General features: G+C 40.4%; 1 protein-coding gene and 2 pseudogenes across 1 annotated transcript; 1 reads left to right on the top strand and 2 right to left on the bottom strand.

Annotated features, from left to right (window-relative positions):
- Positions 1–6,562: 6,562 nt before the first annotated feature.
- On the bottom strand, positions 6,563–25,239 carry ZNF557 (zinc finger protein 557). Its single transcript, XM_014476711.2, has 8 exons — positions 24,973–25,239; positions 24,047–24,137; positions 20,334–20,460; positions 19,701–19,789; positions 18,692–18,818; positions 10,848–10,943; positions 10,284–10,366; positions 6,563–9,797 (listed from the first exon to the last, which is right to left on the bottom strand). The coding sequence occupies exons 3-8, from the start codon at positions 20,362–20,364 to the stop codon at positions 9,015–9,017; spliced, it is 1,209 nt and encodes a 402-aa protein (XP_014332197.2). The 5' UTR covers positions 20,365–20,460; positions 24,047–24,137; positions 24,973–25,239; the 3' UTR covers positions 6,563–9,014.
- A 9,697-nt stretch (positions 25,240–34,936) lies between these two features.
- LOC138988589 (vomeronasal type-2 receptor 116-like) lies at positions 34,937–41,059 on the bottom strand (annotated as a pseudogene).
- LOC138988726 (U4 spliceosomal RNA) lies at positions 39,535–39,664 on the top strand (annotated as a pseudogene).
- Positions 41,060–51,160: the final 10,101 nt, after the last annotated feature.

Below are 51,160 nucleotides of genomic sequence, written 5' to 3'. Positions count from 1 at the left end.
ACTCTCAAAGTCTTCTCCAGCACCACAGTTCAAAAGCATCAAAGATGACAAACACTACTTTCAGAAATGGACTGCATTTTGAATGGCAACTTGACCAATTAGCTTAGAATTCAGCCTCTTGTCTAGCCAGGTCCCATGTGTTGTGTGTGTCAGTCGCTCAGTCGTGTCCCACTCTTGCAACCCCATGGACTGTAGCCCACCAGGCTCTTCTGTCCATGGGATTCTCCAGACAAGAATACTGAAGTGGGTTGCCATTCCCTTCTCCAAGGGATCTTCCCTACCCAGGGATCGAACCCTGGTCTCCTGCATTGTATACAGATTCTTTACCGTCTGAGCCACCATGGAATCCAGTCAGACAGTCATATTCTTGATCAAAAACATCCAACTGCAGGATGAGAAAAAAAAAAAAAATTCCATGTTGTACCTTTTTGAGAATACAGGTATTTCCTTCCAGAAGCCACAAGCAAACTTTATGGGTCAGGTTTACCAAAACTTATAACAAAGGCAAGGCTTTGAACAGTGTCTGGACTGTATTCAATTCCTTCTCTCCTTGTTTTCAGGATGAAAGGAGAAGTTCATGTCACTAGAGTCCAAGAGATGATAAACACCCAAACAAAACTCAGCTTCTACCAACAAGAAAGCTTGAGTTTAGGGAAGTGGAGAAGTGCTTGCTTTGTAAGTATAGCCCTTCCATCTCTAATTTGAATACACTTTACATTTCCCAATCTTTCTTCTCCTCTAGCTTCACCCATTCCTGTATAAAATTCAATTTAGAAACAGTGCTGGGGAGCACACGTCCTTGGAAGAGAAAAGAAGTCATGTGGTGCAGTATGATATCCTGAATGCTGTGAGTTTTCCAGGTGGTCTTGGGCTCCTGATTAAAGTGGGAGAGTTTGGCTCCAATAGTCTATATGGTCAAGGCTTGGTGATCAAGGAAAAGATGATAGAATGGCCTATTGGATTTAAAGAGGTATGAGATCTTTTCAAGATGAGATGTACACATTGTAAAACTATCAGAGAGTCCTCATATGAGATTATGTGTGCACCCATTAAGTCAGCACTAAACTCATCCTTTGATTGCAAAACTTGATTTTACACTACGTAGCCTACAGGTGTTCTGAGCCAATGTCCAGCAGGAGCAGATTTGTATAGGTGATTATTATTTCTTCTTCCAGTTTTATTGAGATAGAAATGGCATACAGCACCATATTTTAAGGGGTACAGCATAATGACTTGTTATAGACATCATGAAATAGTTACCTCCATAAGGTTAGTGAACATCCATTATCTAATGTAGATACATAATCAAAGAAAAAGAATTTTTTTCCTTGTGATGAGAACATTTAGGATTTACTCTTTTAACAACTTTCATGTATAACAGCGTTAATTTTTTTGTTGTTGTACAGTACATCCCTAGGACTTAGTTTTTTTATAACTGGAAGTTTGTATCTTTTAACAGTCTTCATCCAATTGCACCCCTCAACCTGCTGCTGGTAACCACAAATCTGAACTCTCTTATGAGTTTGTTTTTGAATATTTGACTTACCATGTTACTTTCCCTTTTTTAGTTCTTGTTACATAACATCATGATTCTATACATTTGAAAATGGTCACCACTATAGTTTGGATATATCACCATACAAAGATATTACAGAGCTGTTGACTATATTCCTCAGACTGTACATCTCATACCCAGGACATTTATTTTGCAACTGGAAGTTTGTACATTCTAATCTTCCCCACCTGTTTCTGTTTTCCCCCCAGCTTCTTCCCCTCTGGCAACCACCTTTTTGTTTCCTGTATCTGTGAGTCTTGTTTTTTTGTTTTGATGGGTCATTTATCCATTAAACATACATGTGAAATCATGCAGTTGTTGTCTTTCTCTGAGTCATTACATTTAACATAATACCTCCTAGGTCCCCATGCTGCCACAAATGGTAAGATTTCATTCTTTATTATGACAGAATAATATTCCAGTGTGTGTGTAGCCAGAGCTACAGCTTAGGATTCAGAAAAATTCTACAAGGCAGGCCAATGCGCTGCTTTACTTGTGCTTTTTGTCTGAGAGACACATTTCCAACCACGCAGGTATAAAAACATAATGATAACTTCATCACTTTCCCCTTTCTCCTTAAAAAGGAGACCGAGGGCATAGGCAGAGTCATTGTGCACCAGCTTCTCAATTCATGCCTTTATTCATTATTGGATCTACACATTTTATTGTGGCAAATATATATAAATTTTACCATTTTAATCAGTCTTATGTGTAGAAGTCAGTGCTGTAAGTACATTTCAATGGTTGTGCAATCATTTCCACTATCCATGTACAGAAATTTATCATTATTAAATTCTATAGACATTAAAAAGTAACTCCCCTATACTCTTTCCCAGAAGTCCCTTGTGAGCATTCTTCCACCTCCTTTGTCTATGAACTTGTTTATTCCTCAGCACCTCGTGTGAGTAGAACCATACAGTGCTTGTTCTCTGGGGTCTGACTTATTTCACTTCCCATAACACTTTCAAGATTAATCCACTTTGCAGCATGTTAAGACAATTTCATTATTTTTCAAGGTTGAATAGTGCTCATTGCATATAGATAGTACCTTTTATCACTTCATTTGTCTTTAGTGGACATTTGTGCTGCTTCCCTCCTTTAGGTTATCATAACATTGATAAGAGTAATGTACAAATATCTACTTAAGGCACTGCCTTCATATCTTTTGGGTATATATCAATATTTAGAAGGGGGATATCTTTTTCTTATAGTGATGTTATGTGTAATTTTTTGAGACACTGACATACTGCTTTTCACTTCAGCTATACCATTTTATACTCCTTCCAGTAATGTATGAAGATTCCAATTACTTAACATCCTTAGTGACAGTTGTTATTTTAACTATATTTTGTAAAATAGCTATCCTAGGGGTATAAAGTGGTTATCTCATGATTTAGTTTGCATTTTGTAACACATATTGGTTTTGAGCATATTTTCATGTATTTAATACCCATTTGTATATCTTCTTTGGAGACATGTCTACACACGTCCTTTGTTCATAGTTTAATTGGGTTGTATTTTTGTTGTGTGGGTTTGTAGGAGTACTGGATTGATTCCAGATATTAATGCCCTATCAAATGAAGAAGTACAAATATTTTCTCCCTTTTGTTCCACTGTGCCTTCACTTTCTTGACACTTACCTTGATACACGAAAGACTGTAATTTGGATAAAGCCAAACTTACCATTTTTAAATTTATGACTTTACTCATGTACTGGGGAGAGTAAAGAGTTAGGAAGAATCAGTGCCTTTGTTAACTGAACCACAAATGACCACATCCATTTCCACCACGTCATAAGATTCATTAATACATGTTTTTTTTCCTGAAAGTATTGTCCCTTGGTATAAAGTCTTAACTTGGTTTGTTTGAAGGTAACATCAGAGGGGATGAATACACACCTCACAGAAATGGTGACAATGTTCAAATGTGATAAAAATGAATCGTGAAAATGAAATGCTTTCTCCCCAGGTGCACAGCATTGTGTCCAGCGCCCAGACCAAGAGTACCCCAACAGGAAGAGAAATCGCTGCCTCCCCAAAGTCCTGACCTTTGTGGCCTTAGAGGGTTCTCTGGGGATGTCACTGGCCTGCACAGCTCCGTGCTTGTGTCCTCATGGCTGTGGTTTTGTGGGTCTTTGTGAAGCACCGACACACCCCCATAGTCAAGGCCAATAACCGGGCTCTCAGCCATGTCCTGCTCATCTCCTTCCTCCTATGCTTCCTCCGCTCCTTACTCTTCATCAATCATCCCCACACAGCCACCTGCATCCTCCAACAGATCACACTGGAAGCTGTGTTCACTGTGGCTGTGGCCACTGTTTTAGCCAAAACCCTGGCTGTGATCCTGGCATTCAAGGCCAGGAAACCAGGAAGAACAATGAGGCGATTGCTCTTAACAGGACCTGCTATGTCTTTCCCATGTACTCCATGATCCAGGTGATCATCTGTGGAGTCTGGCTGGGAGCCTCTCCCCTTTTCCTTGAGATGGACACTCACTCTGAGCCCAAGGAGCTCCTCATCGTGTGCAACAAGGGCTCGGTCACTGCCTTCTACTGTGTCCTGGACTACCTGGGCTCCTTAGCCCTGGGGACCTTCTCCTTGGCTTTCCTGGCCAGGAAGCTGCCTGACACCTTCAGTGAAGCCAATTTCCTGACCTTCAGCATGCTGGTGCTCCTCAGTGTCTGGGTCACCTTCCTCCCTATCTGCCACAGCACCAAGGGCAAGGTTATGGTGGCCGTGGAGATCATCTCCATCTTGGCCTCTAGTGCTGGGCTCCTAGGCTGTATCTTTGCCCCAAAGTGCTATACCCTCCTGAGACTTGAGAACTCTCTGAAAGGTTTAAAGTATCAAACAGATTCTAAGAGAAATCTGCATTCAGGTTTTATCTCACAGTAAGTTGCTATTACACTTGGCTTTTGAATAGTATACCAGATAGACACTATTCATTCCAATACTAGAGAGCAGCAAGCTGCCATTAGCAGTATACCAGATAGGTATTTCGTCTTCATTCCAATAATAGCATCAGAATTGCTTTACAGCTATTTTGCAGAGGATCTGTTTTCTCTTTTTAAAAGTCTCAGTCATTTAGAGTTATGGATAGATGTTCTATCTCAGATTAACGGCTCCTCAAAGCTCCTGCTACTGAATCTAGCTGGGTCCTCCATCATTAAGTATTCAGTAAGTACATCCTTATTGTTTCTTCCATTCCTGTATCCAGAAAGTTCATTTTCTCTGTAAAAACATTTTGGGCCACCCTTTACTGTATTGTGTCTGACAAGAGGAAAGATTCCTATTAGGAGAAAATACTGAAGGTACACATGCTTTTCACACATTAGTGCAATTCATTCAGAGATTTTTATTGAAAATAAAATTTTAACTGAAAAATAATTTTTTTCTGAATGCAGAAAGTAGCCAGTGAAAAATACTGGTAGCTATGGTGGATTCATGTTGATGTTTGACAGAAAACAACAAAATCCTGTAAAGCAATTATCCTTCAATTAAAAAATTAAATTTTTTAAATTACTGGTAGTATATTTTCTTCACTCAAATCATAATTTTGCAATTTACTTAAAATAGAAACTTAACTTCTGAGTTTCCAAATATGGGCTTTTTCTGGAGTCTCTACATTTTCAGTTTGTCCAGTTTTTTCCTCCAATAATGAACTTCTGAGAAATATTTTGGTATGTTACTTTTTCCCACATCCTCTCTCATTTTATCCCCCCATAAAAGTTATTTCTCTTTGAATAAATTCCTTTCCTTGTGAATCTGAGAATCAGCATCTCTAATTTCTAAAAATTATACTATGTTTCTATCTATATCATACTGAGTTATTTGTCTTAAAGAAAATGAGCTCATTAAAATGTTTTAACCATGGATAAAGATGGTATTCTCTATTTAATGAGGAATTTTATTTCCTCTCAATGCTTTAGTTTTTCTTTTTCTCTGTTGTTCAGTTGCTATGTCTGACTTTTTGGGATCCCATGGACTGCAGCATATTAGGCTTCCCTGTCCGTCACCATCTTCTGGAGTTTGTTCAAATTCATAGATCCATTGAGTCGTGATGCCACCCAACCATTTCATCCTCTGCACCTCCCTTCTCTTTTTGCCTTTGATTTTTCCTAGCATCAGGGTCTTCTCCAGTGAGTCTGCTCTTTGCATCAGGTGACCAAAGTATTGGAGCTTCAGCATCAATCCTTCCAATGAATATTCAGGATTGATTTCCTTTAGGATTCACTGGTTGGATCTCCTTGCTGTCCAAGGGACTCCCAAGAGTCTTCTCCAGCACCACGATTCAAAAGCATCAATTCTTTGGCACTCAGACTTCTTTCTGGTCCAACTCTCACATCCTTACATGACTACTGGAAAAACGATAGCTTTGACTATATGGACCTTTTTTTCTTTCAGAGCCACGTCTCTTTTTAATATGCTGTCTATGTTTGTCATAGCTTTTCTTCCAAGAGGCAAGCATCTTTTAATTTCATGGCTGCAGTCACCATCCACGGTGGTTTTGGAGCCCAATAAGATCTGCCACTGCTTCCACTTTTTCCCCTCTATTTGCCATGAAGTGATGAGACTGGAGGTCATGATCTTAGTTTTTTTAATGCTGAGTTTTAAACTCATCTCTTTCACCCTCATCAAAAGGCTCTTCAGTTCCTCTTCAGTTTCTGATCAACCACCTCAGAAATGCATGTACTTTATTTACATTACATTAAAATACATAAAGAAAGAAATGACAGAATTACCAAAATGGATTTGTTAATCCACAACCATGGTAGAGAACTTTAATTCACATCTATTGGTAATTATGTTTAAGAGAGAGGGGGAAAAGCTTCAGGTACATACTATTAATATATCTGAAAACATGTTTAGCTTGAGTTAATGAGAATACACTCTATATCTGAAAATTAGAGAATACACAGGTGGCTCACTGGTGAAGAATCCACTTGGCAAGACAGGAGACACAGAAGACTCCACTTTGATCCCTGGGTAGGGAACATCCCTTGGAGAAGGGAAGAACAGCCCACTCCAGTATTCTTACCTGGGAAATCCCATGGACAAAGGAGCCTGGAGGGCTACAGTCCATGGGGTCGCAAAAAGAGTCAGTCACAACTGAGCACACACACACATATACACACACACACACACAGTTTTCAAATAATCTTGGAGCATTTATAAAATGACCAACTAATAATATTATTCAGCAGGACATTAACAGAACACCACCTCAAAAACAAACAAAAAAGAATCACTTGAGTCTCAACCACGTAACCAAGGTTACTTATTTATTTATAAGTAACCAAGGTTACTTATAAATCATGTAAGAAGTCTAGGAATAAGCAGCCTGTAGGTGATAGAGCCAATCAGAGCCTCTTAGGGAGCCCACTCATTGTGATTTTTGCCATACTGTGGTCATTGTCATCATGATCAAAATATAGTTCTTCCAACTCTACAGCTTGACTCCACAAGAATGAATGGGTAAGATGAACAGGATATGGGTGAGGCAGACAAGCCAGACAATGATGTGTCCCCCTCACTCCCCTCTGTGACTTCCACCTACTTCTCATGGACAGCAGAGCAGAACACCTCCCTGGGCTTTGGGGATGCCCTGTGGATTGACTATTTTCAATACTATTCATCAACAACTTGAAAAAAAGTTTAAAGAAAAAAATCTGCTTCCTCTTTTAAGAAAATATAGGGGGAAATGGACATTGGGAAAGAGGCTAAAAATAACTGCCATACTAGGATGGAAAGACAAAAAAGAATCAGCATAATAAAATCCACTTAATAAAAATGCCATTAAATTAGGAAAAAGTATATAGCAATTTAGCTATTTAGCAATTGCTAAAAGGTGTTTAGCAATTATCCTAGCTTTTCCTAGGATAAACTAAATCACTCAGGCAATAGTCAGAAATATCTTTATGAATATGCAGTGTATTCATAGTTTTAGAGTCAATGATGATAAATGTATTACATACAAAACTACAGAACATAACTTAAGGTTTATTTTAGGGCACAGCTGCAGACACAAATGTTGTTACTTAATCAAAAGACTGAAAATTAAAGAACTAGTTGCCCCACCCTAAGGATGAGACACTGAAAGGTAATCCCACACTTTTAACATTTACCCTTTTCCATTCCCATTTTAAAGTATTCCATGGCCACTCAGAGAAGAGCTAAGGCAATCTCATGCTGAATACCTTCTTGGGCTCCCTTCCCGAAGCCCCTCCTGGGTGACTTCACACAATTCAACAAAGACAGAAGTCATCGAAAGACTTTCCAAAATTAATCCACTCACAGGTTTTTGCATCCAGGAATTTCATACTTTTCCTAAGGTAAGAGCTATCATTAAAGGCATTCCCTCCTTCTTTATACTCACAAGTTTAAGGAATGTGGGAAACTGGCTTTCCAATACTGATGCCATTCAATGGTTTGTTCTCTCCAGAATCGATCCTCATGTCTCTTAAAAACTGAAAGAACCCTGAAGGCTTTCCCATCGTACTTGGTACTTGAAATTTCATCTTCTGTTAACAAAAACGCTTGTGCTACAGGGTTTTCCACATTCCTTATGTGAGTGTTCCTCTGTAGTGATTCCTCTCACATGTTCTAAGGGACATTTTAAGGGACAAGTGTCCCTAAAGGCTTTTACATTCTGATGATGTTCATCAGATTTTCCCTGCCACATGACTCCCTAGATATCACGACTGTATTCCTCAGATTTATCCCCAATACATAACCTTTTATGTACGTTAGGGTGAGTTTGAGCTTAAAGTTTATCATGAAGCTTGGACTTATGAGGTTTCTTTCATGAGTGAATTTACACAGGAGTTACCGAATATTACTTCATATTGAATTGACTGAAAGAAAGAGGGTCTCCTGAAGGCCCCCTTTCAGTGACTTCTCAGATGGTTCCCAACAATCTTTGTTTCCTGATATTCACATTGAGCATGGTCTCTTCCCACAATGTATCAGGAGTGATCTGTGTGACCCTTAAAGTACTGAAGAAGTGATGATATGTCCTTCTGGGACAAGGTCATAAAAGACACTGTAGCTTCTGCATTAGCTCTTCTTTAAATCCAATGCTTTGGGACGACCCTGCTTCTACATCATAAAGATATTTAACCCTGTAGAGAATCCAACACGGTGAGTAAATGAAGGTTCCCTGCCAACAACCAGCGACTAACTTGCCAGGTGTGCCAGTGAGCCATTTTGGAAGTGGACTCTTTGGCAATAAAGTGGAGGATGGCAGCTCCTGCTGACATCTTGATTGCAACCTCATGAGATCCTGACCAGAACTACACTGATAAGCTGGTTCTGAATTCCTGATCTATAGATAACATATGTTTGCTGTTTAAAGCCACTATGTTTCAAGGGGAAATTTGTTATGCAGCAGCAGCTGACTCATACATCTAGACTGTGAGTTGTCACAAGTTGTCTGAGAGATAAGAAATCAGTTACTGCATTCATATCCACCTGTTATGTATTCTCTTGTGCACAGAAAGGTAAGAATTAGTGGTGAAAGATTTTCCACAATGATTACATTCATAGGGTTTTTCTCCAGTGTGAGTTCTCACATGTTTCTTAACAGCTGAGAGATTATTAAATGCTTTCCCGCAGTTACTGCATTCATAGGGTTTCTCACCAGTATGAATCCTCTTGTGAACAGTAAGAGAAAAGCTACTGCTGAAGGACTTTCCACACTGATTACACTCATAGGGTTTTTCTCCAGTATGAGTCCTCATATGCTGTGTCAGATATGAGCTCTTCCTAAAGGTTTTCCCACAGTCATTGCATTCGTAAGGCTTCTCTCCTGTATGAATACTATTGTGCCCAGTAAGGGAGGACCTCGTGCTGAAGGCCTTGCCACACTGATTACATTCATGGTGATTCTCCCTCGTATGAATTCTCTTGTGGCTTTTGAGGTTACAACTAGTGCGGAAAACATGAAAACACTGGTTACATTCATAGGGTTTTTCTCCAGTGTGAATTCTCACATGCAGTCTAAGAGAGGAAGGATCATTGAAGGCTTTCCCACAGTCATTACATTCATAGGGTTTCTCCCCATTATGTATTCTCTTATGAATAGTAAGGTAAGATCTACTGCTGAAGGATTTTCCACACTGATTACAGTCATAGGGTTTTTCTCCAGTATGAATTCTTTTGTGCTGAGTAAGGTTAGATTTTGTGCTGAAGACTTTAAAACACTGATTACATTCATTGAGTTTCACTCCCAGATGACTTCTCTCCTGTTAAGAGATGAACGAAATCTATATAACATTTTTTAATATTCAATGCTGTTATACAAATTTTCTCTCCCAGGAATTCTGTTACATTATTATCATTGATGTTGCAGCTATCTATTTTAAATGCTTGTTAAATGGCTTCTACCCGGTCTGAGCTTTTACAAGTTAAGAAAGGATAGACAGATGCATTGCCACAAGTCCTTATCATATTCACAGAGCATTTTCTGATAAGTTTAAGACTACTCTATATTTTGACAGTCACATTTAAGGAAGTATTTACTTGTGGGAACTCTCAGCAAAGAAACACGTCTGGAGCTAATTTATAATTTTCTCCAAATTTACAACTGATTTACAGTATCTCTCCTGAGACACCATTATCTCACATGTTAATGACATTTCCCGATAATGACTCCCCTGATTATTTGTTGCTTTTCTAACTTATGAAATTTTCCTACTGAGAAAAACCAGCAATTACCACATTGGTCTTACCGCTCTAACATCATTAGAATGTTCTTTTCTAAAAATAGGCTTCTTTGGAGTTAACCATTTTGCTTTAAGTACCGTCTCCAAATCTAAAACAAATTGAAAAGAAATTTAAGTTAATGGTGAAAAGAAATATGAGTAAAGACAAACTGAGGGATTAGGGTTTTTGAGGAGGTTTTCAAGGAAAGGCATATGAGTATACAAATTACAGGTACTAAAAAAGGACTCTAAAAGGATTAGGACTGATCAGAGATTTACACTATAGGAGGAATTATCAGGAAGGTAAAGTTCCAGGAAGGAATCAGAAAAAGGGCTCATATGAGACTTATTTAAAAAGGAAAAGGGACATTTTTTTCCCCCTCTGAGTCCAAAGTAAAGTAGGAGACATTGAACAGAGGGTTAAAGAGCAAAGAAAGAAGGTCCATGAGGAAGCTCATACCAAATCTCTGTGGCCATCTCTGTCAGAAAAGAGCACATTTTAGGTATTTCCTAATGTAACACTCACATGCCCTGAATCACTGGCTAGAGCTACGCCTCAAAGACTATTCCTCATATCCTCCTAGAGCTCACCTGGACGGGTGCCTGGGAGAATTCCTCCTTCCTCTGTCACCACCTTGTCTTCTTGCTCCAACTGGGAGATCAGACTGGGTTTATCAACATGATATCCTATTCATGGAGAAAAGACATGTGCCATTGGGGGGCTGTGCAAGTGACAAGCAACTCTATGAAACTGAAGCCAAGAATTCTGAAGATAGGGAAATGTGGCTTTTGGAACAACGGAATAATTATATCTAAATTCTAATGACTATAGTAACTCTCAGGAAACAAAAGTACAAACAATCTCGTTCAATATCCAGGGTGACAGAGCACACACAGTCCCAAAGTCCATACCCAAGTTTAAATACACAATACAAATGCTATAAAGCTTTTAACTATAGAAAATATAAAGTCAGGGGAAGGAATATTCAGCTCATAGGGAAGGCGCTAAAGAACTCTACGAGCATGGGGGCCATATCTGTCTCCTTCATCATCATACTCCTACACCCCAGAAACAGAGAAAAGCTTGAAGTCTTGTGAGAAAAAACAACAATGAACATCATAGAATATGGAACTTCAAAAGTCCCTCCCTCTACAGAAACAGTGAATAAACTGGAAAAACTATCAGAATAACTTTATCAGAACCCTGAAAACTTACCAAAACTCTACGGCAACCAGGAAAATGCTTAATCAAGGGCAAAAAATAGCTGACATTTTTAAGTGACCCTTGACTCATCCTCTGTTTCGTGCTTTGGCTATGACATTGAAGACAATTCCTAGTACTAGGGAGAGCAGGATAGACCCTATTCTCAACACACTGTGGTGGTTTGTTTTGACCTTTCTGGTGGCTCCCTGAAGGACTGGCTCAAAGGGCTTGCCTTTACTTATCTAACCCCAAACTCTCCAAAGATTGAGCTGGTTACACAGTGAGCTTGTGCTGAAGGCATTAAAAAGGCAATATATTAGCCACTACTTCCTGAGGCAAATGGAAACAGCAGAGGAAAACAAAAGGCAAACCAAGAAACCTAAAACAAAAGTATAACCTAAAATGTTTTGGGGAATTTTTATAAAGCTTTTTGAAAAGCTCCCTCATATTCCTTTGAATCTGGAAAGCCACATGCATACCAGTCTTGGGCACATGCTCAGAAAAGACATGAGAGGGCATTAAGTCCTCACCTATGACAGACCTTCAGGCTCAGCACAAGGAGGAAGTGAAAACTAAGGCAAAGTTGTAAACTGCCTGAGTTTGAAGATATGCCCCTGTATAGAGACACTAGGAGCTTTTTTCTTTTTTGTTCCAACTGTTTAAGGAAATCTCTGGTAAATCATTAGTTAACCATTAAGCTGGGGCTTCGCTGGTACCAAAGAAAGGCAATGCCAAAGAATGCTCAAACTACCACACAATTGCACTCATCTCACACGCTAGTAAAGTAATGCTTAAAATTCTCCAAGCCAGGCTTTAGCAACACATGAACTGTGAACTTCCAGATGTTCAAGCTGGTTTTAGAAAAGGCAGAGGAACCAGAGATCAAATTTCCAACATCTGCTGGATCATCAAAAAAACGAGAGAGTTCCAGAAAAACATCTATTTCTGCTTTACTGACTATGCCAAAACCTTTGACTGTGTGGATCACAATAAACTATGGAAAATTCTGAAAGAAATGGGAATACCAGACCACCTGACCTGCCTCTTGAGAAACCTATATGCAGGTCAGGAAGCAACAGTTAGAACTGGACATGGAACAACAGACTGGTTCCAAATAGGAAAAGGAGTTCGTCAAGGCTGTATATTGTCACCCTGCTTATTTAACTTATATGCAGAGTACATCATGAGAAACGCTGGACTGGAAGAAGCACACACTGGAATCCAGACTGCCAGGAGAAACATCAATAACCTCAGATATGCAGATGACACCACCCTTATGGCAGAAAGTGAAGAGGAACTAAAAAAAGTGATGATGAAAGTGAAAGAGGAGAGTGAAAAAGTTGGCTTAAAGCTCAACATTCAGAAAACTAAGATCATGGCATCTGGTCCCATCACTTCATGGCAAATAGATGGGGAAACAGTGGCAACAGTGGCAGACTTTGTTTTTCTGGGCTCCAAAATCACTGCAGATGGTGACTGCAGCCATGAAATTAAAAGACCCTTACTCCTTGGAAGGAAAGTTATGACCAACCTAGATAGCATATTCAAAAGCAGAGATATTACTTTGCCAACAAAGGTTCGTCTAGTCAAGGCTATGGTTTTTCCAGTGGTCATGTATGGATGTGAGAGCTGGACTGTGAAGAAAGCTGAGCGCCAAAGAATTGATGCTTTTGAACTGTGGTGCTGGAGAAGACTCTTGAGAGTCCCTTGGACTGCAAGGAGATCCAACCAGTCCATCCTAAAGGAGACCAGTCCTGGGTGTTCACTGGAAGGACTGATGCTGAGGCTGAAACTCCACTACTTTGGCCACCTCATGCGAAGAGCTGACTCATTGGAAAAGACCCTGATGCTGGGAGGGATTTGGGGCAGGAGGAGAAGGCAACGACAGAGGTTGAGATGGCTGGATGGCATCACCGACTCGATGGACATGAGTTTGGGTGAACTCTGGGAGTTGGTGATGGACAGGGAAGCCTGGCGTGCTGCGATTCACGGGGTCGCAAAGAGTCGGACACGACTGAGTGACTGAACTGAACTGAACTCACTGGTGGCTCAGGGTAAAGAATCTACCTGTGAAGACAGGAGCCAGAGGTTCAATCCCTAAGTCAGAAAGATCCCCTGAAGAAGGGAATAGCAACCCACCCTACTCTTCTTGCCTGGGAAATCCCATGGCCAGAGGAGCCTGGTATGCTATAGTCTATGGGGTTGCAAAGAGTTGGACATAGAAACTAAAACAACAACAATAACCATTAAGCTAACTGAACAGTTTTCAGTGGCCATGTACAACGAATACTGACATTACAAAAATGAGTTCAAAAAGATCACTAAACATGCATATCACACCAACTATAACAAACAACACCAACAAACTCTAGGGATGGGGAAATAAGTGATTCCAGAATTATGTTACAACATTCTAAATGTCTAGTTTTCAACAACAACAAAAAACTATAAGGCAGGCAAATATACAAAAGTATTTAGATACCATATTAAAAAGCAGAGACATTACTTTGCCAAGAAAGGTCCGTCTTGTCAAGGCTATGGTTTTTCCAGTAGTCATGTGTGGATGTGAGAGTTGGACTATAAAGACAGCTCAGTGCCAAAGAATTGATGCTTTTGAACTGTGGTGTTGGAGAACTCTTGAGATCCAGCTAGACCATCCTAAAGGAGATCAGTCCTGAGTGTTCACTGGAAGGACTGATGCTGAAGCTGAAACTCCCAATACTTTGGCCACCTGATGCAAAGAACTGACTCACTGGAAAAGACCCTGATGCTAGGAAAGATTGAGGGCAGGAGGAGAAGGGGATGACAGAGGATGAGATGGTTGGATGGCATCACCGACTCGATGGACATGAGTTTGAGTGGACTCCAGGAGTTGGTGATGGACAGGGAGGCCTGGTGTGCTGTGATCCATGAGGTCGTGAAGAGCTGGACACAACTGAGCAACTGAACTGAACTGATGGTCCATTACAGGAAAAAAAAAATTAGTAGAAACTATCCTTGAGGAAGCCCAAATTTGGGGCTTGGTGACTACACCAAGAATTTAAATTAACTATTTTAAATATGATCGAGGACCTAAAGGAAACCATAAAAACAAATTCTGATCAAAGAGAAAATATCTTAAAGAGAGAAATTATAAAGCAAAACTAAACATAGATTATGGAGCCGAAAAGTACAACTAAAATGAAAAATTCAGAGGAGGGGTTCAACAACAGACTTGAGCAAGAAGAAAGAATCAGTAACTAAGAAAATAAGACAATTTATACTACTCAGTCTGAAAAACAGAAGGAAAGAAAAGAAATAAAATACGGCCAGCACCTAAAAGACCCACAGGATACCAACATACACATAATAGGAGTCCCTTAAATGAAGAAGAAAATGGACAGAACGGATATTTAAAGAAATAATGGCTAAGAATTTCCCCAAATTTGATGAGACATAATGTACACAACCAAGAAGCTTAACAAACCCAAGACAGGATAAACTCAAAGAATCAGAATCCATCCTAAAACACAATATAATTAAATTCTGAGAAGTCAAAGAGTATCCCTGACAGCAGCAAGAGAGAGGTGATTCAACACATATATAGAATCATTGGTAAGAGTAACAGCCAATTCTGGATGAGAAAGCATAGGCAACAGACATTGGAAGATATACCCAAGCTACTATAAAAAAAAAAGTTAAACAAAGATTCTATATGTAGCAAAACTGCCCTTTAAAAATAAATCAAGACATTCCTATAAATAAAACCTGAATATCTGTCATTAACATATCTATCCTACAAGAAATGCTAACAGGAAAATTTTAAGCTTGAAATGAATGGGCAATGAATACTGACTCAAATCCACACAAACATATGAAGAACACCAATAAAGGAAAATACACAGGTAAATATAAACATCAAAAACAATTGTTTATTTTTGAATTGTTAATTCCTTGTTATTTTCAGCTGTGACTCCCCTTTTTTCCCAATATGATTTAAAAGAGAAATGCCTGTGTTAACGGGACACAATGTATAAAGATATAATTTGTTTAAAAAAAAAAACAGTATAAGGAGGGGTGCAGCTGCTGCTGCTAAGTCACTTCAGTCGTGTCTGACTCTGTGTGACCCCAGAGACGGCAGCCCACCAGGCTCCCCCGTCCCTGGGATTCTCCAGGCAAGCACACTGGAGTGGGTTGCCATTTCCTTCTCCAATGCACGAAAGTGAAAAGCAAAAGTGAAGTCGCTGAATCGTGTCCGACCCTCAGCGACCCCATGGACTGCAGCCTACCAGGCTTCTCCGTCCATGGGATTTTCCAGGCAAGAGTACTGGAGTGGGCTGCCATAGCTAATCTTTTGTATACTGAATTAAAGTCGATATTAAGTCAGAACAGACTGTCTAAAATTAAAACTGGAATCCCTCCCACAACCACTAAGAAAATAACTAAAAAACAGAAACAGAAATGAAAAGGGAATCAAAATGATCCACTAGAAAATACCTAACACAAAAGTAAACAATAATGGAGGAGCAAAAATGATAGAGAGCGCACAGAAGACAGCAGAATGACACGACTAAGCCCTTCTTCTAAGCAGTTCCATTAAAGGTAAATGGATTAATCTGGCGCAGTTAAAAGACAGATTTTAGTAGAACGGATAGGAAACAATCAATGATACATGATCTATAAGAGACTCACATTATATCTAAAGACACTAACAGGTTGAAAATCAACAAATGGAAAAACAAATTCCATACAAACAAGAGATAAAAAAGAGAGAATGTGGCTATACTACTATGAGGCAAAACAGACTTTAAGACAAAAACTGTTACAAGACACACAATGATTAAGAGATCAATTAATCAAGAATATATGATAATTACGGACATATACTACTTAACAACTAAGGCCTAAAATGTATAAATTCAAAACTCACAGAATTGAAGGGAGAAATATATCTACAATAATAGTTGCAGACTTCAATGCCCCACTTTTAATAATGGATAATGGGTAGAACAACTTGTTAAAAGATCAATAAGGAAACTCAGGACTTAAACAATCCTATAAACTTACTAGACCTCACACACATAAAACACTTTATTCAACAACAGAATATATATTCAACTCAAGAGCATACGTTAGTTCACAAAACAAGTCTACATAAATTTAAAACCAATAAAATCATATAAAGTATCTATTGGATCATGACAGAAGCAAACTAAAAGTAAGTAATAGAGGATATATATTGAAAAATTTAATATTAAGAGGACAATACTAGGGCTTCCCAGGTGGCACTAGTGGTCAAGAACCCATCTGCCACTGCAGAAGAAGTAAGAGAAGCGGGTTTGATCCCTGAGCTGGGAGGATCCCCTAGAGTGCGAGATGGAAACCTGCTCCAGCATATTGGCCTGGAAAGTTCCATTGACAGAGGAGCCTGGCAGGTTATACAGTCCATAGGGTTGCAAAGAGTTGGACACAACTGAGTGAGCACACACCCAAGATAAGAATACTAACCAAAATCATCTACAGATTCAATGAAATCACCATCAAATTTCTAACAGCCTTTAAAAAAAAATAAATAAATGGACAAGCTGATCCTAAAATTCATATGGAATTGCCAAGGGATCCTGAATAGACCAAAAGCAATCTTGAAAAAGAACTAAAAAGGAAGAATCCCATCTACTGACATTACCTCAAAGTAACAGTAATGAAGACAACGTGGTACTGGCACAATGAGAGACCCATCAGGTTATGTCAGGTTTCCATAGGTTAATGGGAAATAACTGAGAGTAATAAGCTCACATGCTTACGGTCAAATAACTTTTGGCAACTGGGCCAGAACAGTTCAATGGGGGAGGGAATAGTCTCTGCTACAAAGGTGCTGGGACAACTGAATTAATACACACCAAAGAATTAAGCTGACACTTTCTCCAAGCCATATAAAAATTAACTCAAAATAGGTAAACGATTTCACTGAAAAAGTAAAACTAGAACATTTTGGAGAAAAACATAGAGGCAAAATTTCAGGACCTTGGACTTGGCAATAACTAGGTATGATACCAAAAGCAGAAGGAAAAAGAAAGAAGTGCATAAACTGGACCGCATCAAAAGTAAACTTTGTGTATCAAAGGACACTGTCAAGAAAATGAAAAGATATCACACAATGGGAGAAACCTTTTGCAAACAGGGTCTGGCATTCAGAATATAAGAAACTTCCAAAACCAAAAAAAACAACAATTAAAAAATTGGCTTGAAAAGATATTTCTCCAAAAATGATATACAGTCAACAATTACATGAAAAAATGTTCTGTTTCATTAGTAATTAGGGAAATGCAAATCAAAACATGTAACAGGAAATGGCAACCGACTCCAGTATTCTTGCCAAAATTCCATGGACAGAGGAGCCGGCAGGCTACAGTCCTGGGAACACAAAGAATCACAACAGAGCACGCGTTCAAGCCGAAACAGGTGAGATACCACATTATGCCCAAGATGATGGCTATCTTCAAAAAAGCAAATATTGGGGGAAGATATGGAGAAATTGGAACTCTCACACAGTGCTGCAGCTGCTGTAAAAAACAGGTTGGTGGTTCCTCAGGAAACTAAGCATAGTAATGTAAAAGCCAAAATTCCACCCCTAGATACATACCAAAGAGGAACTGAAAATAGGTGTTTAGACAAACGCGTGTGCACAAATATTCATAGCAGCGTTATTTAAACTAGCCAGTAAGTGGAAACCACCCAAATGTCTATTAACCAATGAATCAAAAAACAAAATGTGGTATATCCATAAAATGGATTGTTCAGTCATAAAAAGGAATAAAGAACCTATAAATGCTACAACACAGCTAAACCTTTAAATATTAAGTTGCCTGAAAGAAATGGGAAAGATCACATATTTCATAATTCCACTGATATGAAAATACTCCAAATAGGCAAATCCACAGAAACAGGAAGCAAATTAGTAGTTGTAGGCAGTGGGGGGGTGGGGAAGATAACAGGTACTGATCAATTAATGGGTACAGGTTTAAGGGTGATGAGAATGCTCTGAAATTAGTGTTGATGGCTGCACAACTCTGACTATATCAAAAGACAAGCAATTATCCTTCGATTATAAAAATTTTTTAAATAAATTAAAAAAAAACTTTTAACGATTAAAATGGTAAATTTTATGTTATATGAATGATAGACACCTCAATTTTTAAAAAGTCTTGTTATCTGAGTCATTAAATAAATGCAGGAATAATGTAGAGCTTACCAAGCGATGCCAGGTTCCTGCAGTTCTCCAGCATCACGTCTCTATACAGTTTTCGCTGAGAAGAGTCTAGCAGTGCCCACTCCTCCTGGGTGAACTCCACGGTCACGTCCTCAAAAGTCACCAAGTCCTAAACCACCATAAACACCGTGGCTTAACTAAGGGCCGTCCCCACCAATGCTGAGAGAAAAAGAGCTAAGGACAACAAGAGTAGGGAGAGAGAGTCCAAAGCAGGAGCTGTATGGGCAGGGTTCTGAGCTCTGCTCTCGACTGCTCCTGGGCTCGGCCCTGGACACTCATCTCCTGTCTACTCATGCCCACCCCCAGGGCCATGTGTGCCCCTAACACACAGGCAATTTTCTTTTCCAGTGAGACCGTGACATCCTGCAATCGAATTCCCCTCAATCTCAAAGGCTGAGCACAGGCCTAAGACACTGCAGAAACCAGAGAAGTACTTTGCAAATGGATGAAAGATGCCCCAGTGGCCACCAGCAACTGCCTGAGTTTAGGACACAGTCATGTGTTTCCTTAGCTTCCCCTTAAAACTCTCACAAAAGGGGGCTGGTGGTGGAGGGGAGGGAAGGAATGGGAGTTTGGGATTAGCAGAGGCAAACTATTATATACAGGATGGATAAACCACAAGTCCTACTGTACAGCACAGGGAACTATATTCAGTGTCCTGTGATAAACCATGATGGAAAGAATACGAAAAAGAAAATATATGTGTGTGTGTATAACTGAGTCACTTTGCTGTACAGCAGAAATTATCATTGTAAATCATTAATACCTCAGTAAAATTAAATAACAAAACTCTCAGCAAAACATGGTGTAGACAGTGACCTTGTAGGAAGCTCGACATGGCAGCAAATGCTGACATGTGCTGACATTGTAAGGGTTGCCCCAAACCCTCCGCCAGATGCCTGAAAACCTGATCCAGCTCCAGGTCACTGAAGGGACAAGTCCAACTTCTGGTCAAAGGAATACAATCTGGAAACAGGAATGTCTGACTCACCTGTAACCAGTCTGTCAGGAAGCCACGGGCCAACCCTTCCTTCTCTGCGTATCCTTTCTGGTGAGGGGCTGTGTACAGGGACGACTGAGCTGGAGAAGAAGAAATATCCCAAGAACCCAGGCTTGTCCGCTATTCTCATTCACAAACCTGGAGGCTTAGGCTTCCTCACCTACTTGTAATTGACTGTATCCCCAACACACAGAGAGGACATACCGACACCCAAACACCCACACCCAGCTTCTCCTGGAGGCAGAATGGAGCTCTGTCTCATTCGGGGTCAGAAAATAGGGCCAAAGGTCTTACACCACACTGGAGGAAGAAAGGACTATTCCTGTTTTGCAGATGAAGAAACTGAACTGCCAAAGGATACCACTGTTACTAGCTTAAGTGTATACAAAGAATCAGAAGTATAATTCAAAAGCTCCCACACATTTGCAACACAGGTGAGGTCTCCCCAGATTCACAAACCAGCTAAGTCCCAAATCCCAAGCAGCAGAGAGTCAGGCCTCCGTGACCTTGGGGCTCCAAGGGTAACACTCACGCCTCATCTGCTCAGCCCCCTCCCTCCACCTGCTCTGTGGTGCATGAGACTCTAGCACCTGGTCAGTTCTGAGGGCTGACCCTCAAACTCACCACAAGTGGGGGACAGGACCATGGTCGCCATCCTGCAATTCAGACAGTAACGTTTTCCTCAGCAACAGGGAGCTGGAGAACCAGGACGCCCCTCCTCTTGTCCCCACAGTGCACTTAGGGCTGGGCTCTGGAATGAATGCGAAAATATGAAGTTGTCACAGTCTCTCTCTCCAGGCTACTGAGGATGAGCCTTTCTTAGACGGTCCACCATGTCCTCCGCCAAAATGCAGTATGTGTTTGTACAAACTGCTACCTTTAAAATGCACTGGCATGCACGTTCTTAACCACTAAGCCAACAAGGAAGCCCAGCAAAGGATTACTGTTTCACTTACTAAGGTTGGGGGTGATTTGTCACGCAGCAATAGGTAACAAATATATCCTCACTTTCAGCAGATTGTCTTGCATCCTACTTCTTAGTCATCTTCATGAGAAGGAATCTACCTTCCCATCTTGTCACCAAAACTGTGTCCTGCACCATGGTTTTCTCCCTCTCTGGTTATAAACCAGAACCTGGCTTCTCTACAATGCCAGGTGGGGCAGCTCTGTTCTGTGCTCCATCCCTTTTAGGAGCTGGACACCAGCAATGATCTCTACTTTGCCCTTCCTTTCGAGCTCTCCCACTCTACTGGACTCCCTCGCACCATTTAAACTCAACGCAGTGTTTTCAGTAGTGAGACACTACTATTCTAACCAGAGTTTTCTTTCTAGTTACCACCCAGTCTCTCTCCCTCGTCACAGCCAAAGTTTTTTTTTCCACTGTCTATCTCATTTCCTCATGTCCCACCCACTCTGAGACACAGTTTTGTTCGGTTTCCACCACTACCTATTCAATTGGTAGAATTGCCACTGATCTTACTTACAGAACAAAGACAGAGACTGCAACTACAATGATACCATTTCTTATCTGTCAGACCAGCAAAGACACAGGGGACCACATCTCTCATTGCCAAGGCTGTACAGAAGAGCACTCTTAGACACTGCTGGGGTACAAACAGCCCCTGTGGAAGGACATCTGTCAACCTCAAGTGCAATGCAAAACATTTATCATATTCCTGTCAATCATACTACAAGGAATCTATTTGAAAGACTGTTGTTTAGTTGTTAACTCATGTCCGACTCTTTGCAACCCCATGGACTGTAGTCTGCTAGGCTCTTCCATGCATGGAATGTTCCAGGCAAGAATATTGCAGTGGGTTGCCACTTCCTTCTCCAGGGGACCTTCCCAACCCAGGGATGGAACCCATGTCTCCTGCATTGGCTGGTGGATTTTATACCGCTGAGCCACCAGGGAAGCCCCTGTCAACATCAGCAGTTCACATTTTCTATTTCTCTGATGACATACATAATCTGAACAGACTGATCACTAGCAAGGACACTGAATCAGTAATCAAAAACCTCTCAGGGAATGAAAGTCCAGGACCAAGCAGCTGCACAGATTAACTTTACCAAACATTCCAAGAAGAACTAACACAAGCCTTCTCAAACTCTTCCCAAAAATAGAAGAGGGGGGAATTCTTTCAAACACAGTTCACAGGGAAAATATTTCCCTGATACCGAAAACCAGACAAGGATGCCACACAAAAAAGAAAAGTACAGGCCAACAGCCCTGATGAACAGATGCAAAAATCCTCAACAAAATATTAACAAACCAAATTCAACAATAAATCATACACCATGGATCACACACCATGATCAAGTAGGATTTATTCCAGGGATAAATGGGTGGTTCAATTCAATCAATGTGGTATACCACATAAACAAAATAAGGAAAAAAATCATATAATTATCTCAACAGATGCAGAAAAAATATTCAACAAAATTTAACATCCATTTATGATAAAAACTCTCCACAAGGCAGGTACAGAGGAAAAATACCTCAAGATAATGAAGGCCATATACAATAAGCCCACAGCTAACATACTCAATGGGAAAAGCTGGAAGCTTTTCCTCTAAGATCAGAAACAGGCAAGGATGCCCACACTCTTGCCACTTCTATTCAACATAGTACTGGAAGTCTCAGCCAGAGCAATCAGGCAAGAAAAAGAAATAAAAGGCATCTAAATTGGAAAGAAAAAAGTAAAACCTTTTCACTATTTGCAGATGGCATGATTTTACATATAGAAAACCATAAAGATTTCACTAAAAAAACTTATAACAATTGAATTCAGTAAAGTTGCAGGGTACAAAATCAATACACACAAATCTGTTGTTTCCTTACACTAATAATGACCTATAAGAAAAATAAATTAAGAAAACAATCCAATTACATAATTGCATCAAAAAGAATAAAATACCTAGGAATTTAACCAAGGGCGTGAAAGACCTATATACTGAACACTATAAGCCATTGTTCTTGCACTTTCGTACAAATTTTAGGTGTTCTATTTCTGTAAGAAATACCACTGGATTTTTGATAGGGATTACTTTCAACCCGTATATTGTCTTGGGTACTATGGACATTTTAACAATATTAATTCTCTCAATCCATGCCTAGAGTCCTAATCCTAGTTTAACCCAAATTATTCTGTGTCCTGGCAAAATCCTCATGCATGAGGGTTCAGTCACTCAGTCGTATCCAACTTTTTGCAACCCCATGAACTGTAGCCTGCGAGGATCCTCTGTCCATGGGATTTTCCAGGTAACAATACTGGAGTGGGTGAGTTGCCATTTCCTTCTCTAGGCAATCTTCCCAACCCAGAGACCAAACCTGGGTCTCCTGCATTGGCAGGGGGATTCTTTATCACCAAGCCACCTGGCAAGCCCGGCAAACCCCTCAGTCGAATAAAAGAGGATAGTTGGTTACCTTAAAATGTGTACTCAAAGCATATCTATTGCATGACAAGCAAGCATTCCCCTTAAGAATGTTACAGACAAGAAAAGACAGAATGAAAAAGGCACACACACAAACACAAACAATTAGTGAAAACCAACAATATAAGATTACTCAAAATGATTCTCTGCAATATAAATTATCAGACTGTATTTCAGAAACAGTTAAAGAAATAAAGTTAATTTTTATTATAAAGCAAGGTGTAGAGTATAATCTGCAGAAACTACTGCCCTACTCTTCCATCTACAAGCTGTTGCTCAGTATTCCTCCAACTGATTTTTAAATCTCACGAAGATAAAATAAAATAAACAAAACACAAAATAAAACCAAACACTTGCTCAAAAGACATTTGGTTGCTGGTTAATTCAATTTTGAATTTCTGTTGCCAATATAAAAAAGTACAAATTACTTTTCCCCCCATGCACCCTGTTTTGAATCTTCGTGGAAGATTAATAGGGTTTTAGAAGTCAAACTGAACCAGGCCTGAGGAATGTTGCTGAGCAGTCCGGCTAGTCTTTGGTGGGATAACTTTTAATACTACAGATACACATTAAAAAATGTATACATTTATACTTAAATATATAAAATATACTTAAAATATATAAAATTCTAAAATTTTCGGTGCAAGTAAATCTATATTTGTTACTTATGTAGTTATTTATATGTTTGTTTAATGTGCATTTATTTGCACAAAACTGTATTTACTTATTTACATGCATCACCACACTCCTTACTATCCCATCAAACAATTTTTTTTTAAAAAGATACTTTCACTTTCAGTGACTCCTTGTGTTTACAGCCTGAGCACAGGAAAGGCCTATTAGCAGTTCTGCATAGCTGAGGCTGCTGGAAACTGTTTTTACAAGTTCCACATGGTACTCACCTGGTCACACAGAAATCCACGTGTCAATGAGAACAGGTGAACCTTGAGACTGGTTTCAACTCAGACTTGAACGCCAAGATAATTTACTTGTCTGTTGGGGGTGGGGGGAAAAAAAGGATACAAAGATTGCTTTTGAGATTTTGGGGGCGGGGGGGGGGCATAATACAATTGCGGGATGGAAGGGCCACACCATTCACTTTTCTTTGTTTGTATTAATATTTACTGCACCGATTCAACACGTAATTGCAGGTTACGACTAGATTTTCCTGATTCTTGTCCAGCCATCTGCCCTCTGAGTAGGAGGAAGCGGCTTCACGCGGTGTGCATTCATTCGCCGTACTCAACTCTTTTAACTGGATAGTGACTGTCTTTTTGTGATTCCAGACACTTTTAACAAGGCTCGTCACTCAAGGGCACTAAAAGTGTCTCCACTAACCTTTTAAGTTCATTCAGGGCTTTGAAGATTTTAAGACCCTAGAACAGGGTTTCCAAACCTCGGCACTATTGATAATGCTTTGTCACGGGGGCTATTTAGTGCACTGTAGGATGTCCAATAGCATCCCTGGCTTCCACCCACTTGAAGCCAGTAGAAGCCCCTCCCATTTTTAACAACCAAAACAATGCCTCCAGGCGACTAAATGTCCCCTAGGAGGCAAAAACACACCGGGGCAAGATGGTGGGGAGATGGGGAACTCTGAGAAGGTGACAGCGGTGCCCAGACCTAGGAGGAAACCGAGGCTATGCGCCGACCTGCCGGGACAGCCTGAGGCCCCAGGGGTGCAAACGCGGCTCACGGGAAAGGGGGAGGAACGCCATAGCCCGTGACCGGGGTGCCCCAAACTCATGCCCCTTCCTAGACTTCTACAGGAGCCCAGGAGTGCCGGCAGCCCACAGAGTCCTGCCTCTTGCAATGATGCCGAACGTACCACGTGAATCCAATCCCCCAGCGGAGAAGACTGTACCCACAGTTCAGCGAGCCGCCCCGCTAATTTCTTCCTCTGTACCATCGACGCTTCCGCTTCCGGTCTTGGGCTGGACCAGGGGCTTCAGTTTCCGGCATTTAGCCTCCGCGGACAGTGGGGCCCTACAGGGTTGAGGCGGCGGGCGACTGCGGCCTTGCACCCAAGCCTCGGACGAGGCGTTCTCGCTTGCGTAGTGAGTCCAAGGGTGGGCGGTAGTGTGGGTCAGAGCCAGGGACTGAAACCGGCTCTAGGGGCGGGGCTGTGGGCGGGTACCAGCTTGTGGGCGGAACCAAGCTTGGAGGGCTCGGTTGTGGGCGGACACCCGTCCTGTGAGGGGCCTAAGGACGGGGCTTTGACTGGGTACGGATCTGGGGGGCGGTGCTAGAGTCTCACAGCCTAACGCTGGGCCTAGACTAGTTCCAGGGGCGGGGATAAGGCCGGGGTGGGGCTTGGATAGAAAGGCTGGAGAGCCGGAGAAGGCGGCTCCAGGGACCGGATTGAAGGCGGCGGGTTGGCGGGGCTGTGGAGGAGAGTCCATGGATTCCCCAGGCTGTACAGGTTGTGGGGTGCGGGTGGCGGGGGCAGTTCCTGGTTGCTGAGTGATAAAGAATCTAGCTCTCAATGCAGGAGAGGCTGGTTCGATCCCTGCGTGGGGAAGATCCGCTGGAGGAGGAAATGGCAACCCCTTCCAGTATTCTTGCCTGGGAAATCCCATGGACAGAGGAACCTAACGGGCAAAAGAAAGAAATATGACTTAACCACTAAACAACAACCAGTAGATGGAAGCTAAACAAACAGCTTTTCTTCAGTCCTTTCCCCATGTTCAGGACCCTCACACAGCCCAACAAAACTACATGCCATATTTAGGATTTTTTTTTTATGGCTGTCCTTAAATTTTTTATAAAGTATATTCACTTTTCTCTTTAACTTGCTATCACAAACCAGTAGATAGGGATCTAACGCTATTTTCTTTTAATTTTTTGTGGGAGAGGGGGCTAGGTCATAGATACACATATAGGAAATCTTCAAACAGTGGTACAGTCAGTAAAATGTTCTGTCTCATACCATCTCGCAGTCCTTTTGCCCAAATATAACCATAATTTTCTCCTCTAACCATCCAGATACAGTGTATATAGCTATGTCTGTGTATGTGTACAGTTCCAAGAGGGAAGTCCCCAAGCAGGAACTGAAGCTGATAAATTGCATCTGGATCTACTGAAAAGAGATTTAAATTTATACTGGAGAAAGATAAACCAGTGATGAATTCTTAGAAATTAAACAAACAAGAGAAATTTACCATTTAGATGATCCAAAGAAAAAAATGAGAAAGAAAATGTAATCATAATATCTGGATCAGACTCACGTCCTAGAATGGTAAACATCTATGTAATAAAACAATAGTCATTGACTTTCAATTTATCCTAACTTATTATATAATTATATTGGGGGAAAGGGAATTACATTTTAACATAGCAAGAAAACTACATGCTAATTTTCTCAGAGAAGAATATTATTAGAAAAAAAATCAAAAGCTGAAAAATGAAAAAGCCATATAAGTAGCTAATTTAGAAATACAGAATTACAACCAGAAAAACGAAGAAGTTCTTTATGGAAGCCGGAATAAAGACTGGGTAAGTAGCTTTTAATAAGGCTTAAAGTTTTGTTTGAGATATAGGTGTATATATACATACAAACACACACACAGAAACCTGAATTTTTATTCCAAAGGGATCATCAAACTTGGTAGAATTTATTTTAAAAAGGATCTCTTTGCAAAAATAGAATTTAAGAATCACAGACTTCAAGCATTAAAAAAAAAAAAAAATGGTACTCACCCTGGTGGAAAAATGAATAGCACATTACATTGCACAATGCGTTACAAGCATTTTCTGTACATTGTTGTTTAAGTCATTAAGTTGTGTCTGACACTTTGTGTCCCCATGGACTGTAGCCCTCCAGGCTCCTTCGTCCATGGGATTTCCCAGGCAAGAATCCTGGAATGGGTTACCATTTCCTTCTCCAGGAGAATCTTCCTGATGGAAGGATTAAACCTGTGTCTCTTGCATTGGGAGGCGAGTTCTTTACCACTGAAGCCACTTAGTGTACTTTACTTCTGAGTATTTTCACAGCAACCCATAAGGAAGATACTATTATCTATCTCCATTTTACAGATGAAATCAATGGGAGTGTATTGCTAGAATGTAAATATTTCATTTACGTTTTCAATAGTTATTTTATTTCAAAATCATTATTGAACTTCATTAGTAAAATAATATCTCATTCTAGCAAGTAAAAAAGTATGTAGAAAACAGTTTAATAAAACTGCAGTTTTCTTCTGATATAGTTAAATATATCAATCACTTTATTTATTTATTGGATTTCTGTCTCAGATCTAGGAAGGTACTTCCTATCCTAGAGGTTTACTACAGAACTTTACTAAATACTCAAATATCAGGAATCCCATATTTTGCAAGCTTCCTGAACATAAACACACACACAAAAAATCCATTATAATAAAACCTTTGATGCAAAATTCTTAAATTATTAATGAATTGATATTAATACAAATCATAATCAGGCAAGATTTACTGTTAAGTAACAAATAAATAACAGCTTATTAAAAAGCAGAGACATTACTTTGCTAACAAAGGGCCGTCTAGTCAAAGCTATGGTTTTTCCAGTAGTCATGTATGGATGTGAGAGTTTGACTATAATGAAAGCTGAGCACTGAAGATCCAACCAGTCCATCCTAAAGGAAATCAGACCTGAATATTCGTTGGAAGGACTGATGCTAAAGCTGAAACTCTAATACTTTGGCCACCTAATGTGAAGAACTGACTCATTGGGAAAGACCCTGATGCTGGGAAAGACTAAAGGTGGGAGGAGAAGGGGACAACGGAGAATGAGATGGTTGGATGGCATCACCTACTCGATGGACATGAGTTTGAGTAAACTCTGGGAGTTGGTGATGGAGGGAGGTCTGGTGTGCTGCAGTCCGTGGGGTCGCAAAGAGTCAGACACGACTGAGTGACTGAACCGAACTGAACAAATATTTATACTTTAGAAATTTAGAAATGTAATTAATGACATTTATGACGTTATTGCTGGAGTCCAGCTCCAGCAGCCAGGGAATCAGCCTGAAGAGATGAGCGGTGTTGGCGGAGAATGATGCAGCCTCTGACTCAAGGTTTCAATAAACATGTGGGACTGTATGTTTATTTCAAGCATCAGGTCTTCTTTTATACTTTTTCAAAAGCATTAGGTCAGAGGTTTTACATTTTCAGCTCCCCCTCACCCAGATTTATTGTCTCCATAAATCATTGTTGCCCTTCAACCAGAGTTACATTGTAACTCATGCTTATGTCTGGGCTGCATACCACATCCCTCAGTTTATTTCTTATCTTTCTAAATCCTGCTTGCCTCTAGTATCCTAAGCTCACTATCTCCTAAAAAGACTTCTAGCTATTCTTAATTATTCCTAAACCCTAAGCTCAGCAAACTTCCTTTGCCATAAACATTCCCCTCACAAACAGGTCTCAGATAACAATCCTTCCCATGGCCTCAAGCTGTGGCCTACGTGCTCATCCTGGAACATTCTTTGTAAAGATCCTTGAACAAATGTCAATGGTTACTTTATAGATTATTTTCTGGGCACAACTGCAGAAGGCTTTGTGCTTTCTCATGCTTCTCTCAAGAACAATAAGCACCTTAACATTCTTTCCAGCCAGTTCAACCAAAGAAAGGAAAGAACAAGTCAGAATCACAAGATCTAACTCCTTCATCCCGGGACCGTGCCTGTGGGATGAGGAGAGGGAGTTGGGGCTGTGCCTTCATTTTGTCAGTAATGCCTAACACGGCTCCCGACACATTATGTCATAATTTGACATAATGTAATTTATAATGTTAATGCATGTAAGAAGAATTTTTTCCAGTCTCACTAACTGCCAGGAAATCATTTGAAAAAATGCATTGCAGGGGGGAAAAAATGCATTGCAGCATTATTAAAAACAACAAAGAGAGGTAAACAACCTAAATGCACTTTAATGGATGAAAGAATAAGGAAAATGGGTCATATACATACAATGGAATATTATTTAACCTTAAAAAGGAAGGAAATCCTGTTATATGCTACAACATGCATGAGCCTTGAGGGCATAATGGTAAGCGACATAGATCAGTAGAAAAGAACAGAGGTTGCATGATTCCACTTAAATGAGATAACTAAAGTAGTCAAACATAAAAACAAATTAGAAAGGTGGTTTCCAAGACAGGGGTAAGGGGATCTGGGGAGTTGCTTGGTGAGTATAGTTTCACTCATGCATAATGTTGGGGGGTGGGGCAGTTCTGAGAATCCATTGCACAACAGTGTGCATGTGGTTGAACATAATGTAATGTGTGCTTATAGATTGTTTGCAGGGTGAATTTTATGTTGTGTGTTTTTTGTCACAATAAAATAAATTTAAGATGTAATACCCATCCTAATATGTAATTCAAAGAATAGAAATAGATATTAAAATAGAAAATATTAAAATGGTATTAAACCCTTAAAAAAAAATGTGCTTTCTGGTTCTGGATAAGACAATGTAGACTCTTTTTTTTTTTTTTTTTTGACTCTATGCTAAATACAATTAAAAACCATGGAAATAATTAAACAGACAATGTGTGGAAATTGAAAGAAGAAAAGAGGAAGACAGACTGGGAAAGAACCTCCTCATTTGAGGAAAAACACAACTGTGAGGTCTTAGGTTTTATTTGAATCACATATTATCTCATACTGATCACCAGAGAAACTTGCAACCTGGAATTGCCAACAGACACAAACAAACAAAAAGAATCTGTTTTGCTGAAAGTTTTACTTTCATTTTAGGTTTGAAGGATTTTTTTTAACGAAGAAACCACTCATTATACATATAAACCATTTCAAATTTATATAGAAGATTATTTGACTTAATTTCAATCTACAGTCATTAAAAGAAAAGAAATAGAAACAACAGGGAAGTAACTGTGTATAAATCACCAAATTGGGCCAACCTACATCCAAACTTAAACAGCACTAGAAAGTCCTTAGTTTACAGCAATCTGGAGTCCCAATTTGAAAAGGGCCCCAGGGGGCCAGGCGGGTGGGGGTGCATCCACCCCACAGATAAGGCTTCAAATCACAGTTTCTGGAGCTCCCACCACCAACTGATATCATCATCAGTTTGCCCACAAAAGTGCAGCTCTGGTTTTACTTTAACCTCTTTACAATTTTTAGCTGTTTTGTTTCACCTTACAAGTCATAGAATTTCATTAGATACCGGGGGTTGGCCAGACCTCCAGGGGCTGAAAAATTCCAAGATTCACTTCCTTTCTTATCTAAAGTGAGCCCTGACTAGCTGTGCTTGCAGGCATCCAGGAAGTGTCCAGGCGGGTCAGAAGCAGGTTAGAGGCCTGGTCCCGTTTTTGAAGCCTGAACGAGACTTCCTCCATTTTAATCCCCCTAACAGAACCCTAAGGAGGACCTGTTGTCTTTGGCCAAAAGATTAGAACATGGGACTCACAGAACAGAAACATTTTTGACAAAACTTGCCCTACACCACCCAAACACCACAGATAACCCCCTGATGTCAGTGGGAACTAAGTAGGAAGTATAGATGCCTGTTACCCATCTAAGGTCATCAGATAGCGTAAGGTATGTTCCTTGCTGCTGACCCAGGCTTCACTGACTCTCTAGTCCCATGACAGCAAGTGACCAAGAAGTCACGCTATGGGCCCACTGGGCAACATCAGCAAGAGTAAGTCAGAAATCTGCTCTCCTACTCATCCCACCTCCAGCAGAAAACAGCCAGCAATCCAGGTGGGTACTTTCATATTCAGTATATGTCAGTGGAGCCAAAGCTGGGAGTTTGTCCTGTTATCTCCAACAGGTGTAGGATATAGCCTGCTGGATCGGTATCGGAGAGACTAAGGAGGTCTGGACATTTGCCTCCATGTAATGGCAGCAGGAGGACTCCCCAGGTGGCGCTAGTGGTAAAGAACCTGCCTGCCATTGCAAGAGACATAAGAGATGCAGGGTTCAATCCCTGAGTTAGGAAGATCCCCTGGAGGAGGGCATGACAACCCACTTTAGTATTCTTGCCTGGAGAATCCTATAGATAGAGGAGCTTGATGGGCTACAGTCCATAGGGTTGCACAGAGTCTGACATGACTGAAGTTTCTTAGCATGCACGCAATGGCAGCAGGAAACCCAAGGTGACATGTCCTTTTTCTTTTCTCACTAGACATGGAGTCCAAACTTCTACTCCCACCCAGAGGTGGCATAGGGCATCCTTCATTCTCTCAGAGAGAAAGGGAGGAGGACCTTGGAGAGGAAGGAACTCAAGAAAGGGACTCTTAAATGCTACACAAGAAGTGCTTGGCAGTCACCTCATGAAGCAAATGTGAACTGATATAATACGCCCAAACTATAAAATCTGAACTGCAGTGTGACAGCCTATGCTGTCTTCCAAGGCAGGACAGAGTGGCACTCCAAGAGCTCTGAAAACTGCATTGTCATGGGAATCATGGCACACAAATTGATATCAGGACCAATGTAATAAACCTAACTGAGATGAATGTCTGCAAAAATGGAAGATTAAATAGGATCTGGAGTATCTCAATATGTAAAAAGTCCAGGGAAGAATAAAAAGTATAGAAAAATCATAGATTATGTCAGGGACCAAGAAAATTACTAGTAGGACACAGACAATCATAGGGTGGCTATCCTTGAATGACCATAATAAGATGCTATCCTTGGAATGTCTCATATTTTGGAATTAAATTATGAGAATGTTAAGGCAACCATCACAAATTTTTTCAACTAAAAATTAGAAAAAAAAATCTTGAAACAAAAATATGGAAAATGCCAGCAAAGAGATAGAAGGCACAAAACCAAATGAAAACCGTAGAGTTGAAAAATAGAATAATTGAAAGAAAAAACTCTGGGTGAGCTCAATAGTATATTGGAGTTGTCAGATGACAGAAGTGGTGAATCTGAGTTTGGATCAATAGAATTTAATGTATCTAAAGATAGAGAAAATAGATTGGAAAAAAATGAACAAAGCCTCAGAGACCTGTGAAAATACAGCAAATAATGTAATGTTTATGTCCTTGAAGTCCTCTTAACAGAAGATCAAGTATGTGAGGCTGAGAAATAATTTAAGAACTATTAGCTGAAAATATCTCAAACATGGAGAAAGGCATAAAACTACAGATTTTAATCTAAGCAGAACTCAAACAGTTCTGCCCTTTCCCCACAGAAAAACTATGCCAAGACACTATAATTGACCTTCTGAAAGCTCAAGACAAAAAAAATTTGCAAGCAAATAAAGAGAAAAGAACTAAAAAAGGAACTAAAGAGCCATTGATGAAGGTGAAAGAGAATGAGAAAGCTGGCTTAAAATTCGACATTCAAAAAACTAAGATCACTGCATTCCATGCCATCACTTCATGGCAAACAGAAAAGGACAAAGTAGAAGCAGTGGCAGATTTTGTTTCCTTGGGCTCCAAAATCACTGCTGACGGTGACTGCAGACATGAAATTAAAAGACGCTTGCTCCTTGGAAGAAAAGTTATGGCAAACCTAGACAGCATATTAAAAATCAGAGGCATCATTTTGCTGACAAAGGCCTGTATACTCAAAGCTATGGTTTTTCCAGTAATCATATATGGATGGATATGACAGTTGGACCGTAAAGAAGGATGAGCACCAAAGAATTGATGCTTTAGAATTGTGGAGCTAGAGAAGACTCTTGAGAGTCCTTTGGATTGCAAAGAGATTCAACTAGTCAATCTTAAAGGAAATCAACCCTGAATATTCACTGGAAGGACCAACGCTGAAGCTGGGGATCCAATACTTTGGCCACTTAATGGGAAGAGCCAACTCATTGGAAAAGACCCTGATGCTGGGAAAGATTGAGAGCAAAAGAGAAGAGGGCAGCAGATGACGAGATGGTTGAATGCCATCACTGACTCAATGGACATGAATTTAAGCAAACTGCAGGAGATAGTGAAGGACAAGGAAGCCTGGCATGCTGCAGTCCATGTGGTTGTAAAGAGTCAGACATAGCTTAGGACTGAACAACAACAACAACAACAAAAATAGAAAACTTAATGGAAATTTTAAAATGGATAAAAAGTAATGAATATGAAAATGCATTATGTCAAAATTTCTGGAATGCACATAAAAAGGTGCTGAGAGGGAAATTTATTGCAATGCTGCTGCTGCTGCTAAGTCACTTCAGTCGTGTCCAACTCTGTGCGACCCCATAGACGGCAGCCCACCATGCTTACAAAAACCTTCCCTGGTGGCTCAGTGGTAAAGAATCTTCCTGCCAATGTAGAAGACTCAGGTTCGATCCCTGAGTCAGGAAGACTGACTGGAGAAGAAAATGGCAAACCACTCCAGTATTCTTGCCTGGGAAATCCCATGGACAGAGGAGCCTGGTGGGCTACAGTCCATGGAGTTGCAAAGAGTTGGACACAACTTAGTGGCTAAACAACTACAACAATGTACAAGAAATGTCTGAAAACAATAATCTGAGATTCTTTCTCAAGAAATACAAAAGAGAAAATCTAAATAAACTCTGTGATTGGAATGAAGGTAATAATGAAAAATGACAAATCAATGACTTTTAAAACAAATATAGTAGAGAAAAAGAAAAACTAAAGCATTGAGAGGAAATAAAATCCCTGATTAAATAGAGAATACCATCTTTATCAATGATCAAAACACTTTAAATCAGATATACCCAATACAAAATAAAAAGTTTAAAAATTTATAAAATAAATGCAATAATTTGTCTTTTAAAAATTTTAGTGAGCTTATTTTCATCCAAAGGAAGTGATTCGGTATAATAAAGTTGGAAACAGAGTATAATTTCTAGAAGTTAGTGATATTGATTCTCAAATTCACAAGAAAAGGAATTTTGTCAAAGTAAAACTGGAATTTTTATTGAGGGATAAAACATTAGAAAGGTTATGGGGAAAAAGTAATATACCAAAATATTTCTCAAAAGTTCATTATTGGAGGAAAAACTGAACAAACAGAATATTGATGCAGAGGTTCCAGAAAAAGCCCATTTTATTTGGAAATTGGGAGTTCACTAAGTTTCCATTTTTAAGTGGCAAAATTATGATCTAAAAGAATGAAGAAAGTATATTACAATTATTTTTAACTTTAATTTCTGTATTCAGAAAAAAATATCTTTTAAAATACATTTTAGATTAAAATTTAAATTTAATTTAAATTAAAATCTCTAAGAGAATTCCATTAACACATATGAAAAGCATGTATACTTTTCAATATTTTCTGCTAATATGTATATTTCCACCATCAGTTGATGAAACCAAACAGACAAAATACAATAAAGGGTAGTCTGAAATGCTTTTCCATATAAAATGAACCTTTTGGATACAAGAATGGCCAAAACAAAAAGGATGTGCTTACTGTATACTGGAGGTTCAAACAGTAAAGAATCCACAGGCCATGCGGGAGACCTGGGTTCAATCCCTGGTTTGGGAAGATACCCTGGAGGAGGGCATGGCAACCCACTCCAGTATTCTTGCAGGGAGAATCCCCAATGACAGAGGAGCTTGGTGGGTTTGGTGGGTTGCAAAGAGTTGGACATGACTGAGTGACAAAGCACAAACAAAAAAGATGCTATATACTAAATGATGGAGGACCCGGCTAGACTTAGTAGCAGAAGCTTTGAGGAGTCATTAATCTGAAATGGAACAATTATTTGTAACTCTTAATGGCTGAGTGTAGTTGTACACAGAGACTTAAAAAAAAGAGAGAGAATCCCTGGCTGAATAGAGGTGAAGTAGTTTTGATTGTTTCTAATATCTGAATGAATAATGTCATCTCTCTGAGTGGTATATTATTCAAAGCAAATGTAACAGAGACTTATTATGAAATAAAATCTGCATGCCAATTTCTTTTGGAGTCTATTTGATTCTTTAAATCTTTCAGATAATTCATCACAGGTCCTAGGAGGATAATGTAGCACTTTGGGATACAGATACAGCCTAGGAGCCCAGCACTGGAGGCCAAGATGGAGGTCTCCACGGCTGCCATGACCTTGCCCTTGGTGCTGTGGTAGACGGGGAGAAGGGTGACCCAGATGCTGAGAAACACCACCATGCAGAAGGTCGGGAACTTGGCTTCACTGAAGGCATCAGGCAGGTTTCTGCCCAGGAAAGCCAAGGAGAAGGTCCCCAGGGCTAAGGAGCCCAGGTAGCCCAGGACATGGTAGAAGGCAGTGACTGAGCCCTTGTTGCACAAGATGAAGAGCTCTTTGGGCTCAGAGTGAGCGTCTATCTCAAGGAAAGGGGGAGAGGTTCCCAGCCAGACACCACAGATGATCACCTGGATCAAGGAGCACGTGGGAAAGACATAGTTAGTAGCTCCTGTGACCAGCAATCATCTCATGGTTCTTCCTGGTTTCCTGGCCTTGAATGCCAGGATCACAGCCAGGGTTTTGGCTAAAACAGTGGCCACAGCCACAGTGAACACAGCTCCAAATGTGATCTGTTGGAGGATGCAGGTGGCTGTGTGGGGATGATTGATGAAGAGTAAGGAGCGGAGGAAGTACAGGAGGAGGGAGATGAGCAGGACATGGCTGAGAGCCCGGTTATTGGCCTTGACTATGGGGGTGTTTCGGTGCTTCAAAAAGACCCAGAAAACTACAGCCGTGAGAACACAGAAGCACAGAGCTGTGCAGGCCAGTGACATCCCCAGAGAACCCTCGAACGCCAGGAAGGTCACAACCCTGGGGAGGCAGTGATTTCTTTCCCTGTTTGGATACTCTCGGTCTGGGCATGGGGCACACTGCTCTGCATCTAGAGAGAGAGCAGACTCACCATTTCATTATCCCAATTTTTATTTGTAAAACACTTAAATATGTAGGAAATAAAAATATACCATCTTGTGCAGTGTGCATATTGATCTTCTCTGATGAAATATTCAGACATATTAAATTAGAAAGTGTTGCTGAGAAAGTTAAAATGGAACTTTTGTACCTTCTTGATGGGAATGTAAAATGGTGCAGCTGCTGTGAGAAACAGTCTGGCAGTTCTTAAAAATTTAACACAGAATTACTGTTAGAGTGAGCAATTCCCATCTAGGTGTATACTCCCTAAAGTTGAAGGCAGTGAATTGGATAATATCTTACCAGCATTACTTACAATAGCCAAAAAGTGGAAACAACCCTGATGCCCATTGAGAGAGAAATGATTAAACAAAATGAGGTACATACACACAATGCAAGAATGTCCTGCCTTAAAAAGAAATGAATTTATCTGCCATATGCTACAACATGCATGAACCTTGAAAGTCTTATCCTTTTGAAAGAAGCCACATGCCAAGGGAGGAATATGCTTTTATTTATGAAAGTACTTAGAAGAGTCAGATTCATAGACACAGAAAGTAGAATGATGTTTATGAGGGAATTGAGAGTAACTGTTTCATGGTAACTGATGAAGTTAGAGGTTACAAGTTCTGTGGAAGAACAGTGGAAAAGGTGGTACAGCAATAGAAATTTATTAATGTCCTTGAATTGTACTCAAAAATAATTAAAATGATAAATTTTAATGTGATATATATTTGAGTGCAATAAAAATGAAGACGTCAAAAAATGCATAAATACATGAATTGAGAAACTAATGCCTAGTGACTCCTTTCCCAAAGTGCTCAGTATTCTTTCCATGGAAATAGGTAGGAGGTGGAGTTACTGTAGACCATTATGAAATATTTAACCTGTGTGGTTGGAAACATATCTCTTGACACAACGCACAAGTGGAAGCAGCAAACAGGTTGTCCTTCCTGTGGGGTTTTTCTGAATCCTGGAATGTAACTCTGGCTACACACATATATCAGTGTCTGGAAGGAAAGAGAGAGAGTCTTTGGTCAAATTTGGCACATGGTTAGCTGCTGTCAGAGGATGTCTCTATTTCTCTCAGAACGAAGGATGTTTCCTCTTCTGTGACATCACTAGGTCCCCTCCCCAATCCCAGCCTTGTCACCTTCTCCAGAAATCTAAGCATGAGATACTAAGAGATGTTTCCACATTCTTTCTTCTGAAATATTTATGGAGACCACCCAAATTTTACCAAAGTATTTCAAGGTTTTTGTTTCATATATTCCTGGCAACACAGCTTGACTTTCTCTTGTTAAACCACCTAGTCCAAACATCTTCTCAGTGCAACTATCCCTGTGATCATAACACTGAAGTTTTATGTGCAGAAAACTATTTTCTATGCTCTCCTATTGGCCACATAGAGGATGTAGGTTTTAGGTCAAAGAACCTAACAATGTGGAAAGCAGACACACTATGAAAAGTGGCTTCATAAACAATAAATGTAGACTGTGAAGACACCAACTGTGAGAGAGTGTTATGAACTGCAGGTTGTGATTAACACAATTCATGGCTCCTGACAGGAATGGCACAGATTTGTAAAAACAATTCAAAATACTTTTGTGTGCAAAATGTTAACACATAGAGAACCACCTTAAAATTAGCCTGAAGTTTTCAAATGTGGGAAATTTTGTGAAAATAGTAGTCAGTGCTTTGAAATACGAATTAAAATGAAGTTTGGCAATCCAGTAATGTGCATATAACCATAGGAAAGTGTAAATGGAATCTACAAAGAAATAGTTAACATTCATAATCTACTGGTGTTTATCTAAACATAAGAAGGGAGTGAAGGGGGGTGGTCCTAAGACGGTGGAGGAATAGGACGGGGAGACCATGTTCTCCCCCACAAATTCATCGAAAGATCATTTGAACACTGAGCAAATTCCACACAACAACTTCTGAACGCTGGAGGACACCAGGCACCCAGAAAGGCAGCTTTTCCCTTCAAAAGCAGGTAGGACAAAATAGATAAAAAGAGAGAGAGACAAAAGAGTTAGGGACAGAGACCCATGCCAGGAAGGGAGTCGTGAAGGAGGAGAAGTTTCCAAACACCAGGAAACCCTGTCACCAGCAGGTCTGTGGGGAGTTTTGGAACCTCAGAGGGCAATATAACCGGGAGGGAAAAACCCAAAACCCACAGATTACGCGCCTAACTGCAACTCCCAGTGGAGAAGTAGCGTATGTTTGTGTCGGCCAGCAGTGAGCAGGGGCTAAACAGGGAGTCGTGGGCTGCATGCTTAGGGTAAGGACCAAGCCTGAATGTCCTGAGGACAATCTGAGGGAGCTAACGTGAGATAGCAACCCAAACTATGGGATAGGCAGAGAGAAAAAAAGAGAACTTTCCCGCGGAAAGCTCTAACCAAAGGCACTGCCGGGCCTGCTCACAGAACAAAGGACTGAGCAAATACCAGAGGAGAGCTAGCGGGTTGTGGACCGGTCCATCCCCACGCCGGAGGCAGAGAGGCAGGCAGGCAACAGCCAGAGCCGGAAGGTAAGGGGCAATCTCGGCCCCAGAGAAGGCATCCTCCACCAAACTGTGAGCAGGCCCTCAGTTGCTAACCAAGTCTTCCTGGGATCCTGGACGGTTGACATCTGCCAGAAGGGTCGCAGTCAGAGATCAGCTCCCCAGAAGAGACACATCTGAGATGGCACTCTTGCGGTACACCCAGGAAACTGAGGGGCTGGGACCCAGGAGGTGATAAGATGCACCAACCAGCTGGGAGAATGCGCTCACCAAGCACCTGGTCGCCTGAGCTGCTTGGACCTGGGAAGGGGACAAAGTGCAGGCCCAACTAAGTCTGTGCCTTTGTGGAGTACCCAAGCACCTGAACCTGAGTAGCTTAGACCCGGGAAGTGCACACAACCCAGGTCCCACTTTAGAGAGTTCCCCTGCAGAGCAACCTGGAGCCTGAGCAGTGTAGACTAGGAAAGCACACACGCTGTGAGCGGCAGCAAACCCAGTGCGGCCCAGACACTGCAAGCAATCCCCACAAATGCCAGTGATATTTGTTTGCAGTGTTCCTCCCTCCCCACAACACAACTGAACAAGTTAGCCTAAATAAGTGACCACCTTCGCCCCCTTGTGTCGGGGTGGAAATTAGACACTGAAGAGACTTGCAAATAGAGGAAGCCAAAATAAACAAAGAAGAGGGAGGTGCTCTGGAAGTGACAGGTGCAACAGATTAAAACCCTGTAGTTAGCACTGATTACATTGGAAGGGGTCTATAGACCTTGAAAAGAAGTATAAGCTGGAACAAGGTACTATCTGGAACTGAACTGACCCCACACTGCCCTCAACAGCTCCAGAGAAATTCCTAGATATATTTTACAATTTTCATCTTTAAATTAAAATTTTTTTATTTTTAAGTTATTTATTACTCTTTTAATTTTCATTTTTATAACCTACTATTACCTTGCAAAAAAAAAGACCCTATTTTTAAAGCAAATTTCACATATATATTATAATTTTTGTGATTTTTGTTTTGTCTCTTTCATATTGTATTTTTGAGAGTCTAACCTCTACTCTAGATTTTTAATCTTTGTTTTTTTTGCTTTTTGTTATCAGTTTTGTAACTTTAAGATTCTAATCTTCAGCTTTGCACAGTGGCAGTATCGTAGCCAATGAGGTTTATCCAAGCTGCGATTATTGCTAATTGAAAAGAATCTAATCTTCAGTACCCATTTTTACTTAGGGGTGTGATTACTGCCTTGATTGCTCTCTCCCCCTTTTGACTCTCCTTTTTCTCCCGCAGGTCACCTCTATCTCCTCCCTCCCACTTCTCTTCTCTACCCAAATCTGTGAATCTCTTTCAGTGTTCTGGGCTGTGGAGAACACTTAGGGAACTGATTACTGGCTAGATCTGTCTCTCTCCTTTTGACTCCCCCTCTTCTCCTCCTCATCACCTCTATCTCTTTCCTCCCTCTTCTCTTCTCTGTGTAACTCCATGAACCTCTCTGACTGTTCCAGACTGCGGAGAGCAAATAAGGAATTGATTACTGGCTAGAATGCTCTCCCCCCTTTTGATTTCCCCTATTCTCCTCCTGGTCACCTCTATCTCCCTCCTCCCTCTTCTGTTCTCCATGTAACTCTGTGAACCTCTCTGGGTGTCCCTCACTGTGGAGAATCTTTTCACCATTAACCTAGATGTTTTATCATCGGTGCTGTATGGATGGAGAAGTCTTGAGGCTACTGTAAGAATAAGACTGAAAGCCAGAGGCAGGAGACTTAAATCCAAAACTTGAGAATACCAGAAAACTCCTGACTCCAGGGAACATTAATCAACAAGAGCTCATCCAAAGCCTCCATACCTACACTGAAACCAAGCTCCACCCAAGAGCCAACAAGTTGCAGAGCAAGACATACCATGCTAATTCTCCAGCAACACAGGAACATAGCCCTGAGCATTAAAATACAGGCTGCCCAAAGTCACACCAAACCCACAGACACCTCAAAACTCACTACTGGACACTTCATTGCACTCCAGAGAGAAGAGATCCAGCTCCACCCACCGGAACACTGATGCAAACTCCCTAACCAGGAAACCTTGACAAGCCACTAGTCCAACCCCACCCACAGAGAGCAACCTCCACAATAAAGAGGAACCACAGACTTCCAGCATACAGAAAGGCCACCCCAAACAGAGCAATCTAAACAAGATGAAAAGGCAGAGAAATATTCAGCAGGTAAAGGAACATGATAAATGCCCACCAAACCAAACAAAAGAGGAGGAGATAGGGAGTCTACCTGAAAAAGAATTCAGAATAATGATAGTAAAGATGATCCAAAATCAGAAAACAAAATGGAGTTACAGATAAATAGATTAGAGACAAGGATTGAGAAGATGCAAGAAATGTTAGACAAGGACCTAGAAGAATTTTAAAAGGGTCAATCGATAATGAATAATGCAATAACTGAGATCAAACAGTAGAATAACTAAGGCAGAAGATAGATTCAGTGAGGTGGAAGACAGAATGGTGGAAATAAATGAAGCAAAGAGCAAAAAAGAAAAAGAAGTAAAAGAAATGAGGACAACCTCAGAGACCTCTGGGACAATGTCAAACGCCCCAACCTTTGAATCATAGGAGTCCCAGAAGAAGAAGACAAAAAGAAAGGCCATGAGAAAATACTTGAGGAGATAATAGTTGAAAACTTCCCTAAAATGGGGAAGGAAATAGCCACTCAAGTCCAAGAAATCTAGAGAGTCCAAAACAGGATAAACCCAAGGTGAAACACCTCAAGATATACTAATCAAATTAACGAAGATCAAACACAAAAGAGCAAATATTAAAAGCAGCAAGGGAAAGGCAACAAATAACACACAAGGGGATCCCCATAAGGATAACAGCTGATCTTTCAGTACAAACTCTTCAGGCCAGAAGGGAATGGCAGGACATACTTAAAGTGATGAAAGAGAAAAACCTACAACCCAGATTATTACACCCCAGCAAGGATCTCATTCAAATATGAAAGAGAAATCAAAAGCTTTACAGACAAGCAAAAGCTGAGAGAATTCAGCACCACCAAACCAGCTCTTCAACAAATGCTATAGGATCTTCTCTAGACAGGAAACACAGAAAAGGTGTATAAACTCGAACCCAAAACAACAAAGTAAATGGCAATGGGATCATACTTAGCGTTAGCAACCTCTACTCTAGATTTTTAATCTTTGCTTTTTGATATTTGTTGTCAATTTTGTACCTTTAAGAATCTAACCTTCAGTACCCATTTTTACTTAGGGGTGTGATTACTGCCTTGATTGCTATTTCACCTTTTGACTCTCCCTTTTCTCCCCCAGGTCACCTCTATCTCCTCCCTCCCCCTTCTCTTCTCTACTTAACTTTGTGAATCTCTCTGGGTGTGCCGGGCTGTGGAGAACACTTCAGATCAGATCAGTCGCTCAGTCGTGTCTGACTCGTTGCGACCCCATGAATCGCAGCACTCCAGGCCTCCCTGTCCATCACCAACTCCCGGAGTCCACTCAGACTCACGTCCATCGAGTCAGTGGTGCCATCCAGCCATCTCATCCTCTGTTGTCCCCTTCTCCTCCTGCCCCCAATCCCTCCCAGCATCAGAGTCTTTTCCAGAGTCAACTCTTCGCATGAGGTGGCCAAAATACTGGAGTTTCAGCTTTAGCATCATTCCTTCCAAAGAAATCCCAGGGCTGATCTCCTTCAGAATGGACTGGTTGGATCTCCTTGCAGTCCAAGGGACTCTCAAGAATCTTCTCCAACACCACAGTTCAAAAGCATCAATTCTTCAGCACTCAGCCTTCTTCACAGTCCAACTCTCACATCCATACATGACCACAGGAAAAACTATAGCCTTGACTAGATGAACCTTTGTTGGCAAAGTAATGTCTCTGCTTTTGAACATGCTATCTAGGTTGGTCATAACTTTCCTTCCAAGGAGTAAGGGTCTTTTAATTTCATGGCTGCAGTCACCATCTGCAGTGATTTTGGAGCCCAGAAAAATAAAGTCTGACACTGTTTCCACTGTTTCCCCATCTATTTCCCATGAAGTGGTGGGACCGGATGCCATGATCTTCGTTTTCTGAATGTTGAGCTTTAAGCCAACTTTTTCACTCTCCACTTTCACTTTCATCAAGAGGCTTTTGAGTTCCTCTTCACTTTCTGCCATAAGGGTGGTGTCATCTGCATATCTGAGGTTATTGATATTTCTCCTGGCAATCTTGATTCCAGTTTGTGTTTCTTCCAGTCCAGAGTTTCTCATGATGTACTCTGCATGTAAGTTAAATAAACAGGGTGACAATATACAGCCTTGACGAACTCCTTTTCCTATTTGGAACCAGTCTGTTACTTAGGGAACTTCTTATTGGCTAGATTGGTCTCTCCCCTTTTGACTGCCCCTCTTCTCCTCCTGGTCACCTCTATCTCCTTCCTCCCTCTTCTCTTCTCTATATAACTCTGTGAACCTCTCTGGGTGTTCCAGACTGTGGAGAGCACATAGGGAATTGATTACTAGCCACGCTGGTCTCTCCCCTTTTGATTTCCCCCTTTCTCCTCTTGGTCACCTCTATCACCCTCCTCCCTCTTCTGTTCTCCATGTAACTCTGTGAACCTCTCTGGGTGTCCCTCACTGTGGAGAATCTTTTCACCATTAACCTAGATGTTTTGTCATCGGTGCTGTATGGATGGAGAAGCCTTGAGGCTACTGTAAGAATAAGACTGAAAGCCAGAGGCAGGAGACTTAAATCCAAAACTTGAGAATACCAGAAAACTCCTGACTCCAGGGAACATTAATCAACAAGAGCTCATCCAAAGCCTCCATACCTACACTGAAACCAAACCCCACCCAAGAGCTAACAAGCTGCAGAGCAAGACATACCATGCTAATTCTCCAGCAACACAGGAACATAGCCCTGAGCATTAAAATACAGGCTGCCCAAAGTCACACCAAACCCACAGACACCTCAAAACTCACTACTGGACACTTCATTGCACTCCAGAGAGAAGAGATCCAGCTCCACCCACCGGAACACTGATGCAAACTTCCCTAACCAGGAAACCTTGACAAGCCACTAGTCCAACCCCACCCACAGAGAGCAACCTCCACAATAAAGAGGAACCACAGACTTCCAGCATACAGAAAGGCCACCCCAAACAGAGCAATCTAAACAAGATGAAAAGGCAGAGAAATATTCAGCAGGTAAAGGAACATGATAAATGCCCACCAAACCAAACAAAAGAGGAGGAGATAGGGAGTCTACCTGAAAAAGAATTCAGAATAATGATAGTAAAGATGATCCAAAATCAGAAAACAAAATGGAGTTACAGATAAATAGATTAGAGACAAGGATTGAGAAGATGCAAGAAATGTTAGACAAGGACCTAGAAGAATTTTAAAAGGGTCAATCGATAATGAATAATGCAATAACTGAGATCAAACAGTAGAATAACTAAGGCAGAAGATAGATTCAGTGAGGTGGAAGACAGAATGGTGGAAATAAATGAAGCAAAGAGCAAAAAAGAAAAAGAAGTAAAAGAAATGAGGACAACCTCAGAGACCTCTGGGACAATGTCAAACGCCCCAACATTTGAATCATAGGAGTCCCAGAAGAAGAAGACAAAAAGAAAGGCCATGAGAAAATACTTGAGGAGATAATAGTTGAAAACTTCCCTAAAATGGGGAAGGAAATAGCCACTCAAGTCCAAGAAATCTAGAGAGTCCAAAACAGGATAAACCCAAGGTGAAACACTCGAAGACATATTAATCAAATTAATGAAGATCAAACACAAAGAACAAATATTAAAAAGTAAAGATGATACAAAATCTTGGAAACAAAATGCAGTTACAGATAAATGGTCTGGAGACAAGGATTGAGAAGATGCAAGAAATTTTTAACAAGGACCTAGAAGAAAAAAAAAGGGCTAATCGATCATGAATAATGCAATAACTGAGATCAAAAGCACTCTGGAGGGAACCAACAGTAGAATAACTGAGGCAGAAGATAGGATAAGTGACGTGGAAGACAGAATGGTGGAAATAAATGGAGCAAAGAGGCAAAAATAATTAAAAGAAATGAGGACAAGCTCAGAGACCTCTGGGATAATGTCAAACACCCCAACATTCGAATCATAGCAGTCCCAGAAGAAGAAGACAAAAAGAAAGGCCATGAGAAAATACTTGAGATAATAGTTGAAAACTTCCCTAAAATAAGGAAGTAAATACCCATCCAAATCCAAGAAACCCAGAGAGTCCCAAACAAGATAAACCCAAGGTGAAACACCTCAAGATATACTAATCATATTAACGAAGATCAAACACAAAAGAGCAAATATTAAAAGCAGCAAGGGAAAGGCAACAAATAACACACAAGGGGATTCCCATAAGGATAACAGCTGATCTTTCAATAGAAACTCTTCATGCCAGAAGGGAATGGCAGGACATAATTAAAGTGATGAAAGAGAAAAAACTACAACCCAGATTACTGTACCCATAAGGATATCATTCAAATATGAAGGAGAAATCAAAAGTTTTACAAACAAGCAAAAGCTGAGAGAACTCAGCACCACCAAACCAGCTCTTCAACAAATGCTATAGGATCTTCTCTAGACAGGAAACACAGAAAAGGTTTATAAACTCTAACCCAAAATCAACAATTACCTTAAATGTAAATGGACTGAATGCTCCCAGCCAAAAGACAAAGACTGGCTGAATGGATACAAAAACAAGACCCCTATATATGCTGTGTACAAAAGACCCACAGCAAACCAAGGGACACATACAGACTGAAAACGAAGGGCTGGAAAAAGATATTTCACCCAAAATAAAGCAGGAGTAGCAATACGCACATCAGATAAAATAGACTTTGAAATAAAGGCCATGAAAAGAGACAAAGAAGGACACTACATAATGATCAAAGGATAAATCCAAGAAGAAGATATAACAATTATAAATATATATGCACTTGCCAAATTCAGACTTAAATTGAAGAAAGTAGGGAAAACCAATAGACCATTCAGGTCTAAATCAAATGACCTAAATCAAATCCCTTATGATTATACAGTGGAAGTGAGAGATAGATTTAAGGGACTAGATCTGATAGACAGAGTGCTTGATGAACTATGGATGGAGGTTCATGACATTGTACAGGGGACAGGGAGCAAGACCATCCCCAAGAAAAAGAAATGCAAAGAAAGAAAAATGGCTATCTGAGGAGGATTTACAAATAGCTGTGAAAAGAAGAGAAGTGAAAAGCAAAGAAGAAAAGAAAAGATATACCCATTTGAATGGAGAGTTCCAAAGAATAGCAAGGAGAGATAAGAAAGCCTTCCTCAGTGATCAACGCAAAGAAGTAGAGGAAATGGGAATGGGAGAGAATGTGAAAGACTAGAGATCTCTTCAAGAAAATTAGAGGTACCAAAGAAACAATTCATGCAAAGATGGGCTTAATAAAGGACAGAAATGGTATGGACCTAACAGAAGCAGAAGATATTAAGAAGAGGTGACAAGAATACACAGAAAAACTGTACAAAAAAGATCTTCACGACCCAGATAATCATGATGGTATGATCACTCAACTAGAGCCAGACATCCTGGAATGTGAAGTCAAGTGGGCCTTAGAAAGCATCACTATGAACAAAGCTGGTGGAGATGATGGAATTCCAGTTGAGCTATTTCAAATCCTAAAAGATGATGCTGTGAAAGTGCTGCACTCAATATGCCAGCAAATTTGGAAAACTCAGCAGTGGCCACAGGACTGGAAAAGGTCATTCCAATCCCAAAGAAAGGCAATGCCAAAGAATGCTCAAACTACCGCACAATTGCACTCATTTCACCCGCTAGCAAAGTAATGCTCAAAATTCTCCAAGCCAGGCTTCAGCAATACGTGAACTGTGAAGTTCCAGATGTTCAAGCTGGATTTAGAAAAGGCAGAAGAATCAGAGACCAAATTGCCAACATCCACTGGATCATCAAAAAAGCAAGAGAGTTCCAGAAAAACATCTATTTCTGGCTTATTGACTATGCCAAAACCTTTGACTGTGTGGATCACAATAAACTGTGGAAAGTTATGAAAGAGATGGGAAAGCAGACCACCTGACCTGCCTCTTGAGAAACCTATATGCAGGTCAGGAAGCAACACTTAGTACTGGACATGGAACAACAGACTGGTTCCAAATAGGAAAAGGAGTATGTCAAGGCTGTATATTGTCACCCTGCTTATTTAACTTCTATGCAGAGTACATCATGAGAAATGCTTGGCTGGATGAAGCACCAGCTGGAATCCAGATTGCTCGGAGAAATATCAATAACCTCAGATAAGCAGATGACACCAGCCTTATGGCAGAAAGTGAAGAAGAACTAAAGAGCTTCTTGAGGAAAGTGAAAGAGGAGAGTGAAAAAGTTGGCTTAAAGCTCAACATTCAGAAAACTAAGACCATGGCATCTGGTCCATCACTTCGTGGCAGATAGATGGGGAAACAGTGGAAACAGTGGCTGACTTTATTTGGGGGGCAGAGATCAGCCCTGGGATTTCTTTGGAGGGAATGATGCTGAAGCTGAAACTCCAGTACTTTGGCCACCTCATGCGAAGAGTTGACTCATTGGAAAAGACTCTGATGCTGGGAGGGATTGGGGGCAGGAGGAGAAGGGGACAACAGAGGATGAGATGGCTGGATGGCATCACTGACTCGATGGATGTGAGTCTGAGTGAATTCCGGGAGTTGGTGATGGACAGGGAGGCCTGGTGTGCTGCGATTCATGGGGTCGCAAAGAGTCAGACATGACTGAGTGACTGAACTGAACTGAACTGAAAATCACTGCAGATGGTGATTGCAGCCATGAAATTAAAAGATGCTTACTCCTTGGAAGGAAAGTTATGACCAACTTAGACAGCATATTAAAAAGCAGAGACATTACTTTGTCAACAAAGGTCTGTCTAATCAAGGGTATGGTTTTTCCAGTAGTCATGTATGGATGTGAGAGTTAGACTGTAAAGAAAGCTGAGTGCCAAAGAATTGATGCTTTTGAACTGTGGTGTTGGAGAAGACTCTTGAGAGTCCATTGGACTGCAAGGAGATCCAAACAGTCCACCCTAAAGGAGATCAGTCCTGGGTGTTCACTGGAAGAAGTGATGTTGAAGCTGAAACTCCAGTACTTGGGCTACCTGACACAAAGAACTGACTTATTGGAAAAGACCTGATGCTGGGAAAGACTGAAGGTGGGAGGAGAAGGGGACAACAAAGGATGAGATGGTTGGATGGCATCACCGACTCGATGGACATGAGTTTGGGTAAACTCCAGGAGTTGGTGATGGACAGGGAAGCCTGGCGTGCTGCAGTCCACGGGGTCGCAAAGAGTTGGACATGACTGAGTGACTGAACTGAACTAAACATAGGAGCACCACAACATGTAAGGCAAATGCTGCTGCTGCTGCTGCTAAGTCACTTCAGTCGTGTCCGACTCTGTGCGACTGCAGAGATGGCAGCCCACCAGGCTTCCCCGTCCCTGGGATTCTCCAAGGAAGAACACTGGAGTGGGTTGCCATTTCCTTCTCCAGTGCATGAAAGTGAAAAGTGAAAGTAAAGTCGCTCAGTCGTGTCCGACTCTAGCGACCCCATGGACTGCAGCCTACCAAGCTCTTTCGTCCATGGGATTTTCCAGGCAAGAGTACTGGAGTGGGGTGCCATTGCCTTCTCTGAGGCAAATGCTAACAGGTATGAAAGGGGAAATTAACAGTAACACAATAATAGTAGGAGACTTTAATACCCCAGTCACACCTATGGATAGATCAACTAAACGGAAAATTAACAAAGAAACACAAACTTTAAATGATACAATGGACCAGTTAGACCTAATTGATATTTATAGGACATTTCACCCTAAAACAACGAATTTCACCTTTTTCTCAAGTGCACACGGAACCTTCTCCAGGATAGCTTACATTCTGGGCCATAAATCTAGCCTTGGTAAATTCAAAAAAAAATGAAGTCATTCCAAGTATCTTTGCTGATCACAATGTGGTAAGATTAAATGTCAACTACAGGAAAAAACTATTAATGCAAACATATGGAGGCTAAACCACATGCTTCTGAATAACCAACAAATCACAGAAGAAATCAAAGAAGAAATCAAAATATACAAAGAAACGAATGAAAATGAAAACACGACACCCCAAAACCTGTGGGATTCAGTAAAAGCAGTGCCAAGGGGAAGGTTCATAGCAATACATGCTTACCTCAAGCAACAAGAGAAAAATCAAGTAAATAACCTAACTTTACACCTAAAGAGACCATAGCAAAAATCAACAAAGCTAAAAGCTGGTTCTTTGAGAAGATAAATAAAATAGACAAACCATTAGGCAGACTCATCAAGAAAAAAAGAGAGAAGAATCAAATCAACAAAATTAGAAATGAAAATGGAGAAATCACAACAGACAACACAGAAATACAAAGGATCATAAGAGACTACTATAAGAAACTATATGCCAATAAAATGGACAACTTGGAAGAAATGAACAAATTTTTAGAAAAGTATAACCTTCCAAAACTGAACTAGGAAGACATAGAAAACCTTAACAGACTCATCACAAGCACAGAAATCAAAACTGTAATCAGAAATCTTCCAACAAACAAAAGCCCAGGACCAGATGGCTTCACAGCTGAATTCTACCAAAAATTTAGAGAAGAGCTAACACCTATCCTACTCAAAGTTTTCCAGAAAATTGCAGAGGAAGGTAAACTGCCAAACTCATTCTATGAGGCCACAATCACCCTAATACCAAAACCAGACAAAGATGCCACACACAAAAAAAGAAAACTACAGGCCAAAATCACTGATGAATATAGATGCAAAAATTCCTTAAAAAATTCTAGCAAACAGAATCCAACAACATATTAAAAAGATCATATATCATGACTAAGAGAACTTTATCCCAGGGATGCAAGGATTCTTCAATATTTGCAAATCAATCAATGTGATAAACCACATTAACAAATTGAAAGATAAAAACTATATGATTATCTCAATAGATGCAAAGAAAGCCTTTGACAAAATTCAACATCCGTTTATGATAAAAACCCTCCAGAAAGCAGGCATAAAAGGAACATACCTCAACATAATATAAGCCATATATGATAAACCCACAGCAAACATTATCCTCAATGGTGAAAAATTGAAAGCATTTCCCCTAAAGTGAGAAACAAGACAAGGGTGCCCACTGTCACCACTACTATTCAACATAGTTTTGGAAATTTTAGCCGCAGCAATCAGAGAAGAAAAAGAAATAAAAGGAATCCAGATTGGAAAAGAAGAAGGAAAACTCTCACTGTTTACAGATGACATGATCCTCTTAATAGAAAACCCAAAAGACACCACCAGAAAATTACTAGAGCTAATCAATGAATATATTAACGTTGCAGCATATAAAATCAACACACACAAATCCCTTGCATTCCTACACACTAACAATGAGAAAACAGAAAGAGAAATTAAGGAAATAATTCCATTCACCATTGTGATGAAAAGAATAAAATACTTAGGAATAAATCTACCTAAAGAAACTAAAGACCTATATGTAGAAAACACTGATGAAAGAAATAAAAGATGACACAAATAGATGGAGAAATATACCATGTTCATGGATTGGAAGAATCAATATAGTGAAAATGAATATACTACCCAAAGCAATCTATAGATTCAATGCAATCCCTATCAAGCTACCAGTGGTATTTTTCACAGAACTAGAACAAATAATTTCACAATTTGTATGGAAATACAAAAAACCTCAAAGAGCCAAAGCAATCTTGAGAAAGAAGAATGGAATTGGAGGAATCAACCTGCCTGACTTCAGGTTCTACTACAAAGCCACAGTCGTCAAGACAGTATGGTACTGGCACAAAGACAGAAATATAGATCAATGGAACAAAATAGAAATCCCAGAGATAAACCCACGCACCCACGGACACCTTATCTTTGACAAAGGAGGCAAGAATATACGATGGAAAAAAGACAATCTCTTTAACAAGTGGTGCTGGGAAAACTGGTCAACCACTTGTAAAAGAATGAAACTAGAACACTTTCTAACACCATACACAAAAATAAACTCAAAATGGATTAAAGATCCAAATGTAAGACCAGAAACTATAAAACTCCTAGTGGAAAACATAGGCAAAACACTCTCTGACATAAATCACAGCAGGATCCTCTATGACCCACCTCCCAGAGTAGTGGAAATAAAAGCAAAAATAAACAAATGGGACCTAATTAAACTTAAAAGCTTTTGCACAATGAAGGAAACTATAGGCAAGGTGAAAAGACAGCCTTCAGAATGGGAGAAAATAATAGCAAATGAAGCAACTGACAAAGAATCAATCTCCAAAATATACAAATAACTCATGCAGCTCAATTCCAGAAAAATAAGTGACCCAATCAAAAAATGGACCAAAAAACTAAACAGACATTTCTCCAAAGAAGACATAAGGTGGCTAACAAACACACGAAAAGATGCTCAACATCACTCATTATCAGAGAAATGCAAATTAAAAGCACAATGAGGTACCATCTCACGCTGGTCAGAATGGCTGCTATCAAAAAGTCTACAAACAATAAATGCTGGAGAGGGTGCAGAGAAAAGGGAAACCCGTTACACTGTTGGTGGGAATGCAAACTAGTACAGCCACTATGAAGAACAGTGTGGAGATTCCTTAAAAAACGAAATAGAACTGCCATACAACCCAGCAATCCCACTGCTGGGCAT

The sequence above is a fragment of the Bos mutus genome, chromosome 7 (assembly GCF_027580195.1).
Source record: "Bos mutus isolate GX-2022 chromosome 7, NWIPB_WYAK_1.1, whole genome shotgun sequence".
Classification (NCBI taxonomy): Eukaryota; Metazoa; Chordata; class Mammalia; order Artiodactyla; family Bovidae; genus Bos; species Bos mutus.
Note: the sequence above shows the minus strand (reverse complement) of the source record. Positions and strands in the feature narration are given on the sequence as shown.

What these genes read in the sequence shown, in the direction of transcription:
- ZNF557 (XM_014476711.2), bottom strand. Translation starts at nt 20,364, where the DNA reads ATGGCGACCATGGTCCTGTCCCCCACTTGTG. An exon ending in GGTCCTGTCCCCCACTTGTG is followed by an intron (nt 19,790 to 20,333) that starts GTGAGTTTGAGG and finishes CTTCTTCTCCAG; the next exon opens with CTCAGTCGTCCCTGTACACA. An exon ending in ATTCTAATGATGTTAGAGCG is followed by an intron (nt 9,798 to 10,283) that starts GTAAGACCAATG and finishes ATCTCTTAACAG; the next exon opens with GAGAGAAGTCATCTGGGAGT.